The 59361-nt window shown below is 33.3% G+C and overlaps 1 protein-coding gene and 1 long non-coding RNA gene across 2 annotated transcripts; one reads left to right on the top strand and one right to left on the bottom strand.

Annotated features, from left to right (window-relative positions):
- Window positions 1-21192: 21192 nt before the first annotated feature.
- On the bottom strand, window positions 21193-51896 carry LOC127700994 (39S ribosomal protein L38, mitochondrial-like). Its single transcript, XM_052204757.1, has 8 exons — window positions 51726-51896; window positions 44921-45079; window positions 42966-43174; window positions 39909-40027; window positions 34686-34844; window positions 29941-30077; window positions 26347-26434; window positions 21193-21477 (listed from the first exon to the last, which is right to left on the bottom strand). Exons 1-8 carry the CDS (start codon window positions 51862-51864, stop codon window positions 21249-21251), a joined length of 1239 nt encoding a protein of 412 aa, XP_052060717.1. The 5' UTR covers window positions 51865-51896; the 3' UTR covers window positions 21193-21248.
- On the top strand, window positions 33568-34327 carry LOC127701008 (uncharacterized). Its single transcript, XR_007981795.1, has 3 exons — window positions 33568-33647; window positions 34205-34251; window positions 34298-34327. It is a non-coding gene; the product is annotated as an uncharacterized LOC127701008 (long non-coding RNA).
- Window positions 51897-59361: the final 7465 nt, after the last annotated feature.

Raw genomic sequence — 59361 nt, 5'->3', positions numbered from 1 at the left:
ACAGTTAAGGAATTAGGGGCCAAAAGGGGCCAAAAATAAGCATTTTTGTAACTTCCAGACATAACTTGTGTGTAAGTGTATGGATCTCTCTGACATTGTACCACAAGGTTCCATATCACAAAGGGAATGCTGGGATTGATTTTGGGGTAATTGCCTCCAAATTTTAGGAATTAGGGGCCAAAAAGGGGCAAAAAACAAGCATTTTTCTAGTTTCATGACAATAACTTGTTTGTAATTGTATGGATCTTTATGAAATTGTATTACAAGGTTCCATATCACAAAGGGAATACTGGGATTGATTTTTGGGGTAATTTCCTCCAAATTTTAGGAATTAGGGGCCAAAATGGGGCAAAAAACAAGCATTTTTCTAGTTTCATGACAATAACTTGTTTGTAAGTGTATGGATCTTTATGAAATTGTACTACAAGGTTCCATATCACAAAGGGAAGGCTGGGATTGATTTTGGGGGTTTTCCCTCAAAATTTTAGTAATTAGGGGCCATAAAAGGGCAAAAAAAACATGCATTTTTCTAGTTTCAGGACAATAACTTGTGTGTAAGTGTATGGATCTTTATGAAATTGTACTGCAAGGTTCCATATCACAAAAGGAAAGCTGGAATTGAGTTTGGGGGTAATTGCCCTAAACGTTTAGGAATTTGGGGCCAAAAAGGGGCCAAAAAAACAAGCATTTTTCTAGTTTCCAGACAATAACTTGTGTTCAAGTGTATGAATCTCTCTGAAATTGTACTGCAAGGTACCATACCACAAAGGGAAAGCTGGGATTGAGTTTGGGGGTGATGAATCATAAGGGGGTTCAAAAAATTGGGGGGGGGGATTTTTTTTTCATTTTTTTTCTTTAACATTTTCCATTTTAAATTGGTTATTTCTGATTTATATATAAAAGCAAATAATAATGATATGGTTTGAATAGGCATACATGTGAACCTCCCGACGGGAGTACAATAATCCCGTTTTCAGGGGTCTCCTCCCGACCTCCCGTTGAAGAGGAAAAAATCCCGTGTATGAAATTTTTCACGAATGAAAAATTTCTGCCCAACATATCATCTCAGGCATCTGGTGTAACTGACATTACCTGAAGTTATATTTTACCTGTAAATCAATTAACATGCATAATTATATGGCTTCACTTGTCAGCTTGGGTGTCAAACATACTGGTAATCAACGATTTTTACCTCAGGCTAACTGCCGTTGTGTAACAAAAACTGTGTATTTATTGGGTTACTTCCCTTGATTTATCCTGTTTTAAGTTACTTTCCTTTTAATAATGAAAATTTTTAAAAGAATATAAATAAAATATAAATTGAACAAATAATCATAAAAGGATGGTTATTAAATGATTTTAAATGTCTTAGGACAAATAAAAAAATAATAATTTGAAAATTATTTGAGGATTCTATACTTCCTTTCAAGGCTTAAATTGAAATTTATATAATAACTATGACCCTAATTTTACAGACAGAATGATTTTCTGAGTTTGCAAATAAAAACTATTTGCAAGAGAAAAAAAAAAAAAAAAAACATATTTGCAGATAGCTAAACAAATGTTCTGGATGCAATGATTGTTTTATAGAATTTGAAGTAAAAAATTTAAAGAACATACTGGAAAAAAACAATGTTAGATTGAACATGTAGAATATAAAGATGGAGAAACTTTATAAGTACAAGGGTACTATAATCATAATAAATTGGATGGAAAGTTGAAGAAAACACACTTTAAAAGACCATTTTTACAGCACACGGTTACATTTACAACAAAATTAATGTCGATTAAAAACCTCCTGATCTGAGTCCTAATCTCCTGACCAAAATTTCCCAATCTCCTGATCTGAGTTTCACAGTCCATCACATGTATGAGTAGGTAAATTGAAAATTTTTAAGTTCTTAGACCACTTTCATTCTGTGTCAGAAACCTATGCTGTGTCAAATATTTAATTACAATCCAAATTCAGTGCTGTATCAAGCTTGAATGTTGTGTCCATACTTGCCCCAACTGTTCAGGGTTCGACCTCTGCGGTCGTATCAAGCTGCGCCCCAGCGGAGCATTTTATTCTCAGCATAATTCAAACAAAATATGATTTTGCCTAAAACCTTTGATTTTTAAAAAGCTAAATATACTACATTGTATTATTATATTATTTTACCGCCCTCATGATTTCTTATTGTATACACAAGAACTATTTAGTAAGTAAACCCTTTCATTGGAAAATTCTAACATACAAGAAAGCTGTTATCAATTACATGGCAATTCAAATGGCAAAAATAATGGATAAAAACAAATGTAATTTTCCCTAAAAAAATATGCTATATATTTTTTCTTGACCAAAGATTGCCAGAAATAGGTATTAGGCAGCTTTTTATACAACCACAAAAAATTTTTGCAGTCGTATATTGGTATGACGTTGGCGTTGGCGTCGTCGTCGTAGTTGGCGTCGTCCGAAGACACATTGGTTTTCGCACAATAACTTTAGTTTAAGTGAATGGATCTCTATGGAATTTTACCTTAAGGTTCAATACCACAAAAGGAAGGTTGGGATTGATTTTGGGGGTTATGGTACCAACAGTTAAGGAAGAAGGGGCCAAAAATAAGCATTTTTGTGACTTCCAGACAATAACTTGTGTGTTAGTGTATGGATCTCTCTGACATTGAACCACAAGGTTCCATAACACAAAGGGAATGCTGGGATTGATTTTGGGGGTAATTGCCTCAAAATTTTAGGAATTAGGGGCCACAAAAGGGGCAAAAAACAAGCATTTTTCTAGTTTCATGACAATAACTTGTGTGTAAATGTATGGATCTTTCTGAAATTGTACTACAAGGTTCCATATCACAAAGGAAAAGCTGGAATTGAGTTTGAGGGTAATTGCCCAAAACATTTAGGAATAAGGGGCCAAATATAAGCATTTTTATACGCCCGTTTACGGGACGTATTATGGTATACCGTTGTCCGTCTGTCCGTCCGTCGTCAACATGTCGGACATTAACTCAAAAACGCTTTAACCAATTTGCATAAAACTTTGGTGAATTGTTTATATCTATTGACGTGAGCTCCCTTTCGTTTTTTATAAATTTTAGATTCTACGTTTCCGAGTTATGGGGTTTTATTCATTAAAAAAAGGGGGATTTCCCAGTTTTGGGACAATAACTCAAGAGTGCTTTCACCAACTTGCAAGAAATTGTGGTGAATTGTTTATATCTATTGACATGAGCTCCCTTTGGATTTTTATATATTTTAGATTTTACGTTTCCGAGTTACAGGGTTTTATTCATAAAAAAAGGGGGATTTTCCAGTTTTCGGACAAAAAATCAAAAATACTTTCTGCAGTTCTTATGAAACTTTGGTGAATTGTTTATATCTATTGATGTAAGCTCTGTTTAGAATTTTATAAATTTAACATTTTACATTTCTGAGTTATGGGGTTTTATTCATTAAAAAAAGGAGGATTTTCCAGTTTTCGGACAATAACTCATAAATGCTGTCAGCAATTCTCATGAGACTTTGGTGAATTGTTTATATCTATTGATGTAAGCTCCCTTTACATTTTCATTAATTTCTAATATGACATTGAGAATTAATTGAACTTTAATTGTTTATAGTCTGACAACAGATTTACTAAGTATTGCACAACAGCACAGTGTATTGCACAACAGCAAGAAATCTTTAATTGAATATAAATTCAATTCATATAAACAATTTCAAGTTCTTTGACTAAATTTATTCAGAAACCTATAATATGTCAAATATTTAATACAATCCAAATTCAGACCTGTATCAAGCTTGAATATTGTGTCCATTTTTGCCCCAACTGTTCAGGGTTGGACCTCTGCGGGCGTATCAAGTTGCGCTCAGCGAAGCAGTTTATTCTAGTTTCCAGACAATAACTTGTGTTCAAGTGTATGGATCTCTCTGAAATTGTACTGCAAGGTACCATACCATAAAGGGAAGGCTGGGATTGATTTTGGGGGTAATTGCCTCAAAATTTTAGGAATTAGGGGCCAAAAAGGGGCCCAAAACAAGCATTTTTCTAGTTTCAGGACTATAACTTGTGTGTAAGTGTATGGATCTTTATGAAATTGTACTACAAGGTTCCATATCACAAAGGAAAAGCTGGGTTTGAGTTTGGGGGTAATTGCCCTAAACGTTTAGGAATTTGGGGCCAAAAAAGGGGCAAAAAAACGCATTTTTCTAGTTTCAAGACAATAACTTGTGTTCAAGTGTATGGATCTCTCTGAAATTGTACTGCAAGGTACCATACCACAAAGGGAAGGCTGGGAATGAGTTTGGGGGTGATGAATCATAAGGGGGTTCAAAATATTTTGGGGGTGATTTTTTTTTCTTTAAAATTTCCATTTTAAGTTGGTTATTTTCTGATTTATATATATAGCAAATACTAATGATATGGTTTGAATATGTAAATTAAAAATTTTTAAATTCTTAGACCACGTTCATTCTGTGTCAGAAACCTATGCTGTGTCAAATATTTAATCACAATCCAAATTCAGAGCTGTATCAAGCTTGAATGTTACGTCCATACTTGCCACAATTGTTCAGGGTTAGACCTCTGCGGTCGTATCAAGCTGCGGCCAGCGGAGCATTTTATTATTTCAGAGGGTAGAAGAACCAGACAATAATAATATTTTGTACATACCTGTAGATCGCTTAGTCTTTAAGATTTTGTCTGTCCAAATATGCTCACAGCTGTTATCTTCTTAGTTTTAATGACTTACACATTAGGGCTCTAGTAGGGTACCTTTTAAGTAACAAGTACCTTTTAAGTAACAAGATCACATTTAAAAAAAGCCCCAGGGCACCAGGTAACTTTTAAGCGATTTTGAAAGCAAAGACAATACACATAACAAATTTAAAAAGGTGACAGATCGTTTTAAATGAGACATGTGGTTGCTAGGTCAACCACCAAACCTTCTAAAGGTTTCGGATAGGATTTAACCATGTTGGAGCATAACATTTCAACATAAAATTTTATTGGTTAGATCAGTTTCTCATTTAAATTACTGTTTGTCACCTATGTATTAAAAGATGTGGGGATATATGTCAATGATACAGCAAATCAACAACACAAATAACCAAAAAACATCTATAGGGTAACGTATTCTACTAGCGATATATCTGTACCATTCGTCAAGCTCTAAATACATCTATAGGGTAACGTATTCTACTAGCGATATATCTGTACAATTCGTCAAGCTCTAAATACATCTATAGGGTAACGTATTCTACTAGCGATATATCTGTACAATTCGTCAAGCTCTAAATACGTATATAGGGTAACGTATTCTACTAGAGATATATCTCTATATTTCGTCAAGATCTAAATACGTATATAGGGTAACGCATTCCACTAGAGATATATCTGTATAATTCATCAAGCTCTAAAACATCTATAGGGCAACATAATGTCTTCTACTAGAGACGTGTGTACAATTCCTCCAGCTGTAAAGACATCTATAGGGCAAAATAATGTCTACTAGAGACGTGTGTACAATTCCTCAAGCTCTAAAGACATCTATAGGGTAACATAATGTATTCTACTAGAGACTTTTATGTACAATTCATCAAGCTCTGCAGACATCTATAAGGTAACATAATGTATTCTACTAAAGACATGTCTGTACAATTCGCCAAACTCTACAGACATCTATAGGGTAACATAATGTATTCTACTAGGGACATGTCTGTACAATTCATCAAGCTCTACAGACATCTATAGGATAACATAATGTATTCCTCTAGAGACTTTTATGTACAATTCATCAAGCTCTACAGACATCTATAAGGTAACATAATGTATTCCTCTAGAGACTTTTATGTACAATTCATCAAGCTCTACAGACATCTGTTGGGTAACACAATGTATTCCTCTAGAGACTTTTATGTACAATTCATCAAGCTCTACAGACATCTATAGGATAACATAATGTATTCCTCTAGAGACTTTTATGTACAATTCATCAAGCTCTACAGACATCTGTTGGGTAACACAATGTATTCTACTAGGGACATGTCTGTACAATTCATCAAGCTCTACAGACATCTATAGGATAACATAATGTATTCCTCTAGAGACTTTTATGTACAATTCATCAAGCTCTACAGACATCTGTTGGGTAACACAATGTATTCTACTAGAGACATGTCTGTACAATTCATCAAGCTCTACAGACATCTATAGGATAACATAATGTATTCCTCTAAAACTTTTATGTACAATTCATCAAGCTCTACAGACATCTGTTGGGTAACACAATGTATTCTACTAGAGACATGTCTGTACAATTCATCAAGCTCTACAGACATCTATAGGATAACATAATGTATTCCTCTAGAGACTTTTATGTACAATTCATCAAGCTCTACAGACATCTGTTGGGTAACACAATGTATTCTACTAGAGACATGTCTGTACAATTCATCAAGCTCTACAGACATCTATAGGATAACATAATGTATTCCTCTAGAGACTTTTATGTACAATTCATCAAGCTCTACAGACATCTGTTGGGTAACACAATGTATTCTACTAGAGACATGTCTGTACAATTCATCAAGCTCTACAGACATCTATAGGATAACATAATGTATTCCTCTAGAGACTTTTATGTACAATTCATCAAGCTCTACAGATATCTGTTGGGTAACACAATGTATTCTACTAGAGACATATCTGTACAATTCATCAAGCTCTACAGACATCTATAGGATAACATAATGTATTCCTCTAGAGACTTTTATGTACAATTCATCAAGCTCTACAGACATCTGTTGGGTAACACAATGTATTCTACTAGAGACATGTCTGTACAATTCGTCAAGCTCTAAAAACATTTATAGGGTAACATAATGTATTGTACAATTCGACAACCTCTAAAGCTTAAGACATCTATGGGGTAACGTAATGTACTCTTCTAGAGACATGTCTGGATAATTCGTCTAGCTCTTAAGACATCTATAGGTTAACATAAAGCATTCTACTAAAGACATGTATCTATAATTCCTCAAGCTTTAAAGATATCTATATGGTAACGTAATGCATTCTACTAGAGACATGTCTGTACCATTCGTCAAGCTCTAAAGACATCTATAGGATAACATAATGTATTCTAATAGTGACGTGTGTACAATCCGTCAAGCTCTAAAAGTCATCTATAGGTTACATAATGTCTACTAGAGACATGTCTGTACCATTCGTCAAGCTGTAAAGACATCTATAGGGTAACATAATGTATTCTAATAGAGACGTGTGTACAATCCGTCAAGCTCTAAAAGTCATCTATAGGTTACATAATGTCTACTAGAGACGTGTGTACAATTCCTCAAGCTCTAAAGACATATATAGGGTAACGTATTCTACTAGATACATGTTTGTACAATTTGTCAAACTCTAAAGACATCTATAGGGTAACATAATGTATTCTACTAGAGACTTTTATGTACAATTCATCAAGCTCTACAGACATCTATAGGATAACATAATGTATTCTACTAGAGACATGTCTGTACAATTCGCATAGCTCTACAGACATATATAGGGTAACATAATGTATTCTACTAGAGACATGTCTGAACAATTCATCAAGCTCTACAGACATCTATAGGATAACATAATGTATTCCTCTAGAGACTTTTATGTACAATTCATCAAGCTCTACAGACATCTGTTGGGTAACACAATGTATTCTACTTGAGACATGTATGTACAATTCGTCAACCTCTAAAGCTTAAGACATCTATAGGGTAACGTTATAAATTCTACTAGAGACATGTCTATACAATTTGTCAAGCTCTAAAAACATTTATAGGCTAACATAATGTATTGTACAATTCGTCAACCTCTAAAGCTTAAGACATCTATAGGGTAACGTAATGTACTCTTCTAGAGACATGTCTGGATAATTCGTCTAGCTCTAATAGGTTAACTTAAAGCATTCTACTAAAGACATGTATCTATAATTCCTCAAGCTCTAAAGATATCTATATGGTAACGTAATGCATTCTACTAGAGACATGTCTGTACCATTCGTCAAGCTGTAAAGATATCTATATGGTAACATAATGTATTCTACTAGAGACATGTCTGTACCATTTGTCAAGCTCTGAAGACATCTATAGGGTAACAATGTATTCTACTAGAGACATGGCTGAATAATTCGTCTAGCTCTAAGATATCTATCAGGTATCGTATTCTACTAGAGACATGTCTGTACAATTTGAAAAACTCTAAAGACATCTATAGGGTAACAATGTATTCTTACTAGAGACATGTCTTTACAATTCGTGTAGCTCCAAAGACATCTATAGGGTAACGTAATGTATTCTACTAGAGACATGTCTGTACAATTCGTCAAGCTCTGCAGACATCTATAGGGTAACGTTATGTATTCTACTAAAGACATGTCTGTACCATTCGTCAAGCTCTAAAGACATCTATTGGGTAACGTAATGTATTCTACTAGAGATATGTATGTACAATTCGTCTAGATCTAAAGACATCTATAGGGTAACGTAATGCATTCTTGTAGTCTAGAGACATGTCTGTACAATTCGTCAAGCTCTACAGACATCTATTGGGTAACGTATTCTACTAGAGACATGTCTGTACAATTCGTCTAGCTCTCAAGACATCTATAGGGTCAGGTAATGTATTATACTAGTCTAGAGACGTGTCTGTATAATTCATTAAGCTCTAAAGACATCTATAGGGTAACGTAATGTCATGTAATCTACTAGAGACATGTCTGTACAATTCGTCAAGTTCTGAAGACATCTATAGGGTAACGTTATGTATTCTATTAGAGACATGTTTGTTCAATTCCTCAAGTTCTAAAGACATCTATAGGGTAACGTTATGTATCATACTAGAGACATGTCTGTACAATTCATCAAGCTCTGCAGTCATCGGTTGGATAACGCAATGTTTTCTACTAGATACATGTCTGTTCAATTCATCAAGCTCTACAGACATAAATAGGGTAACATAGTGAGCCTCCTCATGGTGTTTTTGATTATGTGATTACATGGCCGATTTTATAGTGATTATTTGATTACCAGACCAAATATTTCATTATTGCCATGAGGGGCCTCCTTAGTGTATTATACCAGACACATGTCTGTACAATTCATCAAGCTCTAACGACATCTGAAGGGGAACGCAATGTTTTCTACTAGAGACTTGTCTGTACAATTCAAGTTCCACAGACATCTATAGGGTAACTTAATGTATTCTAGAGACATGTATGTATAATTCGTCTAGCTCTAAAGACATCTATAGGTTAGCGTTATGTAGTCTACTAGAGACATGGATATATAATTCGTCAAGCTCAAAAGATATCTATATGGTAACGTAATGTATTCTACTAGAGACATGTCTTTACAATTCGTCAAGTTTTTGAGCATCTATATAGGGTAACGTAATGTATTCTATTAGAGACATGTCTGTACCATTCGCCAAGCTCTAAAGACATCTATATGGTAACGTAATGTATTCTATTAGAGACATGTCTGTACTATTCGTCCAGCTCTAAAGATATCTATACGGTAACGTGATGTATTCTTCTAGAGACATGTCTGTACAATTCATCAAGCTCTACAGACATCTATAGGGTAACGTAATTTATTTGTTCCCTACCGACGAAGTCGAAGGCCGGGGACTTTAGGTTTGCACTCTGTCCGTCTGTCCATCCGTCAGTCCGGCAACTCAGTTTTCCACTTTTTTTCTTCGTTCTTGAAGATATTGATTTGATATTTGGTGTATAGTTTTATCATGACAAGTTATAGGTCAAGTTCGAATTTTGTTCCGGTCTGATGATGTAGTCCAGAGTTATGGTCCATAAAAAAAACTCCATAACTAATATTAGAATACTATGTTAAACCATATATCTGTACAATGGGAGATAACTCATTTTTTAAAAGACATTCTTTGGTAAATTGTTTGAGGAATTTTGTGGCAGGTTTATATATTATTTTGTATAATCTGATTTTCAGAATGCTACATGTATATATATATATATATATATAGATTCTACCACTGCATCGAGTGTGATACGATATTTATCCACTCGAGACAGTTAAATTTTCATATTTAAAACGCGAGGCTCGCCGAGCGTTTTAAATATTTAAAATTTAACTGTCGAGAGTGGATAAATATCGTATTACACGAGATTTGGTGGTGGAATCTGTTTCTCTAATGATTTTCAAACAATAAGCAGGCAAACTTGTTCCTTCTTTTTGAATGATGTGCAAAAAGATGTGTTCTTTCTATGTGACGTCATCAGGCATGGTCGCCTTTTTTCATGCCGTCACAATAGAAAATTCAGAGGAAAGCAAGAAAATTCGACGTCATAATCGGATTTTAACCAATGAAGAACTGAGATCAAACGAACCACACGTTGATTAAATTTTTTTTATACAATGGGTGCAGAAAGGGATAAATTGACGAAGAATTAGAGAAATATATATATACAAGTCTAAATTGAAAACAACGTTCAAACCTATGATTGCGTTGGATAAAAACCGCAATTTTTATACGTGTGCATGCAAAACAAATTTCTTGGTAGAGTGGTCTAAATACAGCACAAACAACATTTTCCAAAAGACCAAAAAAAGTGAAAAAGTATATTTTAACAAAACGCATTTGACTAGCAGGTCGAACAACGGATGTTCTTAAACCCTGCTGACTGCCATGGCGATTGCCAAATAAACGGATCACCAGATGTAAAAATGGATCTTATTAATTAAATACCAAACAGAAAACAATAAACTTGCAGAAAAGATGGTATACCGCAAACATGAGGTGCAAAAATTTGTACACCATATCCGGATTTCGAAAAATCCGGATATGGTGTACAAATTTTTGCACCTCATGTTTGCGGTATACCATCTTTTCTGCAAGTTTATTGTTTTCTGTTTGGTATTTAATTAATAAGATCCATTTTTACATCTGGTGATCCGTTTATTTGGCAATCGCCATGGCAGTCAGCAGGGTTTAAGAACATCCGTTGTTCGACCTGCTAGTCAAATGCGTTTTGTTAAAATATACTTTTTCACTTTTTTTGGTCTTTTGGAAAATGTTATTTGTGCTGTATTTATATATATATATATATATATATATATATTATTATTAAGTGAAATCCTTTAATTAGATAATAATCTATGTTTATTAAGGTATATATTTCATTACATTACATTGTGTAGATAAAAGTTGTTGACATTTTATAGATAAGTTACAAATCTATATTGGTTTATGACAAATGAAAGAAAACATATTTGGAACTATTAATTATATTTGATTGTAATTTGAAAATAGATATACATTGTATTACATCATATCTAATTTTAGAGAACTATTAATCATATCAAATATTAGAGTGTTATAGGTTTTCCACACTTTTTTTCATCATGCTTGAATTTATTGATTGACAATTAGTATATAGTTTTACAGATCAAGTTCAAATTTTTGTTTGGGTCTGATAATTTTGTGCAGAGTTATGGTCCTTGGACTTGAAAAAATTCACTCATATATTCAGTTTTCCACACTGTTTTTAGTCATGCTTGAAGATATTGACTAGATATTTTCTTTTTGTTTACACCATGATAAGTTATAGAACAAGTTAGCATTTTGTTCCGGTATAATGAATTTTTACCCGGTAGGGGACTATGTATTGCGATGCAATACTCTCAGAATGCTTGTTCTACTAAAGACATGTCTGTATAATTCATCAAGCTCTACAGACATCTATAGGGTAACGTAATGTATTCTACTAGAGACATGTTTGTACAAATCATCAAGCTCTAACAGACATCTATAGGGTAACGTAATGTATTCTACTAGAGACATGTCTGTACAATTCATCATGCTCTACAGACATCTATAGGGTAACGTTATGTATTCTACTAGAGACATGTTTGTACAATTCGTCAAGCTCTACAGAACGTTTCCATTATGCTGAGCTTATAAAAAGTTCATCTAATAATAGAATGTTGAACAATGTCATTTATAATGAAACTAAATGGGCATATCAATACCCACACTACGTCAATTTTTAAAGACCCAAATGTTGCAAAACACTTGTCCTACCTCCATGACAAATATGTTGTTGTCCTCGCAGATAAAGCCCCAAACAACATCGTTTTTGTGTGTAATTATCATTACATAAACTGCTTGATAAATGAATTAGGTATTGACAATTAACTTGGAAACTCAACATATACCCTCACGACACTTACCAAAGAGGAAATCCAGGATAATCATAGGTCTGTTCTATGTTCCTTTGGAATTTTAACCAAAGAAGAAGAACTGGATCTTCCATCACTGTATTGGATACCTAAACTACATAAGTGTCCTTACAAAAACGGTATATTACTGGGTATTCCAAATGCCTACGAAACCTCTTTCTAAATTATTAACATCTGTTTTATCAGCAATCAAAGCCGGGCTCCAAAGTTATTGTGAAACTGCCTATTCTAGAGGTGGCGTGAATCAGATGTGGATACTAAAAAATTCCAAAGATCTTTTAGAGTACATACAATCTAAGACTCTCTCATCTTGCAATAGTATTAAAACATTTGACTTTTCTACACTTTACACAAGTATTCCCCATTCCAAACTAAAAGACAAATTGAAAGAGTTGGTATTACTTTGTTTCATTAAAAAGAATGGCGAACGTAGATACAAGTATCTTGTCTTGGGGAGGGATAAATCCTACTTTGTAAAGAATCACTCTGATTCAAACAAAAAATTCTCTGAAACTGACATTATCAAGATGCTTGATTTCTTGATTGACAACATATTTGTTACGTTTGGAGGACGTGTTTTTCAACAGACTGTCGGAATTCCAATGGGAACCAATTGTGCCTCTCTTCTTGCCGACTTGTTTCTTTATTATTATAAGGCTGACTTCATACAGGAACTTCTTAGGAAGAAAGATAAGAAGTTAGCAATATCCTTTAACTCTACGTTCCGCTATATAGATGATGTTCTCTCACTAAATAATACAAAATTTGGTGACTATGTTGAACGAATTTATCCCATCGAACTAGAGATAAAGGATACTACAGATACAGTTAAGTCTGCCTCATATCTTGACTTACATCTAGAAATTGACAATGAGGGTCGGTTGAAAACAAATCTTTACGACAAAAGAGATGATTTCAGCTTCCCAATTGTGAACTTTCCATTTCTATGTAGCAACATTCCAGCAGCGCCTGCATACGGAGTATATATCTCCCAATTGATACGATATTCCCGGGATTGTGTTTCCTTGATAGAGGATTGCTGCTCAAAAAGGAAGCTATTAAACCAAGAGTTCCAAATGGGGAAGTTGAAATCATCCCTTCGTAAAATTTACGGACGCCATCACGAGTTGGTTGACCGTTATGGAATAACCGTTTCACAGATGATATCGGATATGTTCCTTATGTCGTAACTACAATACCCTCCCTTTTCACTTTTGCCTATTATCTCGAAAATTATAATAGATAAATAGAAACTTTGAAAGCAAAAATGGTTAGTAAGAGCAGAGCTACAAGTAATTCAAATGGCCGAAATCATCAGTCGACTCCTTATAAGAGTGATTACCTCATAATGACGATTTTCACATTTCTTTTTTTCGTTTTTTCCTAATATCTTAAAAAAATTATTTTAGATAGATAGGAGCTTTAATTGCAAAAATGATCAGCAAGACAAGATCTACAAATAAGTCAAACATGACCGAAATTGTTAGTCGAATCCTCATTGAAGTTATTGCCCTTTTATGATTTTTTTCCATTTTTGTCCATTTTCTTGAAAACTGCTATAGAAAGATAGAAACTTTAAAAAGCACAAATGATCAGCATGAAAGAGAATATTCAGTCGACTCATTATTTGAGTTATTGCCCTTTAATGATAATTTTTAACGTTTTTTGCCAATTATCTATTCTTGAAAACTAAAAGATAAATAGAAACTTTAAACAGTGAAAATTATCAGCAGGATAAGATCTACAAATATGCCAACATGACTGAAATTGTCAGTTAACTCTTAATAGAGTTTCAATGTTTATTGATGTTTTTTTTCTTCTAAAAAGTGGCCATTGTTGAAGATGCAGGTGAGTGACACAGGCTCTTCAGAGCCTCTAGATAATAAGAGTATGACCTACCATTGGATTTTAACTTGCTTGTTGTGACTGTTGGAGAACCTGTGATAGAGAGAAGACATAGATCAGTCTGATTTTGTTTGACTTACCATTGGATTTTAATTTGTTTGGCGTCACTGTTGGAGAACCTGCGATAGAGAGAAGACATCGACCAGTCTGATTTTGTATGACTTATCATTGGATATCAACTTGCTTGGTTTCACTGTTGGAGAAACTGTCATAGAGAGAGGACATCGACCAGTCTGATTTTGTATGACTTATCATTAGATTTTAACTTGTTTGGTGTCACTGTTGGAGAACCTGTGATAGAGAGGAGACATCGACCAGTCTGATTTTGTATGACTTATAATTTGATTATAACTTGCTTGGTGTCACTGTTGGAGAACCTGTGATAGAGATAAGACATCGACTCGTCTGATTTTGTATGACTTATCATTGGAATAAAACTTGCTTGGTGTCGCTGTTGGAAAACCTGTGATAGAGATAAGACATCGACTCGTCTGATTTTGTATGACTTATCATTGGAATAAAACTTGCTTGGTGTCGCTGTTGGAAAACCTGTGATAGAGATAAGACATCGACTCGTCTGATTTTGTATGACTTATCATTGGATTAAAACTTGCTTGGTGTCGCTGTTGGAAAACCTGTGATAGAGATAAGACATCGACTCGTCTGATTTTGTATGACTTATCATTGGATTAAAACTTGCTTGGTGTCGCTGTTGGAGAAACTGTGATAGCGAGGAGACATGAGCAGCATCTTTATATCAGTGCAGCTAAACTGTGATCTACCAAAAATTTTACCAATAAAGAAGATATGCAGAAGTTTTAAGAATTTTGATGCTTCAAATTTTTTAAATGATTTAGGAAATCAGCATTTTGATATATCTGAATTTGATAATGTAAATGCAGCGTATTATAATTTTAGTAAAAGTTTCATTGAGGTAGCTGACAAACATGCACCTTTGAAGGAATGCAGAGCTTAAAAGTGCCATTTATAAGAAAAAAATGTTGTATAATAAATTTCAAAAATTCAGTGGTAGTAAGAACTGGGAAGCATATAGGCGTCAACGCAACTATGTTACAAAACTAAAAAATAAATCCATTAACCAATATGTTGTAGAGAGGTGTGCTGGAGGCCCGAAATCGAAAGATTTCTGGCCAACAGTGAAACCTTTTCTTACAAATAAAAGAAAACTGTCCTCTCTGAAAATAATGTTTTAATTACAAAACAGTAGGAGGTGTGTGAGATATTTAACGACTATTTTGTAAATGTTGACAAGATTAATGGAAGCAGTCAAATAAAGGTTGGTGATGATCACCCGAGTATTTTGGCCATTTAAGATAATATTCCAGATCTTGATCAAAACAGTTTTACCGTTTCCCCTATTGGTCAAGACTTTGTTGAGAAATGTATCCGTAAAATTAATGTTAAAAAAGCCACTGGAATAGAAGGTATATTAACTAAATTACTGCATTTTGCTAAACCTGCTATTGTAAAACCTCTTACCGATATTGTTAATTTATCATTATTATCATCATCAACCTTCCCTGACCGTCTTAAGGAAGCTCAAGTTACACCTATTTACAAAAAGAATAGTGTATTAGAAAAAGGAAATTATAGACCGGTAAGTGTATTACCGGCCATTTATAATTTTTTTTTAAAATGCCATAGAAGTACAATTAGTACAGTACTTTGATAATATCTTCAAACCATTTTTGGCAGCTTTTAGATCAGGTTTTGGATGTCTGTCAACTTTATTAAGAGTGATTGAAGATTGGAAATTAGCCTTAGACCAAAATAAATACCTTGCAGCTATCCTTATGGACCTGTCAAAAGCATTTGACTGTCTCCCCCATGATACTCTACTGAAACTAAAAGCTTATGGTCTTTCCAAATCCTCACTTGTTATGTTATATAGTTATTTAACAAAAAGAAAACAGTGTGTGAAAGTAAACCAAAATTTAAGTGGTATGCTTGACATATTTAAGGGGCCTCGGTGGCCGAGTGGTCTAAGTAGTTACTACTGTAATCACTAGTCAGTCAACACTGAGGTTGTGAGTTCGAACCCCGCTCGTGCGGGTGTACTCGACTCCAATCTTAATTGACTAGGATTGTCAGTTTTCCTATCGAAGGTCGGTGGTTTTCTCCGGGCACTCCGGCTTCAACCACCAAAAAAAAACTGGCCGCCACGAAATAGCCCAAAAACGGTGCTTAAAAGTGGCGTTAAAACACCAAAAATAATAAAATAATTGACATATTTAAAGGGGTACCACAAGGTTCCATCATTGGACCCATCCTATTTAATATTTTTATAAATGATTTGTTCTTTTTTGTAAAAAATGTTCTTTATATAATTATGCTGATTACAATACTTTGTCAAAGTCTGGAAATTATTTACAAGATGTAATTTCTGCTCTTGAGGAAGACAGCAATTATTTAATACAGTGGTTTTCTTCAAATAAAATGCAGGCCAAACCAGAGAAATTTCAAGCTATCTCTCTTGGCAAAAAAACACATGATAAAAAGATTGTGTTTGATTTGAATGGTATTTCTATATCATGTGAGGATGAGGTAAAACTACTTGGAGTTACAATTGATTTTAAATTAAACTTCAGTTTACATATTTCAAATATTTGTAAAAAGGCTGCAAGGCAATTAAATGTTTTAAAAAGAATTGGGAAACACCTAAACAAACTGAGTAAACTTACAATTTATTACTCTTTTTTTATGTCAAACTTTAGTTATTGTCCTTTGACTTGGCATTTCTGTGGGGAACAAAATACCAGAAAAATAGAAAAAATACAAGAACGAGCGCTTCGCTTTATTTATGAAGACCATCAGAATTCATGCGAAACACTCCTGCAAATTTCACACCTTCCATCACTAAACACTCATAGGATGCGCTCAATTGCCTTGGAGACCTTTAAAATAATTAATAAAAAATGTCCATTATTTATTCAAGAGCTAGTTGTTATAAAAAACAATTCATATAATTTCAGGTATGTGAACACTGCTGAGGTACCTAGACCTAGAACCTCAAGTTATGGTAAAAGATCCTTAAGATTTGAGGCAGCACAAGTATGGAACTCCCTTCCCAATGAGGCTTGAATTATGACCTCTTTTGACCAATTTAGGAATTATATAAATTCCTGGTGTGGGGTGAAAATTGCAACTGCAGTTCATGCCGTTTCCATCCAGTGCTGTCTCAAAGCTGAAATTTCTTTCTTTCTTTTTATTTTTTATTATGGCCTTTTGCTCTGCTTTTATATGCATTTATTATATATACCTGCTATTAAATGCCAGTGCTTAATAATCTATTTATTTATTGCTTTTATGCTTTTTAGTTTCTTAGTATTTTATGATATTTAAGTGATTTGCTGGTTCCCCCATTCAATGCACATAGAGGTGCTTGCCGCATGAGCATTGACTCTGTAGGCTCAGAAATCAAAATTAATTTGCTTTCATTATATTTGCATGCTTTTATTTTCATTTCAATTTATTAGTATTTGCATGATGCTGCATGATTTTGAATGTGATAGTCGGTTAAAGAGCTCACCAGAGCTCATGTTTTGTCGGTTATAATGTATATATATGCCGACTCTAAATAACATTTACTTACTTACTTACTTACTTACAAGTCTGATTTTGTTTGACTTATCATTGAATTAAAACTTAATTTGTGTCACTGTTGGAGAACATGTGATAGCCAGGAGACAGCAACCGTCTGATTTTGTATGACTTATCATTGAATTAAAACTTAATTGGTGTCACTGTTGGAGAACATGTGATAGCGAGGAGACAGCAACCCGTCTGATTTTGTATGACTTATCATTGAATTAAAACTTAATTGGTGTCATTGTTGGAGAACCTGTGATAGAGAGGAGATATCGACCAGTCTGATTTTGTATGACTTATCATTGGATTTTTACTTGTTTGGTTTCACTGTTGGAGAACCTGTGATAGAGAGAAGACATCGACCAGTCTGATTTTGTATGACTAACCATTGTATTTTTACTTGTTTGGTGTCACTGTTGGAGAACCTGTGATAGAGAGAAGACATCAACCAGTCTGATTTTGTATGACTTATCATTGGATTTTTACTTGTTTGGTTTCAGTGTTGGAGAAACTGCGATAGAGAGAAGACATCGACCAGTCTGATTTTGTATGACTTACCATTGTATTTTTACTTGTTTGGTCTCACTGTTGGAGAACCTGTGATAGAGAGAAGACATCAACCAGTCTGATTTTGTATGACTTATCATTGGATTTTTACTGGTTTGGTTTCAGTGTTGGAGAAACTGTGATAGAGAGAAGACATCGACCAGTCTGATTTTGTATGACTTACCATTGTATTTTTACTTGTTTGGTTTCACTGTTGGAGAAACTGTGATAGAGAGAAGACATCGACCAGTCTGATTTTGTATGACTTATCATTAGATTATAACTTGCTTGATGTTACTATTACAGGGCCGTAACTATGCTTCGTGAACAGGCGAGGCAGGGGTTTGGGGGCCGCCGTTTGAGGTCCCTGAGTAATGGGGGACTAGGGGACAAAGCCCCCCCTCCCCACCGTCCGAAAATTGTAATATTATGGTTCTAAATACATCTTGTCACCTTCGTTTTTTGTATCATATTTATCGTTTTTGTTTCATATTTATCGTATAAGAACTGTAATAGGCTACATTGGCGGATCAGGCACTTTTTGTAAGTTGTAAGGGGGGGGGGGGGCACTGACTGACCTAAGAGGGGGCCCGCTCCAGTCATGCTTCAGTGATTCCCTATATAATCAACCAAATTTTTCTCACAAAAGGGGGGCCGGCCATCCAAGGCCCCCCCTGGATCCGCCTATGGGCTATCAGATCCGGTTGACAGATACTTACCTCGAATTTTGTACCATCAATATGTACAATTTACAGTAGGGTATATGTTTGATAGTAGAAAATGTGGGACATGTGTGTGTGGTCAACGCTTCATTTAAAATAACACACATTTTCAATAACACTTAAACAAATCACAAAAAGTGGAATTTAGTCACTGTCTGGGAATGCTAGTTTGACCTTTCTTGTGCCACTAAGATCCCATCGTCTGACTACTTTCTTGGAATTGTATAATTAATTTATTTTGCTAATTTTATAAATGCATAACACCCAAATCAGTAATGATACAAATTAAAACTCTCTAGTCAACTTTACCATGGTTAATTATACAACAGTCTTTATTTTGCAAGCCCGAAGTACTCTCACAATACTCCATGAAAACTCAAAGTATCAAGCAATTAAATCGTAAGTCTGCCAAGGTCTTTTCCTGTCCATTTAACATTCGAAAGGAATGATCACATAACCTGCTCTCCATTATATAGCTGAAAGAAAGCCTACTTGCCATTAATCCAAACAAATCCTCCATCCATCCATAATAAATGTTTTGTTTTCGAATAGCAGCCAGGTTTGAAGCAAACTTGACATTTGAAAATGCCTCAAATCTTCATTTTATTTGAAAGAGAACTGCACACAAATTGTGGGGTGCTTTTGGTATTCATGTGTGATCTGTGAATGATTATTGACCTAGCAAGTTGAAGAATTCAAACCATTTTAATTTTGATTTACTTTGCGCAATGATGATATTGGAAATATCTACTATGATCAATAATTAATTTTCGCGGAAAATAAATAATTGCAGAACCAAATGCCGGTTTACTGGCAATGGTAATCAGATACAGAGTTTGATACCTTAAGTTGAAATAAAAGTACAGAAGCTGCACGTCAACATAAATTACTAAGCATTACTTAATTCTTAATGTTATAATGCAAGGATGTGCTCTACCCTCTGCATGCCTAACTTTCTCCATATTTTTTCCCCCTTATTATTTTTTTTGCCAGAAATTCAGACGAGGCAATTGCCTCATCTGCCTCAAGGGTAGTTAAGGGCCTGTTTTAGAGAACCTGTGATAGAGAGGAGACATGACCTGTCTGATATTGTATAACTTATCATTGGATTTTAACTTGCTTGGTGTCACTGTTCCTGAACCTGTGATAGAGAGGAGACATCAATCTGTCTGATTTTGTATGACTTACCATTGGATTTTAACTTGCTTGGTGTCACTGTTCCTGAACCTGTGATAGAGAGGAGACATCAATCTGTCTGATTTTGTATGACTTACCATTGGATTTTAACTTGCTTGGTGTCACTGTTCCTGAACCTGTGATAGAGAGGAGACATCAATCTGTCTGATTTTGTATGACTTACCATTGGATTTTAACTTGCTTGGTGTCACTGTTCCTGAACCTGTGATAGAGAGGAGACATCAATCTGTCTGATTTTGTTTGACTTAACATGTGATAGAGAGGAGACATGACCAATCTGATTTTGTATGACTTATCATTGGACTTTAACTTGCTTGGTGTCACTGTTTGAGAACCTGTGATATGAGAGGACATTGACCAATCTGATTTTGTATGACTTATCATTGGACTTTAACTTGCTTGGTGTCACTGTTTGAGAACCTGTGATAGAGAGGAGGCAGCAACCTGTCAGATATTTTATGACTTATTAGATTGTAACTTGCTTGTTGTCACTATTGGAGAACCTGTGATAGAGAGAAGACATCAACCAGTCTGATTTTGTTTGGCTTATCATTGGATTTTAACTTGCTTGTTGTCACTATTGGATAACCTGTGATAGAGAGGAGACATTGACCAGTCTGATTTTGTTTGGCTTATCACTGAATTTTAACTTTCTTGGTGTCACTATTGGAAAACCTGTGAAAGAGAGGAGACATTGACCTGTCTGATTTTGTTTGATTTATCATTGGATTTTAGCTTGTTTGGTGTCACCTGTGTTCATCTGTAGATTAAGTAGGGTTTGTTTAGCTCAATCTCATCTGTGTAGCAATTTTTTTTGTTAACTTTCCTCATTTTTCTGTGATCATTATGCTGGAGTTAATTCTTTGCCATCCTTTTAACTTTTCGTACTTTAGGTCCCAAATCAATGAGTAATGTTGGTATTTCTCCCACTTAAATACTATAAAATTATCTTTCATTTTTTTTTATCTTTTTTAATACATTTCCTATACTGCAGTCAAATGTCAAATAATTTTATCTTCAGAGTCATTCCAATGCATTTCTTTGAGGTATTTATGCCTTAGTTTAGGTCTTCTCCATGTCGGCTGTACTCCAGATATTTGTTTATACCTGATCATATTTAACACAGGGTATTTCTGTTGAGGTGGAGGTTCAAACGGCTTTAAATCCTTTAGTCTGTCTTTCAGTACTTCTTCATTCAGATCTTTGATATCTCTGTACCTATCTAGGTATCTAAAATTCAAGAAAACAACAACGTCAATATGGTTTACTGTTATTCTTCTTGTCAGTCAATAATGGACATATTATAGTATTATTTTTTTTTAGTCTGGATAGTCAATAATGCACATTCTATGGTTAACTGCTATTGGTCTGTTCAGTCTGCAGATGTTTCATGATAAATGAAGTTTGATTTATTAAAAAGTTATAAAACTTTAAGGATGTTTGTAAATATGTTTCAAAATAATAAGCTTTTTAAAAGACTGTTATAAATTGATAGTATATAAATAACAGAACTTAATAAAATGCTCCGCAGGGCGCAGCTTGATACGACCGCAGAGGTCGAACCCTGAACAGTTGGGGCAAGTATGGACACAACATTCAAGCTTGATACAGCTCTGAATTTGGATTGTGATTAAATATTTGACACAGCATAGGTTTCTGACACAGAATGAATGTGGTCTAAGAACTTAAAAATTTTAAATTGGACATTCACCTATTATGGTCCAATATCCAAAATCTAAATACATGGTTAGATTCAGCATATCAAAGAACCCCAAGAATTAAATTTTTGATGAAATCAAACAAAGTTTAATTTTGGTCCCTTTTGACCTCAATGTGGACAAAGTTGATAACGGGGCCCAAAAATCAAAAATCTAAATACATGGTTAGATTCACCATATCAAAGAACCCCATATATTCAATTTTTGTTGAAATCAAACAAAGTTTAATTTTGGACCCCGATTTTGGACCAACTTGAAAACTGGGCCCATAATCAAAAATCTAAATACATGTTTAGATTCAGCATATCAAAGAACCCTAAAAATTCAATTTTTGTTAAAATCAAACTAAGTTTAATTTTGGACCCTTTGGACCTTAATGTAGACCAATTTGAAAACGGAACCAAAAATTAAGAATCTAAATACACGGTTAGATTCGGCATATCAAAGAACCCCAATAATTCAATTTTTTGATGAAATCAAACAAAGTTAAATTTTGGACCCTTTGGACCTCAATGTGGACCAATTTAAAAACGGGGCCCAAAATCCAAAAACTAAATACACGGTTAGATTCAGCATATTTAAGAACCCCAAGAATTCAAGAATAAAACCCCATTGAAATTGATCAAGAAATAAGCAATTTATACGAAGTATCTTCTTTTGCACAATACTGTGCAATTGAATATTTCTTGCTATTGTGCAATACTGTACAATTGACAATTTCTTGCTATTGCGCAATATTGTGCTATTGGATATTTCTTGCTATTGGGCAATACTGTGCAATTGAAGATTTCTTGCTATTGCGCAATACTGTGCAATTGAAGATTTCTTGCTATTGTGCAATACTGTGCAATTGAAAATTTCTTGCTATTGCACAATACTTATTATATAATAATTTACACATCCTGTTTGGTGTTTATCTCCTACCATATCATTATTATTTGCTTTTAAATATTAATCAGAAATAACCAACTTAAAATTGAAAATTTTAAAAGAAAAAAAAAAGGAAAAAAATTTTAAAAAAATCAAAAAAAAAATCCCCCCCCCCCCAAATTTTTTGAACCCCCTTATGATTCATCACCCAGAAACTCAATCCCAGCCTTCCCTTTGTGGTATGGTACCTTGCAGTACAATTTCAGGGAGATCCATACTCTTGAACACAAGTTATTGTCTGGAAACTAGAAAAATGCTTATTTTTGGCCCCTTTTTGGCCCCCAATTCCTAAACGTTTCGGGCAATTACCCCCAAACTCAATTCCAGCTTTCCCTTTGTGATATGGAACCTTGTAGTACAATTTAAGAAATATCCAAACACTTACACACAAGTTATTGTCATGAAACTAGAAAAATGCTTGTTTTTTGCCCCTTTTTTGGCCCCTAATTCCTAAAATTTTGAGGCAATTACCCCCAAAATCAATTACAGCCTTCCCTTTGTGATATGGAACCTTGTGGTACAATGTCAGAGAGATCCATACACTTACACACAAGTTATTGTCTGGAAGTTACAAAAATGCTTATTTTTGGCCCCTAATTCCTTAACTGTTGGTACCATAACCCCCAAAATCAATCCCAACCTTCCTTTCGTGGTATTGAACCTTATGGTAAAATTTCATGGAGATCCATTCACTTAAACTAAAGTTAGAGTGCGAAAACCAATGTGTCTTCGGACGACGCCGGACGACGACGACATACCAATATACGACCAAAAAATTTTTTAATTTTTGCGGTCGTATAAAAAGCAGAATCAAAGTGCTTGTAAGCACTGAAGGGTAAAGATTGCTTTAATTTATCAGTGGGAAGTAAAATTAAATATTGAATTGTATAAAGCATTGATAATTCTGGACAAAGAAAGATAACTCCAATTTTTAAAGATGACTTTAACAATGACATCATTGATATTTTTAGAACAGATAATATATTCCTTGACCTTGCAAAAGATATGTAATTTTCTTGACAAGTATAAAATCATTTTGGGACTTGAATATTTGAGCATATATTTCATTGATAAATTTCTGGATAGGATGCATAGAATGTTATGATCAATGCACTATATTTTGTGTATCTCAAAGGTGATAAACCTTGGAAGATTTAGATATCAAGTCAGAACCATAGGGTTTTGATTGCATTTCATGCAATCTTTACCCAAAAAAATGAAACAAACATGTCCTTGTTTTTGAGATATACTTAATTAAAAATTTGGCAGGAAATGATTATTTCTATATTTTTCATACATTTAACATTGATCCCTTTTTTCTTTCAAAAACTATGAAAAAATAACAAGGATTTTATAAGATTTTCAAAAACTGTTTTTCTAATTTATGTGTAATTTAAAAATTATGATAAGAAAAGTAGGGTTTTAGGAGGCAGATCTTTTATAAGCACAACATGGATAAGACAAGAGGATTCCGAGTATCTGAAAAAAAGAGAGAAGCGAACTTCTGCTCTTTGGTCTGTTTGTTGTCTCTTTGACACATTGCCTGTTTCCATTCTCAATTTTATTCCTTAAGACAATGTTTGATCCTTTTAAGATTATTTCCCTTTTCAATTGTGGTATTTAAAGATTTGTTGATTTTAAGAGGCTTGTTTGGATCTTAAGAGTCATATTGCTCCGTCTATTTTTCGAAATTATAAAAATCGTGATTATGGTGGCAATAAAATCATTTGCAAGAAGTTTCTTGCCACCAAAGACAAGCATTGTGTAAACCCGTCTGATTGAAAAAGTTTCATTTCCAAATAACTCTGGCATTAACATAATAATCCTCGCTCACTGCTGAACTAAAGCTAATAGGAGGTTGGACCAGTATGCCAGGCTGCAGAATTCCTATCCTGATGTTGTGCTAAATATAGATATTTCTTAATACCAATTTTCTGTATTGTAAAATATGTCCCCCCCAAAAAAAGTGAAATATCAAATCATAGGGATTTAAAATAAACTGTTAACACACAGATATGTCTCACCTATTTGTTATTTTGATAATGCAAATGTTGAAATTAAAATAGCAATACTTTAACATGTAAGTTATGCAAATATTCAAAGTCAATAAACCATGACTGAAGGTACAGGGCTAAACAATCTCCATGGAAATGAGATGTGCCAATGCTAACACAACTGCAAACCAAATACCATTGACTTTTCATAAGTCGTTCCCTTTAAACAAACCTAAACACAAACATTAACTTGTAAACTATGTAAAATTTCAAAGTCAATGAACCATACTTAGGGGGTGGGGTTATATAATCTCCATGAAAATGAAACTTGCAAATGCCAATACATTTGCATACCAAATATCATTGACTTAACATTAGTGGTTCATATCAAACTGACCTAATCACAAACTAATACATGTAAACAAAGCAAAAGTGGGTAAGGACCAAATATTCTCCATGGAAATGAGATATGCCAATGCTTATACAACTGCATACCAAATATCATTGACCTACCACTAGTGGTTCCCCATAAATTGACCTAATCACAAACTAATACATGTAAACTATAAAAAGTTTCAAAGTCAATAGACTTTGACTGAGGGAGCGGGGCCAAATAATCTCCATGGTAATGAGATGTGCCAATGCTAATACAACTGCATACCAAATATCATTGACCTACCACTAGTGGTTCACCATGAACTAGACCTAATCACAAACTAATACATTGTTGACGGCGACTGCGGTACCGGAAACAGCATACCTATGTCTCGCTTTTTGACTCTGTCAAGGTGAGACAAAAATGGTAAAATTTGTCTTTTAAGGGCAATAACTCCTATAAGAAGTCTCTTGACAGTTTTGACTTATATGAACAATTAGTAGAGCTCAACATTCTGAACATTTTTGCCCTTGTCAGATTTTCACTATATATAATTGTTTTCAAAATATTAGACAAAACTTGCAATTTACCACTATGATCTATTTTTAGCCATGTCAGCCATCTTGGTTGGTAGGCGCGGTCAGCAGACATATTTTTTAAACTAGATACCCCAATGATGATTGTGGCTAAGTTTGGTTAAATTTGGCCCAGTAGTTTCAGAGGAGAAGATTTTTGTAAAAGTTAACGACAACGGACGTCGGCCCCCAAGTGATGAGAAAAGCTCACTTGGCCCTTTGTGCCAGGTGAGCTAAAAAGGCAACCAAAAACAAAAGTTGTTTAGATAATTGTTTTTGTTTGATTTAATATTTTTCTAAATCATATCAATCTGAAGAATATGAGTTTTTCTTAATGTAAAGCACAAAATATTAGACATGAGAGTCTTGGAGAAATAAACATCTTGTTATCAATATAAGTCATAAGATAGCTTGATAGCTTTGTACTGCTCTATGGTTGGGTTGTTGTCTCTTTGACAAATTCCCCATTTCCGTTCTCAATTTTATTGTAACTTAAATGTACATACAAATTAAATGGCTGCCGATGTGGATACCATTTCTGTAGGGGATGGTATGGAGGTGGATGTTTAAATTCAAATCTTGGTTCTTTCATGTCTGAAATAAATATAGATTCAATTATTAGTATCTCCATTATTCAAAGAGAATAATACTCTTGATAAAGGACACTATTGGTGGCACTTACAGCTGATTCACAAACCACTCCTCTTTTGGGGAGATATTTTGTCTTGTTCACCCATTGGTTCCCAAATATGATATCCATCTTCCATCAGTAGAGACACAACTTGGGAACTTTAACAGAATAAAGACAGTTGGGTAGCAGTCAAATTAAAATCTCAGGAAGACTCAAAGTAAAGGGAGGGGTAGTACAGAATTTTAGTATAATCTTAAACTCTTAGAAGTTCAAGGCATATAAATGTTGAAAATATGCTGCACAACCCTATGGTTTGACCTTTGCAAAAAATAGGAGTGATAAAGAACTTTCCTTTCCAGGATATGATTTTTTTACGAAACTTCATAGCAAAAGTGGCACAATTTTAGCCGTAAAAAGAGTTCCTATGGGAAATTGCATTGTCTATATTTACAGAAGTGCAACCTATAGACCAGAAAGATTGTAGCCATGAATTTCAAAATTTGAAATTTTTACAGGAATTTGTATAAATGATAACATCTCATTAAATAATGAGTTTTATGGACGTAGTGAATGTTTCAACATTAAACAATGAGTATTATGGCCGTAGTGAATGTTTCTACATTAAACAATGAGTTTTATGGACATAGTGAATGTTTCTACATTAAACAATGAGTTTTATGGACGTAGTGAATGTTTCTACATTAAACAATGAGTTTTATGGACGTAGTGAATGTTTCTACATTAAACAATGAGTTTTATGGACATAGTGAATGTTTCTACATTAAACAATGAGTTTTATGGACATAGTGAATGTTTCTACATTAAACAATGAGTTTTATGGCCGTAGTGAATGTTTCAACATTAAACAATGAGTTTTATGGACGTAGTGAATATATTACATAAATAAATGAGTTTTATGGACGTAGTGAATGTTTCTACATTAAACAATGAGTTTTATGGACGTAGTGAATGTTTCTACTTTAAACAATGAGTTTTATGGCCGTAGTGAATGTTTCAACATTAAACAATAAGTTTTATGGACGTAGTGAATGTTTCTACATTAAAGAATGAGTTTTATGGACATAGTGAATGTTTCTACATTAAAGAATGAGTTTTATGGACGTAGTGAATGTTTCTACATTAAAGAATGAGTTTTATGGCCGTAGTGAATGTTTCTACATTAAACAATAAGTTTTATGGACGTAGTGAATGTTTCTACATTAAACAATGAGTTTTATGGACGAAGTGAATGTTTCTACATTAAAGAATGAGTTTTATGGACGTAGTGAATGTTTCTACTTTAAACAATGAGTTTTATGGACATAGTGAATGTTTCTACATTAAACAATGAGTTTTATGGCCGTAGTGAATGTTTCTACATTAAACAATAAGTTTTATGGACGTAGTGAATGTTTCTACATTAAAGAATGAGTTTTATGGACGAAGTGAATGTTTCTACATTAAAGAATGAGTTTTATGGACGTAGTGAATGTTTCTACATTAAAGAATGAGTTTTATGTACATAGTGAATGTTTCTACATTAAACAATGAGTTTTATGGACGTAGTGAATGTTTCAACATTAAACAATGAGTTTTATGGACGAAGTGAATGTTTCTACATTAAAGAATGAGTTTTATGGACGTAGTGAATGTTTCTACTTTAAACAATGAGTTTTATGGACATAGTGAATGTTTCTACATTAAACAATGAGTTTTATGGACGAAGTGAATGTTTCTACATTAAAGAATGAGTTTTATGGACGTAGTGAATGTTTCTACATTAAACAATGAGTTTTATGGACATAGTGAATGTTTCTACATTAAACAATGAGTTTTATGGCCGTAGTGAATGTTTCAACATTAAACAATGAGTTTTATGGACGTAGTGAATATATTACATAAAAGAATGAGTTTTATGGACGTAGTGAATGTTTCTACATTAAACAATGAGTTTTATGGACATAGTGAATGTTTCTACATTAAACAATGAGTTTTATGGACATAGTGAATGTTTCTACATTAAACAATGAGTTTTATGGCCGTAGTGAATGTTTCAACATTAAACAATGAGTTTTATGGACGTAGTGAATATATTACATAAAAGAATGAGTTTTATGGACGTAGTGAATGTTTCTACATTAAACAATAAGTTTTATGGACGTAGTGAATGTTTCTACATTAAAGAATGAGTTTTATGGACGTAGTGAATGTTTCTACATTAAAGAATGAGTTTTATGGACGTAGTGAATGTTTCTACTTTAAACAATGAGTTTTATGGACATAGTGAATGTTTCTACATTAAACAATGAGTTTTATGGACGTAGTGAATGTTTCTACATTAAAGAATGAGTTTTATGGACGTAGTGAATGTTTCTACATTAAACAATGAGTTTTATGGACATAGTGAATGTTTCTACATTAAACAATGAGTTTTATGGACATAGTGAATGTTTATACATTAAACAATGAGTTTTATGGCCGTAGTGAATGTTTCAACATTAAACAATGAGTTTTATGGACGTAGTGAATATATTACATAAAAGAATGAGTTTTATGGACGTAGTGAATGTTTCTACATTAAACAATGAGTTTTATGGACGTAGTGAATGTTTCTACATTATAGAATGAGTTTTATGGCCGTAGTGAATGTTTCTACATTAAACAATAAGTTTTATGGACGTAGTGAATGTTTCTACATTAAAGAATGAGTTTTATGGACGTAGTGAATGTTTCTACATTAAAGAATGAGTTTTATGTACATAGTGAATGTTTCTACATTAAACAATGAGTTTTATGGACGTAGTGAATGTTTCAACATTAAACAATGAGTTTTATGGACGTAGTGAATGTTTCTACATTAAAGAATGAGTTTTATGTACATAGTGAATGTTTCTACATTAAACAATAAGTTTTATGGACGTAGTGAATGTTTCAACATTAAACAATAAGTTTTATGGACGTAGTGAATGTTTCTACATTAAAGAATGAGTTTTATGGACGTAGTGAATGTTTCTACATTAAAGAATCAGTATGGTGTAAATTGATGAACTTTTCCACATTCAATCTCACTGCAATCTTTTAAATTTCTTTGTACAGAATAATCTTGTACAGTTTCCAAATCATGTATCAAAATTTATATAGGACACCTGGAAATTGCAAATTCATTTGACGTGTGATATTGTATTCAGTTGGTAAATCACCCCAAAAAAAAGACGGCATGAAAAATTTCCTCGTTGAAAGCATTGTAATTTACATATTTAAAGGTTTATTTATCCATTTTGTCACAAAAGACAAAAGAGAAAATATTTTGAGATTAAGCAGATACTTCAACAGAAGGCCCATGGTACCAATTAATAACAGGCCTATTGCACAACATCAGAAACAATAGGCAAAACTGCTACAAGAACCAACTGCTGTATCCCACCACTTTTGAATCTCCCCAGTAGATTTCCCTATATATTTTATCTACCTAAAATATTCCAAAAGGTATCTCTAACTGACTCATCCCAATCACTTTGGAACATGTTTACACTGGCTGGAGTCAGGTCATCCTGTAAACTTCGATAAAACTCTAATGTACTAAAGCTTCTGTCTTGTAATGATGTGCTAAAATCAGAAAAAATTTCTAGATGTCTGATGTTATAGCTAAACATAGAAATGCTATGTAATAAATGTTCTGTCTTGTAATAGGGTTCTAAAAATTGAACAGAGCACTCCCTTAAGTACTGATTGTTCTGCCTTATAATAATGTGTCATTTGTTCTCTGGCAATCATACCACATCTCATTATTTCATATTGACAATATGTGAATACTCAATAGAAAAGTATAACTTTAATGTGTTGTCCCCAGTCAGTAGTTAGTGTTTATATCTGATTTTTTATCATCCATTTATCCTTTTCATGGTGCTAATGACAGACTTTCAGTAGTCAAAGTTGAATTCATTCACATTTTATCAAGAATCAGAGTAGTTTTTAGTTCTCTTGTGGATAGTTGTCTTGTTGGCAATCATACCATATCTTATTTTTTTATGTGTCAACATACATTAGTTCAATAAGGTTAAGCATAGAATCCTTTTTCTCTTTGTTAATTTTAAATTTGATATGTGTCTCAATAGAATGTGTGTATTCATTAATTACTTAAAATTAATTAACTTACAAAGTTGATCTGTTACTTTATAGTGACAAGCGAAGGGAGCATTTATTACTTGGCAAAGTTGAACTGTTACTTTATGGTGACAGGAGAAGGGAGCATTTATTACTTGGCAAAGTTGAACTGTAACTTTATGGTAACAGGAGAAGGGAGCATTTATTACTTGGTAAAGTTTAACTGTTATTTTATAGTGGCAGGAGGAGGGAGCATTTATTACTTGGCAAAGTTGAACTGTTACTTTATAGTGGTAGGAGAAGGGAGCATGTATTACTTGGCAAAGTTTAACTGTTACTTTACTGTGACGGGAGGAGGGATCCTTTATTACTTGGTAAAATTGAACTGTTATTTTATGGTGACAAGAGGGGGAGCATTTATTACTTGGCACATTTGAACTGTTACTTTATAGTGGCAGGAGAAGGGAGCATTTATTACTTGGCAAAGTTGAACTGTTACTTTATGGTGACAGGAGAAGAAAGAAATTTATTACTTGGTAAAGTTGAACTATTACTTTAGGGTTACAGGAAGGATTTATTTCTTGGTAAAGTTGAACGATTACTTTAGGGTTACAAGAAAGATTTTTTACTTGGTAAAGTTGAACTATTTCTTATGGGGTGAAGGAAGGATTTATTACTTGGTAAAGTTGAACTATTACTTTAGGGTTACAGGAAGGATTTATTGCTTGGAAAAGTTGAACTGTTTCTTTAGGGTTAATGGAAAGATTTATTACTTGGTTAAGTTGAACTATTACTTTAGGGTTACAGGAAGGAATTTATTGCTTGGTAAAGTTGAAATGTCTCTTTAAGGTTAAAGGAAGAATTTATCACTTCGTAAAGTTGATCTGTTACTTTAGGGTTATAGGAGAAGGGATCCTTTATTACTTTGTAAAGTTGAACTGTTACTTTAGGGTTACAAGAGAAGGGATCTTTTATTACTTGGTAAAGTTGAACTGTTTCTTTAGGGTTAAAGGAAGGATTTATTACTAGGTAAAGTTGAACTATTACTTTAGGGTTACCATAGAAGGGATCCTTTATTACTTGGTAAAGTTGAACTGTTTATTAAGGGTTACAAGAGAAGGGATCCTTTATTATTTGGTAAAGTTGAACTGTTTATTCAGGGTTACAGGAGAAGGGATCCTTTACTACTTGGTAAAGTTGAACTGTTATTTTAGGGTTATAGGAAAAGGGAACATTTATTACTTGGTAAAGTTGGACTGTTACTTTAGGGTTACAGGAGAAGGGATCCTTTACTACTTGGTAAAGTTGGACTGTTACTTTAGGGTTACAGGAGAAGAGAACATTTATTATTTGGGTTGACTATCTAAGGGGAGAAGTCCTGGAATTACCATATTTGTATGCCCCTGTCAACCCTTGGGGTCCTAACAATTAAAATAAAGAAGGTATATGATTGGTTGATATTTAATAAGATAAAAGTAATCAATCTTGATGTGTATTCGTACAAATTGTGATCTTTGACTCTGTTATCTATGACTTGCAGGTTTCTCCAACTTTCAGTAACGAAGGCAACTATCAGCATTCAATGATCAAATCTAATTTTTCATTTTTATGAATAGTCTAACAAGTCCTTAATATGAATCAAATTATCATATCCCTCCTTTTACATTCATCTTTACAAATTAAAACAAGGATTTTATTATTTGCCTTCATTCCTTGTTTGCTGCTGACCTTTAAACAATCTGGATGGCTGATATTGTAATCCTTTCAATCTCAAAAAAGATTCGAGTCTAAAGCTTTGTATAACTTTAATCTGTTTTGTTTCTACATTTTGTTATCCAACAGAAATTCCTACTGATAATGATAATATGATCTGCCATACTCATTTTTTAGGAACTCTCAAAGATTTCTTCATTAATTGGGTATAATTGTCCTCAATTATGGTTGGAAACTCAATAAAATGATAAAAAAAAATATATATATATACTAATGAACTCAAATTGTTACTATTTTTGTTTCCCGCATTTGCGCAAAAATCTCTTTCTTTCTTCCAGTCTCTTTTGTCATGAGACTTGTAAAATATTGGAAGGAGCATCATATCTTTTCCCTTTATTGGTTTTGATAAAATATTGGAAGGAGCATCATATCTTTTCCCTTTATTGGTTTTGATAAAATATTGGAAGGAGCTTCATATCGTTTCCCCTTGTTGGTTTTGATAAAATATTGGAAGGAGCTTCATATTGTTTCCCCTTGTTGGTTTTGATAAAATATTGGAAGGAGCATCATATCGTTTCCCCTTGTTGGTTTTGATAAAATATTGGAAGGAGCTTCAAATCGTTTCCCCTTGTTGGTTTTGATAAAATATTGGAAGGAGCATCATATCGTTTCCCTTTATTGGTTTTGATAAAATATTGGAAGGAGCTTCATATCGTTTCCCCTTGTTGGTTTTGATAAAATATTGGAAGGAGCTTCATATTGTTTCCCCTTGTTGGTTTTGATAAAATATTGGAAGGAGCATCATATCGTTTCCCCTTGTTGGTTTTGATAAAATATTGGAAGGAGCTTCATATCATTTCCCCTTGTTGGTTTTGATAAAATATTGGAAGGAGCATCATATCTTTTCCCTTTATTGGTTTTGATAAAATATTGGAAGGAGCTTCATATCGTTTCCCCTTGTTGGTTTTGATAAAATATTGGAAGGAGCTTCATATTGTTTCCCCTTGTTGGTTTTGATAAAATATTGGAAGGAGCTTCATATCATTTCCCCTTGTTGGTTTTGATAAAATATTGGAAGGAGCATCATATCTTTTCCCTTTATTGGTTTTGATAAAATATTGGAAGGAGCTTCATATCGTTTCCCCTTGTTGGTTTTGATAAAATATTGGAAGGAGCTTCATATTGTTTCCCCTTGTTGGTTTTGATAAAATATTGGAAGGAGCATCTAACGTTTCCCCTTGTTGGTTTTAATAAAATATTGGAAAGAGCATCATATCGTTTCCCCTTGTTGGTTTTGATAAAATATTGGAAGGAGCATCATATCGTTTCCCCTTGTTGGTTTTGATAAAATATTGGAAGGTGCATCATATCGTTTCCCTTGTTGGTTTTGAAAAAATATTGGAAGGAGCTTCATATTGTTTCCCCTTGTTGGTTTTGATAAAATATTGGAAGGAGCATCTAACGTTTCCCCTTGTTGGTTTTGATGAAATATTGGAAAGAGCATCATATCGTTTCCCCTTGTTGGTTTTGATAAAATATTGGAAGGAGCATCATATCGTTTCCCCTTGTTGGTTTTGATAAAATATTGGAAGGAGCATCTAACGTTTCCCCTTGTTGGTTTTGATAAAATATTGGAAGGTGCATCATATCGTTTCCCTTGTTGGTTTTGATAAAATATTGGAAGGAGCTTCATATCGTTTCCCTTGCTGGTTTTGATAAAATATTGGAAGGAGCATCATATCGTTTCCTCTTGTTGGTTTTGATAAAATATTGAAAGGAGCATCATATCGTTTCCCTTGTTGGTTTTGATAAAATATTGGAAGGAGCATCATATCGTTTCCCCTTGTTGGTTTTGATAAAATATTGGAAGGAGCATCATATCGTTTCTCTTGTTGGTTTCGATAAAATATTGGAAGGAGCATCATATCGTTTCCCCTTGTTGGTTTTGATAAAATATTGGAAGGTGCATCATATCGTTTCCCTTGTTGGTTTTGATAAAATATTGGAAGGAGCATCATATCGTTTCCCCTTGTTGGTTTTGATGATAAAAGTAACCCGATGATAGTGTTTCTTTGATTACATTGAAATGACGTCTCAACTAAAATACCTAACAACAGGACCAACGTCTGAAATGTTTCTGTATTTCCGTTTCTTTTTTAACAGATTCTGAAGTTAAAATATGCTTGAATTAAAAATAATAATGTATACAGACTTCGTCCCTTTTCACAGGTAACGCCTGCCTCATATTAGTTGAAAAGAATGCTGTAAACTTCAGCTACTTGTTCTTACTGGATATAATTGTCTTATACAAAACTACCCCATCTCTTTTTATTCTCATAAAATGTGCTTCGGCAGAACAAAGCATCATTAAATCTAATAAATAATGTCATAATTTACCAATTCTCTGGTCTTTTGTCTTTACTAAAATCTATCTTTCTGTTTTGTTTATACAACACAAAAACATATCTATGGTAACCAGTGCCACGAACAGGAAATGGTGGTAAATAATTACAGAGCTCTTCCCCTTTATCTAAATCATTCCCTGGTATATTGCCTCTGAAATGAAACATGTCATATATTATTCATATTAGTGGGAATAATACATTTACATTACTCTTATTGCTAGTTGTGGCTAGTTGTGGGAATCAGTCAAGATATGTCAGATTGATGGTTGCTAAACAGACATCAACCAACTATCAATGATTGCTAAATAGCATCAACCAACAATCAATGATTACAAAATGGACATCAACCAACAATCAATGATTGCTAAATGGACATCAACTGACAATCAATGATTGCTAAATGGACATCAACCAACAATCAATGATTGCTTAATGGACATTAACTGACAATCAATGATTATTAAATGGACATCAACCGACAATCCATAATTGCTAAATGGACATCAATTGATAATCAACGATTGCTTAATGGACATCAACTGACAATGAATGTTTGCCAAATGGACATCAACCGATAATCATTGATTGCTTATATATAATTAATGGACATCAACTGACAATCATTGATTGCTTAATGGACATCAATTGATAATCAATGACTGCTTAATGGACATCAATTGATATTCAATGATTGCTAAATGGACATCAATTGATATTCAATGATTGCTAAATTGACATCAACCAACAATCAATGATTGCTAAATACACATCAATGGATAATCAATGATTGTTAAATAGACATTAAATGATAATCAATGATTGCTGATTGGACATCAGCCAATGATAGGTACAAAGTCTTATATTCTCTCTGGTATTATAAAATCTGGTCAAGCCAAATTGATGAATCTGCTTAAAAATACAAGATCTGTGCAAATGAGTCATTCTCGTCAAATTCTATAATTGAAATTACAGCGCAATTGTATTTTGGGAATGATTTTGAGGGAATGGTAAATGCAGAAAGTTTCAATGATGTTTTAAATGATGTTGACAGTTCATTATGTTGATGAGAATTATTTTCCATTCAACTGAAATAAAACAATACTTTTTCTTGTTTCAAGGTGTTTGTTGGCAATCAGTTATATAATCATAATAACTGTTAGTGCCTGTTTGTTTTCTTACAAGCTTTTAGTTTATCAAAATGGAACAGTGCTCCCCTACCTTTTTAGCTTCCTGATTATAGTTATTTCAGAAACATGTGTCATGTGAACTTTTAAATCATGGAATTTTAACTTTTAAGGCAAGTTTGGGTTGCAAATCTATTGATTAAAATAAATATTACAGTACTTGAAATTTTCAATATCAAATTGCTACTTTTAACAGCTTGCAATAACATCTCTAACAGAATTTTAGGTTAAATAAATCGAATAAAAGAAAAAATTGTTGATATAGGACACCATACCACGCTTGCACATTTCTATGTTCAGTAAACCAAGACTCAAAACTAATTTTGCACAAAAATTCTTCTAAAGAGCCACAAAAAATAAAAGATGTAATTAATATTGTGAACATGGTGAAGGTCAATAATAATGAACAGTAAATAAAATATAAACAATACTCAGAATGACCACTCAGTAATAGGCACTATGTTTCATGATTGTTTGAAAATTTCAGTATATTTTTATTCAACAAAGTTGAAAAACTGAAGAGAAATGTTCATCTTTGTGGTAGTAATAAGCAAATCATTTTGTATCAAAGTAAAAGATAACATAGACAAGTAAACAAAATACTCCATCAATCGACAAATTTCAAGTTCATGCACATTCCTGTAGATTTCCTGTCAAAATACTTATTACATCACAGTAAGAACTGATTGTTCGATGATGTCGTTTACACAAATTAACTTTGTGACTATTGACGTGTTTTACACCAATTTACTTTGGTTCATTCATAAAAAAACAACCTGAGATTGGTGTGTATGAACCAAAAGATAAAAATGTGAACGAGAAAGTGTGGGAAATTTCCTTTTGTGATCTCTTAGAAAACATGTAGTGAATCAAATAGCCCTTTGGCAAAATGTAATAGTGCTGATAATCACAGGATTGAAACCCTGCCATGGAGACTACTGAATACCATTTTGTAATGAAATAGTTCCTGAATGATCATGATGATAGGAATAGTATAATCATACTTAAAAACTGTAACATTAGAATACATTTATCTGCCTTACATGAGCCAGTGTAAATATAACATTGAAATACATGTATTGGCCTTACATGAGAAAGTGTAAATATAACATTGAAATACATGTATTGGCCTTACATGAGCCAGTGTAAATATAACATTGGAATACGTTTATCTGCCTTACATGAGCCAGTGTGAATATAACATTGAAATACATGTATTGGCCTTACATGAGAAAGTGTAAATATAACATTGAAACACATGTATTGGCCTTACATGAGCCAGTGTAAATATAACATTGGAATACGTTTATCTGCCCTACATGAGCCAGTGTAAATATAACATTGATATACATGTATTGGCCTTACATGAGAAAGTGTAAATATAACATTGAAATACATGTATTGGCCTTACATGAGCCAGTGTAAATATAACATTGGAATACCTTTCTGCCTTACATGAGCCAGTGTAAATATAACATTGAAATACATGTATTGGCCTTACATGAGCCAGTGTAAAAATAACATTGGAATACATGAATCTGCCTTACATGAGCCAGTGTAAATATAACATTGGAATACATGTATCTGCCTTACATGAGCCAGTGTAAATATAACATTGGAATACATGTATTGGCCTTACATGAGCCAGTGTAAATATAACACTGGAATACATTTATCTGCCTTACATGAGCCAGTGTTAATATAACATTGGAATACATTTATCTGCCTTACATGAGCCAGTGTAAATATAATATTGGAATACATTTATCTGCCTTACATGAGCCAGTGTAAATATAACATTGGAATACAGTTATCTGCCTTACATGAGCCAGTGTAAATATTACATTGGAATACATGTATCTGCCTTACATGAGCCAGTGTAAATATAACATTGGAATAGTGTTATCTGCCTTACATGAGCCAGTGTAAATATTACATTGGAATACATGTATCTGCCTTACATGAGCCAGTGTAAATATAACATTGGAATACATGTATCTGCCTTACATGAGCCAGTGTAAATATAACATTGGAATACATGTATCTGCCTTACATGAGCCAGTGTAAATATAACATTGGAATACATGTATTGGCCTTACATGAGCCAGTGTAAAAATAACATTGGAATACATGTATCTGCCTTACATGAGCCAGTGTAAATATAACATTGGAATACATTTATCTGCCTTACATGAGCCAGTGTAAATATAACATTGGAATACATGTATCTGCCTTACATGAGCCAGTGTAAATATAACACTGGAATACATTTATCTGCCTTACATGAGCCAGTGTAAATATAACATTGGAATACATTTATCTGCCTTACATGAACCAGTGTAAATATAACATTGGAATACAGTTATCTGCCTTACATGAGCCAGTGTAAATATAACATTGGAATACATGTATTGGCCTTACATGAGCCAGTGTAAATATTACATTGGAATACATGTATCTGCCTTACATGAGCCAGTGTAAATATAACATTGGAATACATGTATCTGCCTTACATAAGCCAGTGTAAATATAACATTGAAATACATGTATTGGCCTTACATGAGAAAGTGTAAATATAACATTGAAATACATGTATTGGCCTTACATGAGCCAGTGTAAATATAACATTGGAATACGTTTATCTGCCTTACATGAGCCAGTGTAAATATAACATTGATATACATGTATTGGCCTTACATGAGAAAGTGTAAATATAACATTGAAATACATGTATCTGCCTTACATGAGCCAGTGTAAATATAACATTGGAATACGTTTATCTGCCTTACATGAGCCAATGTAAATATAACATTGGAATACATGTATCTGCCTTACATGAGCCAGTGTAAATATAACATTGGAATACATGTATCTGCCTTACATGAGCCAGTGCAAATATAACACTGGAATACATTTATCTGCCTTACATGAGCCAGTGTAAATATAACATTGGAATACATTTATCTGCCTTACATGAGCCAGTGTAAATATAACATTGGAATAGTGTTATCTGCCTTACATGAGCCAGTGTAAATATTACATTGGAATACATGTATCTGCCTTACATGAGCCAGTGTAAATATAACATTGGAATACATGTATCTGCCTTACATGAGCCAGTGTAAATATAACATTGGAATACATGTATCTGCCTTACATGAGCCAGTGTAAATATAACATTGGAATACATGTATTGGCCTTACATGAGCCAGTGTAAATATAACATTGGAATACATGTATCTGCCTTACATGAGCCAGTGTAAATATAACATTGGAATACATTTATCTGCCTTACATGAGCCAGTGTAAATATAACATTGGAATACATGTATCTGCCTTACATGAGCCAGTGTAAATATAACACTGGAATACATTTATCTGCCTTACATGAGCCAGTGTAAATATAACATTGGAATACATTTATCTGCCTTACATGAACCAGTGTAAATATAACATTGGAATACAGTTATCTGCCTTACATGAGCCAGTGTAAATATAACATTGGAATACATGTATTGGCCTTACATGAGACAGTGTAAATATAACATTGGAATACACTTATCTGTCTTACATGAGCCAGTGTAAATATTACATTGGAATACTTTTATCTGCCTTACATGAGACAGTGTAAATATAACATTGGAATACACTTATCTGTCTTACATGAGCCAGTGTAAATATTACATTGGAATACTTTTATCTGCCTTACATGAGACAGTGTAAATATAACATTGGAATACACTTATCTGTCTTACATGAGCCAGTGTAAATATAACATTGGAATACATTTATCTGCCTTACATGAGCCAGTGTAAATATAACATTGGAATACACTTATCTGTCTTACATGAGCCAGTGTAAATATAACATTGGAATACATGTATTGGCCTTACATGAGCCAGTGTAAATATAACATTGGAATACACTTATCTGTCTTACATGAGCCAGTGTAAATATAACATTGGAATACATTTATCTGCCTTACATGAGCCAGTGTAAATATAACATTGGAATACATTTATCTGCCTTACATGAGCCAGTGTAAATACTCCATGTTGTTATCCTGTAGATGACTGTCCGGAGCTGTCATAGCAATAGTCCACCAGGTGTCAGGGTCAGCTGTATATTCAACGTAAGGTTTTGATATAACCTGTTATTTTAAGAAATTATATTCAACTAAGTAATTGGTATAAATATTGATTTTGTTATCAGTAAATTTAAACCATACTAAATATTATTGTTATACACATATGCACTTTCATGGTACTACAATCTGCTGATACCTATATTTTGGCATTGCACAAGGTCATGTTTTTCTCTGACTGTTAATGACGTCTTTACACTTAATCCATTGGATGTTGGATGTTTACTGATTGATATTTAAGTCTTAGATACATGATATTTTTATTAGTTGTTATTGGCTTTGAACTAGCTGTCAGTAACTGCGAGTGCTCTCAGATCTTTACTTAGTGTCTTTTTTATTGTGGGATGTGAAGATTCTCAAGATCTACCACATCCTGTCTGTGTTTTTGTTAGATGTTCCTTCTTTGTACATGTTGTATGGTTTTTTTCAACTGATTTTTATAGTTTGTTCTTATGTTGCACTGTTACACCACAGGCCAAGGTTTGGGGAGGGTTTGGCACCAGCAAACTAGTTTGACCCTGCCACGTTCTGTGTGTGCCTATCCAGGGTTGGGAGCCTGTGGTTCAGTGGTTGTCGTTGGTTCATGTCTGTCATGTTTGTATTTCGCAAATTGTTTTGTTATAAATTAGGCCATTGGTTTTCTCTATTAAATAGTTTCATATTTTTCAAGTCAGAGCCTTTTATAAGCAACTATATGGTATGGGTTTTTCTCATTGTTGAATGCTGTATGGTTGCCTATAATTGCTTACATCCACTTCATTTGAACTTTGGTGGATAGTTTTCTCATTGGCAATCATACCACATCTCCTTATTTTTTATATTGTAACAACATACATTGTGTATGTCAGCCATTTCAAATTTTTATCGTTTAATGATCTGGACTGAGTATGTCCCAGGTGATACTGTATTGTGGGGGCCAAAAAGATAGACACTGACACTGATTATTTAAGAGGGGATTTACTTTAGGGACTGAGCCTGGACTCTTAATCCCTAAAAGGAATTGCTGTTTCTCTAGGACTGATGATATTCCACCTCCATAAATAAAATTCATATGCTCTGTACTAGAAAGTATAAAAAGTAAAGTCCGCATCCACCTTTTCGCCACGAAAAATTTAGAAATTTTTTTTGTGACTGGTTAATGTCTAATGAAACTCCGGTAATATTTAAATCGTGTGTAATCCTTTGCAGTATTTTAATGGAAAACTCTGTTTTTAATCATCAAGTAGAAGTTGAAAATGCTTGTAAATGATTATCATGATTAGAGAAGACATCAGAGTGTTTAAATAAGTCACAATCACAAAAAACATTTGGGAAAGTTGTGTTCGAGACATTAAGCAGAAGTACGAATAGCATATGGAAATCGAAAATAAATACAGTGCAAGTGTGCAGTAAATCCATACTTAATAGATATCACTAGAATATGACTTTGACAGTTTAGTCCTTTAGTAAAATACTGGTACATATATCCATCACATTAATGTTTGAAGGATTTTAGCTAAAACAAAACACATGTGTCAGGATGAAACACCAAAAATGGAACTAATAACTGATTAGGTTTTGTAGTTTATACATCTTTAAGCAAAAGCTGGTTCCTGGTTTACTTATATACTTTTTTCATTCCTTTAAATACAAGCGGAGACCAGTTTATATTATGCAATGCTATGAAAAGAATCGAGAAATTTGATATGAAGCATTTACTTTTGAAATCATTTATCATTTAATACTGGATTTTGAATTAAAATTGCATATTAATATGGAAAAGTTTTGAAAAATGTCTTTTTTTCATAATATGATGCAGTCGCTATTTTACAAACTTGTTACAGATCATGTCTACAAATCAGAGTCAAGATGAGGCATGGAAGTTATAAAATTGCAAAGGATACGGAAAAATTCCTGAAAACAATCTATGTTTAGACTTGACCATCCAGCGGTTTGGGATTTCAGAAGATTGAAAAGAAAGAGTGCAGAAACAGCTAGTTCAGCATTTTTCCATTTATAAAGAGACTTAACTCAAAGACGGTGAAAGTGTCGCCACCTAAATTCGAATTTTATCTGTGTTTGGTGGTAATAAGTATTGTGTATAAGTTTCATAACATTTGGTACAGGCAAAGTAAAGTTAGAGTGTGGAAACTGCAAATTCAGCAATTTTTCCAATCATAAGGTAACATTACTCTAGAATGGTAAAAGTGATGCCATCCAAATTCGAACTGTTTTTGGTGGTTTCATGATATGATATTTGGTTGAGGCAAACTAAAGTTAGGAGAACTAAGTTTCATAACATTTGGTTGAGATAAACTAAAGTTAGAAAAAACAATTTTGGAACATAAGGATGTACGGAAAGACAATGGTAAAACTTGATGCCCCTGTTGCCTAGCAGCTGGGGGCAAACAGATTTTTGTCCAAGTTTCATAATATTTTGTAAAGGTTAGACAAAGTTATTGATGTCTAAAAAAACTTTAACAACAGACTGAACATGCTGAACCTAAATGTTGTTTAACAACGCCAGAATGAAGGATCACTAAGTCTTACTTGAGCCAGAATGAAGGATCACTAAGTCTTACTTGAGCCAGAATGAAGGATCACTAAGTCTTACTTGAGCCAGAATGAAGGATCACTAACAGGCCATTCATTAGGAAGCGGTACCCGGTTGTTTACCCTCCTATGCTACAGATAAGTACCGCCTGAATTCAGAAATTTTTATATAAGATGTTCATTGAATATATAGAAAAGTACCACCTTCAAATAGGAATGTACCGGTCAACATGAAAGATAATGAAACCCCTGCTGACTAAGTCTTGCTTGAGCCAGAATGAAGGATCACTAAGTCTTACTTGAGCCAGAATGAAGGATCACTAAGTCTTACTTGAGCCAGAATGAAGGATCACTAAGTCTTGCTTGATCAACAAAGATGAGGAAGTAAACTTGTATGAAGATCTAGACTTACCTCAGATGGTTTTAATCTGTTTCCAATGTAAACTTTAGATACATATTCCTCATCAAAATCATAATATATGTCCATATTGACACACTGATAAAACATGGCATTGTCAAATAAGTCTCTATATATCCCATAATGTTCTGCTAATGATTTCCAGTGAAATCTTTGCATTTCATGTGTGTAGATTTTCTTTACTTCTTCTAATGGGACATTTACTGAATAAAAAATAATAGTATTTTTACTTCTACCTTATTAATCTTATAAAGTTAACCTATAATATCCAACCAACATTTAATTATTTGTTGAAGGGAGTTCTAATAAAGTTGACCTGTAATATCTAACCAACATTTAATTATTTGTTGAAGGGAGTAGAAAACTAACAAGAATTTATTTGTTATGATTTTTTTTTAAAGGGGCATTAGCCGTTAAATTCATGTTCACCGATTTGACTCAAATTCTCATATTTGATTTATAACATACTAAAACGTATATCTAAATTATAAAAAGTCTAAAATAAACAATTTACAATGCATGGGCTGGATAATATGTATCAGCATTTAGTGTGTATTTTAGTCTAGACACCATCTAATTAACCATCGAGGTGAACTCCGAAAACTGCCGACGGTCATATAACCTGATATAAACGTAAATATAGATATAAATATAGACAGCGAACTCGTGCAATTGGATTTTTCTAGGTTTGTATGATTTCATATTATAGATTAAAAATATATGTTAATCATCATTTTTACCTGTATAAGAATGAGTTTTTGTGGATCAAATCAGTCAATCAAATGGTTTATCCTTGTTTCACTTTCAATGTTGACATTCTTTTCTTTTTAATAACTGAACATGCCTAATTCATGCGTAAACCATCTCTAGCTAAGGGGTTAAACTGAAGGTCACATGAATATGATTTCAATGAGGTTGAATTTTTCACTTGCAAGTGAATAATTCATCAGCCATGTTTCTTATCTTAATTTGACAAAATTAAACTAAATGGCTGCTAAAAGCGAATTATTATTTCCCTATTTCACTTTCATTAATGATTGAACATTTTTTATATATCTCGTAGCTAATACCCCTTTTAACTAGGATTCTCTCTTTAATGAAATCATCTACAATGTTAGAAAATCTAAAAAATAAATACAACCTTTGCAACTCTGTTTGAAAACCTAAACTTAACTCTAACTTATGTGTTAGCTCTTTCTAACTCTAACTAACATGTTCTTGTTCTAGCAGCTCTTTCTAACTCTAACCTACATGTTCTTGTTCTAGCAGCACTTTCTAACTCTAACTAACATGTTCTTGTTCTAGCAGCACTTTCTAACTCTAACTAACATGTTCTTGTTCTAGCAGCTCTTTCTAACTCTAACTAACATGTTGTTGTTCTAGCAGCCCTTTCTAACTCTAACTAACATGTTGTTGTTCTAGCAGCCCTTTCTAACTCTAACTTACATGTTCTTGTTCTAGCAGCTCTTTCTAACTCTAACTAACATGTTCTTGTTCTAGCAGCTCTTTCTAACTCTAACTAACATGTTCTTGTTCTAGCAGCTCTTTCTAACTCTAACTTACTTGTTCTTGTTCTAGCAGCTCTTTCTAACACTAACTTACATGTTCTTGTTCTAGCAGCTCTTTCTAACTTTAACTAAGATGTTCTTGTTCTAGCAGCTCTTTCTAACTCTAACTTACATGTTCTTGTTCTAGCAGCTCTTTCTAACTCTAACTAACATCTTCTTGTTCTAGCAGCTCTTTCTAACTTTAACTTACATGTTCTTGTTCTAGCAGCTCTTTCTAACTCTAACTAACATGTTCTTGTTCTAGCAGCTCTTTCTAACTCTAACATGTTCTTGTTCTAGCAGCTCTTTCTAACTCTAACTTACATGTTTTTGTTCTAGCAGCTCTTTCTAACTCTAACTTACATGTTCTTGTTCTAGCAGCTCTTTCTAACTCTAACTTACATGTTCTTGTTCTAGCAGCTCTTTCTAATTCTATTTCTTTTCCTGCTATGGATTCTTTCAATTCATGTTTCATCTTTTTTCTTTCTGTTCTGTCAAATTTGGTGGCTGGAAATCCAATATTAATCACTTTGTCTAACTCTGGGTCAATCTGTTTCATTTCTACAACAGAATACAAACAATTAACATCTTGGTTAAATTCATATAAATCTGAACAAATCATACCTGATACATATTTTGATACATTATATTGTCTCACATGATACATATTTGGCTACACTTTATTGTCATACCTGATTCATATTTGGATACATTTTATTGTCATACCTGGTACATATTTGGATACATTTTATTGTCATACCTGGTACATATTTGGATACACTTTATTGTCATACCTGATACATATTTGGATACACTTTATTGTCATACCTGATACATATTTGGATACATTTTATTGTCATACCTGGTACATATTTGGATACACTTTATTGTCATACCTGATACATATTTGGATACATTTTATTGTCATACCTGGTACATATTTGGATACACTTTATTGTCAGACCTGGTACATATTTGGATACATTTTATTGTCATACCTCATACAAATTTGGATACACTTTTCTATCTCACATGCATAATGACCATGATGGTTTAACCCTTAAACAAAGGTAACAAATAATTTGTAAACAGCATATCAATTAAGTATCAAGTAATGTTTGCACATTATGTACATGTAAAAGTCACATGCATAACTTAAGATTGGCTTTGAAGACAAATGTAAGACCTTCAACAGATGACAATTTTGTGAGGGTTAGACACGATGATGATTATATTCTAGGTAGATCTACCTTGTACAAAACATATCACAAAGTCCTACATCATGATGATTATATTCTAGGTAGATCTACCTTGTACAAAACATATCACAAAGTCCTACATCATGATGATTATATTCTAGGTAGATCTACCTTGTACAAAACATATCACAAAGTCCTACATCATGATGATTATATTCTAGGTAGATCTACCTTGTACAGATCACAAAGTTCTACAAAATAATTCTGTCAGATGTTTATAATTATATCTTTAATTTGTCTTATGTATTTGCCTTAGGGCTACACAATGCTTGCAGTTCATACTAAACTGTACAATCTGCCAAAAAAAAGCCTCAATTTACGATCTTGACAGGCTTTACTCAAAAAATATATTTGGCTACAAGATAACTTATACAAAGATGTTTTATTCGGGTAAAATATCTTTTTTGGGGTAAGGCCTGGGCTCATAATAAATTTTACCAAAATAATTTGTGTAAAATGGTTGTTTTAGTTCAATTTCAACATATTTATGACATTAAACTGATTTCTCTGAACTGACTTGTCCAGAATATATTACACTCTTCATTTAGTATTAGAACTTACATAATTTTGAAACAATAGACATGGTGGTAAGAGAAATTTTACTTTTTTTGGCAATTTCTGGGAAAGGGTTAGGGTAAGGGTTTTGGGTAACCCTAACTGGCAATTTCAGAGCCAAATAATGGCTTCTATCGTACCTCCTCATTCATTTCATTAGACCAAGTTCTTCTTTTCAAGCTAAGTGATTTTTTAATTCAATATGGAATCTACATGTACATGTATAAAGTGGTGTTTCATAAGTTCTTTATCAAGTTTATGAACTTTTTACATAAACTGATTCATAACAATAAATAACTCTGCAATAAGAGGGCACAGTAAGCACTCATTGGAATACCAATCACTAGAAATATACTTAATCTCCAAACAAACCTGAATATTTAATAATAACCAAACTAATGGCTTTAATCCTATTTTTGCATGTCTACTTACCAATGCTTACATGACTTAATATATTTTGGAAGTGTGATCATTAAACTACGATTTACATGATTAATGTCATACGTTTAACTTGGGCCCCGCTAAAGATCAATAGAACAGATCCAAGCAGTCTGGCATCTGTCATAACTTTGGACACTACAGAGAGCAGAAAGATTTTATGCAGCATCTTGGGGAGAGTGCCACTGCAAAGAGTTGTATTCAGCCAGTTCAGGTACAAGGCTCTGACAAGTTTAAGACATATTATGAATATGAGTCTGGAAATTTTTATATTAATGTCAAAAGTAGATTGAACATTCTTTTTTTTTCTTGGCAAAATATTGATTATAAACAATAACAAGTCTGCTTTAGATCATAGTAATATTTGTTGAAAAAGCTATGTATGTCCAAACTCAGTAAAATTGATAAATTCAACAACACTTTTTGTTATCTTGATTATATTTTTTCGTTAAATAATAAAGAATTCTCTAAATTATAAAATATACTGCCAAAATTTAACCCAAGAAACTTACTTTAAATAAATCAAATACTCACAGCAATAACTGTCCTTTCCTAGATTTAGATATTTCAGTTTTACACGAGAAACTCTACACAAAAATTTACGACAAAAGGGAAGATTTTCCTTTCCCTATAATTAATTTTCCTTTTTGGGACGGTGATGTTCCTTAATATATCCCAACTCGTTCGCTATGCCCTTGTCTGTAGTGTCATTTTGTCAAATGACATTGTATAATGTCATAATACAAAATGTTTACAGAAATAATATATAAATATATATCTAAGGTATGTCTTAGTTTCTTTTTCCATAGTTAGCTTGCATGAAATTTGAAAGTATAAATAAAATGGTTTTGTCTTCAATATTGAAAAGCCTTTAAAATTTTTGCCAATTGTTTAACAATAAAAGAACAGAGTTCCAAAGTCCCCCCCCATTGCACATATTTTATCTATCCAAGGGTGATAACAGAGTTCCAATGTCCCCCTCATTACACATTGCACATATTTTATCTATCAAAGGGTGATAACAGAGTTCCAATGTCCCCTGCATTGCACATTGCACATATTTCATCTATCCAACGACCAAGGGTGATAACAGAGTTCCAATGTCCCCCGCATTGCACATATTTTATCTATTCAAGGGTGATAACAGAGTTCCAATGTCCCCCACATTGCACATATTTTATCTATCCAAGGGTGATAACAGAGTTCCAATGTCCCCCGCATTGCACATATTTTATCTATCCAAGGGTGATAACAGAGTTCCAATGTCCCCCACATTACACATATTTTATCTATTCAAGGGTGATAACAGAGTTCCAATGTCCCCCGCATTACACATATTTTATCTATCCAAGGGTGATAACAGAGTTCCAATGTCCCCCGCATTACACATATTTTATCTATCCAAGGGTGATAACAGAGTTCCAATGTCCCCCACATTACACATATTTTATCTATTCAAGGGTGATAACAGAGTTCCAATGTCCCCCGCATTACACATATTTTATCTATCCAAGGGTGATAACAGAGTTCCAATGTCCCCCGCATTACACATATTTTATCTATCCAAGGGTGATAACAGAGTTCCAATGTCCCCCACATTACACATATTTTATCTATCCAAGGGTGATAACAGAGTTCCAATGTCCCCCACATTACACATATTTTATCTATCCAAGGATGATAACAGAGTTCCAATGTCCCCCACATTACACATATTTTATCTATTCAAGGGTGATAACAGAGTTCCAATGTCCCCCACATTACACATATTTTATCTATCCAAGGGTGATAACTAAAAAAAATTTTTGTTTGTTCTTTAAAACTTTATACAAATATTTTAAGAGAAAAGAAGGCTTGAGAGCAAATACAATGCAATTTCCGATAAAATTAATATTTCCAAGGGGCACTCTTTGTAAAACATTTGATGGGCACTGATTTTTCGAACTTGTCCGAGACATTGCTGATATAAACCTATGATATAAGTTTCATAAAAATCTGGCAAGAATTGTACACATGAGAGCGCTAACAATGAAATTTTCCATTTGTTGCATCTTTGTACTAAGGGAAGATTTACAGTACAATCTTTGAGTTACCAACAGTTCAGAGTTAGGGTTAGTCTTAATATAAGGCTATATATTTTGTTTTGTTGGAAGGATCTGAATATCCGTAATGCTAGATTTGTATTATCCAGAAATTAGGGTCCATCAAATTTTATGGAGTTTGGTCTGTAGATTTATTCAACACTCTCTTAAGTGAAGGATCTTTGGAAATATTTTGAACAAAAAGTGGGTCATCCTCATCTTGCTGGAATTGTAACTTTCTTCATCATTACTTCATGTTACTTTTGGATATTTTGCATCAATAAGCACAGAAAAGGTAAAGAATTTGTTTACATTGAAACATTTATGGTCATCAGGGAAAATTTCATGGCAAAGTTTGCTCTCAAATTCCAGCTGAAAAAATAAAGGCTTTTGTGTTATGCTGTTGTATGAAGGTGTCGCAAAAAAAAATAAATGTGAATAGTGTCCACATGTGGACACAGATGATGCCCCCGCTTGCATATCATATAGTTATAAGGGGACATAACTGAAGAACGGTAAAAGTGATGCTACCCAAATTTGAACTTGATCTGAGTTTTGTGGTAATAAGCATTGTGTGCAAGTCTCATAACATTTGGTTGAGGCTAACTTAAGTAGAGAACAGAAACTAAAAATCAGCAATTTTTCTATTTGTAAACACGCATAACTCTAGAACGGTTGTGTATAAGTTTTATAACATTTGGTTGAGAAAAACTAAAGTTAGAGAACGGAAACAAAAAAAATCAGCAATTTTTATGTTTATAAACGGACATTTATAACTCAAGAATGGTAAAAGTGTTGCCACCAAATTTCGTACTTAATCTGTATTATGTAGTAATAAGCATTGTGTATAAGTTTCATAACATTTGGTTGAGGCAAACTAAAGTATGAAAACAGAGACAAAAAATTTGTACTTGATCTTAGTTTCATGTAATGAATATTGTGTATAGGTTTCATAATGTTTGGTTGGGGCAAACTTAAGTTACAGAATGGAAACTAAAAATTTTGCAATCTTTCGATATATAAAGGGGCATAACTCAATAATGGTTAAAGTGACACTACCCAAATTCAACTTGATCTGTGTTTTATCAGTGGAAGTCAAAATTAAACATTGCATTGTATAAAGCATTGATTGTAGTTGATTCAACTATAATCATGGACAATTGAAGATAACTCCAATTTTAAAAATTACTTGATATTTAGAAGAAAATAAAAATTTTGCAATTTTTCCATTTCTAAAGGGGCATAACTCTAGAACGGTAAAAGTGACGCCACCAAAATTCATACTTGATCTGTGTTTTGTGGTAATAAGCATTGTGTATAAGTTTCATAACATTTGGTTGAGGCAAACTAAAGTTAGAGAATGGAAACCAATTTTGGGACGTACATACGTACGTACAGACGGACAAGGGTAAAACTTAATGCCCCTCCGCTACAGCAGGGGCATAAATATAGCCTTACATTAGACATCATGATTATTTAGACTAAAGTTTACTGAGCCAACTAAGAAGCATCAAGATGGGTAGCCATTATACTCTACCAATAATTTACTGTTTGCAAATCTTTGGCTCAGTAAACTTTAGTGTATTAATGATTGATTATAAATTGCAGAGTTTGTTTTTGGTACCACTGAGGTTTATATGCTGGAAAACTAAAAGATTATGTATGTTACCATGGTTACAATGTATGAATGACGTTTGTGCAGGGAAGAACTGTTCGAGCTCAAAGAGGCAAAAAAAGTTTTGCAAATGAAAATAACACTTTATAAATTTTGTGGGTCCAAAGATTTTTTCTGGATTAACCCGGGGGGCCCTCATTGCAGGTTATATATATAAATTTTGTGGGTCCAAAGCTTTTTTCCGGATTAACCTGGGGCCCTCATTGCAGGTTATATATGTTGTTTTTCAGAAATTTGTTTCTATTATTACTTGTTGCCCACTGCAGTTAGAGGGTCTCTAAAGGGTGAGTGATTTTTTTCATTTGGATTATTAAACAGTTTTTCCTATTTATAATGACAGACTATCATTTAGATTATTTTATTGTAGTGTCACATACTATTTAATATAGAATCAATGTTATTTACAGAAGTAATAAAAATACTGTAGCAAGATTTTAACGATGTAATGAAAAAATTAATTCTACAGACCTTCATCATGTTCATTTACTTTTTACTTTTTAGTTGCTTATAGTGCTTAATGATTTTGGTTGCTTTGCATGGCTATTCTATTCATTTATTTGTGCTTATATGTTCTGCTTATATATGTATGCTTTGATTGCCTTGCATGTATATCATATTCATTCTATGTCTGTATCATGTGTATGTGTATGTATATATCTGTTTTATATATACGTATTATGTGTTATTGTTTTATATATTCAGTGAAAATCTATCAAGAGCTTATGTTTGTATGTTTTAAACCATGCCGAATCAAAATAAAGTTTTCTTATCTTATCTTATCTTACCTACATTGTAGAAAAAATTAGGAAAAATAAACTTTTTTAAAATAATCTCCCACCTCCCACTTTTAGAATCTTTTTTCTCTCCCACCTTCTGTCCCCTTCCTCCCACCTCACGCTCCCTCCCCCACCTCCAACCTCCCTCAAAAGCTGTCCACCCCTTCGTTAAACAAATACATGTTAAAGGTCAAAATAATACTTGGTGTCGAATTGTTTATAAACGAAATACCGAAATGACATTTATGATTTAATAGGCACGATAGGTTCCGCTTTGAATTGATACCGATTTGACAATTTCTATAAGTGCCGAATATAAAGACCAGATCCGTTTTGACTTGTTCCCGTTTGTATGCCCTCCACTATACTTCAACTTGGCTCTACTGTTCAACTATCTGCTAAAAAACGGTTTCTAATCTTTACCAGCAATTCGTTGTGCATGTTTCTTTTCTTCTTCGGGTTCAATTTTTCTCGGCCAATACATCTTCGTCCTGACTTGTTGTCGATCAACTGTAACAACATTTTGTAGAACACTTTTTAATCTCTTCATTGCTTGAGACATGTTCGTAGAGAATAACCTCCCTTGTTTTTAGGCGTGTTTGACTTTTTAGCTGAGATAAGGGTATGCCTAATCACCGTAAAAAAGGTAATGGCTAACGTACAAGTTATATTTTATTACTGGTTAAAATCAAATAATTACATTATATTTACTTTGTTAATTACATGTCTGATAATTACAAAGAATCATTGTAATCGTTGCAATTGTTGTATCTATCTAATGTGATGTTTTATTCAGCTCAGCTATGGGCGCTACACACTATTCTGTAAACCTAGAGCAAATAGAACCTAAGATATAATATATTAGTATACTTATCCCCTATAGAATCAATATATTAAGATATATACTGTAAATTCTCTTCTTGTTCTTCATTACACTTATTTTTTTCTAATTTTTAAAATAGATAAATTGACTTGTATTTGACATGTACTGTACCTATGAACATGTATTTATTTTAAAATGTACGTAACTATGTATGTAAATTGTGTTTACTGTAGTGTCTATGTCGGTTTTAAAAGACCATCATGGCTAGTCAAGGTAGTTAAACACCCCTTAGTAGTTATGCTGAACTGTTGTCGTACCGACTTTAAATAAAGCTTCAAAGTTTAAATTCTATCTAATTGATCAGTAGATATTTTTTTACTATGTCATTTATCAGCAAGAAGGCTAAATATTATGGCGTACGGAAAGGGTCAAAGTATGATATCTCGGAATTTTGTGAACCAATGTTAATATTACTATACAATAATGTTAACCAGCATGTGCAGATTTGCAATCGGGGTATGGCACAATCAAGATGGCCGCCGTTACCATGGAAACAGCAAAAATGTCAAAAAAATGAAAATGCTGCAAAGTTAATGAGTTTTTACCATAATGTTAATTGGCATGTGTAGATGCGCTCTCTGACTTTCGAATTTTCAAAATGGCTGCCGTTACCGTGGCAATGGGGAGAAGGGTGCCATCCGTTATTGCTCGCAATTACAAATCTAGTTATTATGTCACCCGATCGACAATGTCGGGTGACATATTGCTTTTCCTCTGTTTCTTTTTCCCTATTATTATTATTTTTCTTCCACCTAATTTTGTCCGGCAGTTTTCTCGGAGGCAATGGAACCAATCTTCATGATTGTTGAGCATAACGAGGACCACCATCAGTGGAGTTGCAGTGAAACTTTGGAACTTTAAAATGGCCGCCGTTTCCATGGAAACAGCAAAAATGTGAAAAATATTTTTTTTGTTTTTGATGACTAATTTGAGAATGCCTAAACTAAAAATCATCAAATTTTTATACAGGTTTTGGATAATTTTGAGAATCACCGGAACTACTGTATTGCCATGGAAACTGGGGAAAGGTTTCCCCATTATAACCCTATGTGAAAAACCTTAAAGTAGCATTTTCTCTCTTAAAATGGTAGGTCAAATCCATTGAAACTTTGATGGTATGTTCCCTCCCATGTACCAATGTGGCATCTGTCATTACAATTTCGGGAATGGTCTTTGTCACTATGGAAACCAACAAAAATGCCAAAAATTTCAAAATGCACCAAACTTAATATAACTTGTTAACGTTGTGCACGATGTTCCTACAACACGACGTTACACTAAAAATGCGGCGTCAAAGAGGGTTTTTGACTTCGATTAATTTTTGCAAGTTTTATTCGTTTTTTTATATGTTGTTGGTTGATTCTGGTTCTGTTCTTTTTGTGATGTCATTTTATCATAAATACCTCAAGTTGTGGAAATTGATTTACTTATGTTTACCCTTTAAGTTATTTCGCCGAAAAATGCAGTACTGTCGCAAGTAACGTAGGAAGGAAAAATGGGACGGAAGTACATGTATACGGTTTTCCATAAATAAATAATTTTTTTTTTAGATGTACAAAACTTTTATCATAGGATGTTTAATTTCATGGTGCAAATCATCTGTCATTTTAAAATTTCTATATCTTAATTCAACCCAAATGCAAATATGTCTGATACTCTGCAAGTAAACCGAAACATTTTTACCCTTGGTTAATTTGAATAGAATTGTATTTTCCCTGGCACATAATTTGTCGAAATACACCGCTTCAATTACTTGAACCTTGGCTTGAGAATTATTTCCCAAGTCATCTAAAGTTGCTTGCTTAAATTGTTTAACTTCTGATATACATTTTGAATATAGTAATCTACTCCTGGATCGTTCGTAAAAAAATATTACAATCCCGGGTTTTATTTATTCAATGACACGGTTTTCGTCGCTGTTTGTCTTTCAATTACCTCCATTTCATGCACAAGTTTATATTGGCGAAAAGTTCCGGCTTCGCTTGTGCAGGAATTACTTTCATCACGACAGTTATAACATGAATAGCAGGACAAATCGCGAAGTAAAACATTCCGTGGACTTGTATTAAGTCTTTTAATATTGGTGAATGTACCTTACTGAAGTGACGACTTTAAATGATCTATTTCGGAGTACTTCCGCAACATAAATTAAAATTCGCATTTTACATTTAGAGAACGGTCTTGGTGTCTCCAATTTGTCTTTGCAAAAGTTGAACGAAGTTCATGTATTCGTTCATGTAATGAGATTTTTTTTCCATTTCACCATTCTTTTAAATAAATCGTTAAAAGCTATAAACGATTAATAAAAATTGCAAAATTTAACCCGTGTCGAATCTATGTCCCTGGCCGGAGTCTGTAGCAACATGCAATATTCTTTTTTTTTTCGGCAGCCATCATCATCTTTTTCTAAATTTCACCAAACGATTTGTTTTAATTATCATGAGCATTTAATTGAAACTTATGCACATGTAACGTCGGAAAGTAGCGTTTTTCGGATTTTTCGACGTTTTCAGACGTTTGGACAAATTAGCTACCGTTTTGTAATGTGTGGAAGCATTTTATTCCTTTAACACCCAAACATGTAGTTAATAAGAAAAGAATCTTGGCATTTTGTACTCTTCGTGTATCTAACTTTTGTTTTGATCAATTATAAATAACTTATTGAAAAATCAGTTAAAAAATACGCGTTAACTGCTTTGAAAAATGAAATATCAACTTGGACAAAATGGCTACCGCTTGAAAAACGACTGTGTAGAGAAGATTTTATAGAATCTGCAATATTTGAACTCACGAACAATGAGGCAAATATTTGTACTTTTGATAGATGTTATTATTGTGTTACTCTTTTTATTTATTTTCTGCTATATCTACTTATAAAATTCACTTTCAGTCGTTGAGTTAACGAAAAACGTCGTTGGACATTTTTCTTATTCAAGCTTAATATGCAGCCACCAAGTCAAATGAAATTTGGCAAAATAACGGCTTTAACGTCACAGAGAACCGACAAATGTCGTTGTTCCTGCCAAGTTTCAGGAAGATCAGAGAATAAGAAATAGGATCACTATATATAAGAGTTAAAACAGTTTTTCATAAATGTAACGTTGGACATCCGTTTTTTTTCCACATAGCTTTGTTATTTTAATCCTCAAATATACTAGATATTACTTAGTATATGATCAAGAGCTATAAAAACATAATTTAAAACATATACTGAATTTTTTTTAATAGTGGTTCGTGTTTGCTAACATTTTTATTTTGTTTTGCGGAGGAAATTTCGAAGATTCTGTTTTAAATCCTAGGGGTTGTAGGAACAGCGTGCGTAACGTTTTTATATTAACGCTAATTAACTGGCATGTATAGATAAGACTTTTGACTTTGGAATTTCTAAAATGGTCGCCGTTGCCATGGCAACAGCAAAATGTGAAAATTTCAAAATTCTTCAAATGTTCTGAAAATTTACAGAAAGATGTATTACCATGCATATATGTGCATTCACTGTTTAAAATTTTTGAAATGGCTGCCGCTGAGTGGCAATGGGGGGAGGGTGACATCCGCTATTGCTTGCGATGGCAAATCTAGTTATTATTATTATTCCTCACTTTTTGCCCACACTATTTCTTGGAATCGTATGGACCAATTGTAATGGAACTATACCATAATGTTAATAACCATTGGCAGAAGTGCAGTCGAGGTTGGCACTTTCAAGATGGCCACTGTTACCATGGAAACAGTAATAGAGTGAAAAAATGAAATTTTAGTTTTTGGTGAATAATTTGAATGTGCCTAAACATTAAATCATCATATTTTCATGCAATGTAGCTGTCCTCTCTAAAAATGTTCTGGATGTTTTTGATATTCATTGGAACTACGATGTTGCCATGGAAACTGATAAAATATATCGAAAATTTGAAAATTCTTTAAAAATGTGTAAAACTTTCCAGAAATGTTGTCTGGCAAATCTAGATGTGGCATTTAATTTGGATTACCAAAATGGCTGCCGTTACCATGAAAACAAGGAAACAATATCGAAATGCTCAAAACTTAAGGAAACCTTACAAAAATGTTAAACACCATTTATAGTTGTTGGCTTTGACTTTTGAATTTTCAAAATGGCCGCCGTTGCCATGGAAACAACACAATTGTTAAAAATTGAAAAAAGTGCCTTACACTATCAAAATCAACAGAAAGATCTGTCATGCCTATATCTGAATTCACTGTTTGCAAATTTCGAATTGGCTGCTATTTATTGGCAATTGGCGGACCAAGGTGACATCCGCTATTGCTTGCAATGGCAATTCTAGTTATGGCACCCTCAAAGGAGTTGGGGTGACATATTGTTATTCTGCGTTTCTTTTTTTCTGTTTTTTATTTTTCTTCCACTTTTTTGTCCAGCTTATATCTTGGAATTCTACGAACCAATTGTTATGGAACTATACCATAATGTTAATCAGCATGTGCAATCGGGGTATGGCATTTTCAAGATGGCCGCTATTTCCATGGAAACCAAAAAAAGGTGAAAAAATCAAATTTTAGGGTTTAGTGAATCATTTGGGTATGCTTAAACTTAAAAACATCAAATTTTAATACAAGGTAGTTGTCCACTATATACAGGTTTTGGATGATTTTGACAATGATCGGAACTGCTATGTTGCCATGGAAACTGCAGCGAAAATTTCAAAAATTTCAAAATGCTTCAAACTTGATGAAGCTTTACAGTAATGTTGACTGGCATGTGTAGATGTGGCATTTAGAAATGTATGAACCAATGACGATGGAACTTTATTATAATGTTAACCCCCATGTGTAGATGTGCAATCGGGGTTTGGCTTTTTCAAGATGGCTGCCGTTGTCATGGAAACAGAAAGAATGTGATAAATCGGAAAGTCTTCCAAATTGAATGAAACTTTGTGGAAATGTTCCTTGGCATGTGTGGATATGCTATATCCATCTTTGGAATTTTCAAAATGGCCGCCGTTGCCATAGAAACAGCAAAAATGTCAAAAAAATCAATATGCTCCAAGGTTAATGAAACTTCACACAAATATTGATTGGCATATGCAGATGTCCCATTTGACTTTGGCATTTTATATATTTTGTAAAGATTAATATAAGCGAGTGAACATGCTGAAACTTTACTAATTACATTGTAAATCTAAAGGATCAAAACAATGTCATATAATTCCATAATCCTTTAATATAAATCAGTCTGTGTAGTTTCAGTCTAAGATAAATTAACTTGTGTAGAGAAATAAATAGTCTATAATATATGATCATGAGATCGTTAGAAGCCTAAATAAATCATGATCGATTGTCCATCATTGTTTGCTACATATAGTTTCGTGCATTGTGAGTTGAAGGCAAGTCCATATGGTCTTTTAATTTTATCAGTCGATGATAAAACTATGCTCTGGTATACTCCGGTAGGTGTCAATCTTTGAATGTTTTGAGAGTCTCTGCATGCTATATAAATATTTGCGCTTTTGTCCATCGCAATGGCTTCTGGTCCTTTAACGGTTTTGTTCTCACAACCGAAATAACTTTTTCCAGTCTTCAAGTTAAGACTCCCAACCTCATTAAAATCATAAGATGTATATAAAAGGGTTTCCGAGGGACCTGGATGAAGGTACCATACAAATCCACGTACACCTAGGTCAAATGATGTAACTGGTTTTCCTGCGTTATCTATCACATAGATAATACCACGTCCACCCAAATAGACATGATTGTGAATAACAGCCACGCCATAACATTTCTGTGGTAATGAAAGGGTCTTTCCAGAGTTCACTGTAGGGTTGGTCTCAATAAACTGTATGGCAGACTCATTTTCCAACGTTACAACGGCTTTGCTTCCACCATGTATAAATGCTATGTCCCAAGGTTCACCATGCAACATACATTCTTGAATATGTTTTCCATTTTCGTTGTAAACTAGCAGGATTTTACTTCTTGTGTTACAAAGAATGACACGATTATCTTTGGTTACAGCCAGGCTTGAGATATAGACTTTTCCATCATATACTATGTTAATTTCACGTTCAAATTTGAAACTTAGTATTGGAAGAGAAGGCAGTCCATCATCTTGGCTTGTATTGATACTGGATGCTGGCAACATACATCCCTGGTTAGAATTTACTTCACTGATTCTATGAATAATATATTTTGGATTCTCTTTGTGTATATTCAAGCATGGCTCACATAAGCCTTCTTTGCAATCTAAGCAAATCATGACAGCTACCGCTGATTTGTCTATTTTCGAACAAGAATGACAGAGGGACATGTCCATAATCGATCTGAAATGAAGAGAAATTTCTGAAATGTATTTCAAATTTTAGAGTATCGATTACAGTGCGCAAAACAACTGATTCTGAAATAAACCCTCGTAATAAATATGTCCGATACAATGCTTGGGGTTAAAATTGTTGAGAGCACCAACACTAAATTGGCCTAACCGTGTCAAGAAACAATTACTTGATAGGATTGTTATCTTAACTAAGAATAATAACATATGAATAAACAGTCCTACAACTTACGTCAGTCCCGACGAAATGTCTAGCTTTTAACCAGGTTTAATCCACCATTTTCTAAATCAGGAAATGCCTATACCAAGTTAGGAATATGACAATTGTTTTCCATTCGTTTGATGTGTTTGAGCTTTTGATTTTGCCATTTGATATGGGACTTTCCGTTTTGAATTTTCCTAGTTTTACTTTTTAATAAGAAATTTAAGTACAAATGCATAAGGCATTTACTAAAAAGTTTGAAGTATTATCAAGATCAAGACAATACTTAAGAGATGGGTTCATAAGTATGATTTGTTAAGTTTAAAATAAAATGTTCAGTTCTAAATTGCGAGCCATGGGTTGATATCAATCAACGTTAAAGGAAAACTCGATGTGTCAATATCGACGGTATATTCGACTTGTAATCTTAAAATATTAAATTTAAAAAAATGATTAGTGGAAACTAGATATTAATCACGTTTATTATACGTGTTTTCTTTCTGTTAAATACATATAATAATTATAGGATTTAACAGCGTATTCATATGTTAATCTTTCAAATTCTCAATTTGTCTCGCTCCTTTCTCGAATCTTTTGGAGTTCGTGTGATTCCTCAGTTTATGTAAATTTTTAATGTTTTTATGTTGCCTTCCTAAACGTTTGGTTTCGAGCGTAC

The sequence above is a fragment of the Mytilus californianus genome, unplaced genomic scaffold (genome assembly GCF_021869535.1).
Source record: "Mytilus californianus isolate M0D057914Y unplaced genomic scaffold, xbMytCali1.0.p SCAF_5, whole genome shotgun sequence".
Lineage (NCBI taxonomy): Eukaryota > Metazoa > Mollusca > Bivalvia > Mytilida > Mytilidae > Mytilus > Mytilus californianus.
This window is presented reverse-complemented; position numbering and strand designations above follow the sequence as displayed.

Bases quoted from the DNA above. Each gene is read 5' to 3' on its own strand.
- LOC127700994 (XM_052204757.1), bottom strand. From the start codon at position 51,864: ATGTCTCAAGCAATGAAGAGATTAAAAAGTGTTCTACAAAATGTTGTT. The intron at 43,175-44,920 runs GTAAGTTAGAGT...TTTTTTATTCAG, and splicing joins AGCTGCTAGAACAAGAACAT to TAAATGTCCCATTAGAAGAA. The intron at 40,028-42,965 runs GTAAGTCTAGAT...TTAAAATAACAG, and splicing joins ACAGATTAAAACCATCTGAG to GTTATATCAAAACCTTACGT.